Genomic DNA, 72,089 nt, shown 5'->3' on the forward strand with positions numbered 1-72,089 from the left:
AAAAGAGATATACTATATTTTGGACTACATATTCAATTTGTATTCTCTCTCTCTCTCTCTCTCTCTCTCTTTGTCTCTTCCTCTTTCTGTATCTATCTTTGCTTCTCTGTTCTCAAATTTCAAAACAAAAAGTTTGCCTCTCTTTAGGTTCTATCTTCATTAGAGATAACGGTGAGTTAGGGTTGTCAACGCTTCAACTTCAGACTTTATATTAACAGAGTAATATAACATAGAAGATTCTTCAGTTTCTTGAACACACATAAGGCACTCATATGTAAAAGAGTCGTGCTCTTATGGTGTGTCATCAAAGACAACTTTACTTCACTTTGAACTGATTCTACTTAGTGTTTCAAGAGGGGAGAAGAGACTGGTCTCATTTACTTGCAATCAAATATTTAGTTATCACATGCAGAATGTCTCTTGTGCTTCGTTTGTGTTTTATTATTATTATTATTATTTAGTGACATTAATACATCTAAAACCAGAAAAAAAGAGTAACGGTTCAGATGCTAATTACCATCTATATAAACAGAATAAAGACTTGAAATTGCAGACGAAATCTTTCTAAACAATTGCAAAATAAACGGAATGCATCTTAAAATCAGAGTAAACCCATCAAACTGTATGCTCTCAAGAAATCTCTGCCCAGAAGCTTCTCTTTATCATTATCAGTAACTGTAAACGTAGTGACCCTTAAATTCATCTCGGTAAACTATACGGAGTAACGACGTCTCAATAGTTATTAAGGTACTGGAAACGTTGAAAATATTTATTCAGTAAACAACGTACGTTACAAATGAACGATCCTTACACATTCTTAAACAATTACAAATTCAAGTGGAAAGGAATATTATTTGTACCATCAATACTGAGAGACGGTTACAAAAACAAACATGTGAATTTAGCAATGGTAAAACGTCATAGTCATATGTGCTTTTCTAGATCAGTAATTCATTGATAAACGTGTTAAGATAAGTATACGCCTAAATGTTGTCCTTACAACTTAGTCTAAAAGTTTTAATTGTAAGAATAAATATATATTTAAGTAAAATATGTTGCTACACTGATACTGTTTTGTTGTTCATCTCACTAAAGATATTATCATTAGGTATTCTGCCTGTCGGCAGGTCTTGGGCCTAGTAGGAGAAATTTTTCTTTGTTTCTTAGGTTCGGGTCTGTAAATGTTTCTTCCATTTCTCGATCCTCACCTTCCTTCTTTAACTCCCAATATTTTCTTCTATTTTTCAACTCATCGGTCACTTTTGTTCTTTTCCTCTCCTTGTTTTTCTCCCATCTTTCTCTGTATGGCAGTATGAAGAAGACAATTTCTTCGCAAAATATATAGCCCAACCCAATTGGCCTTCCTAGAAAGGTTTCTGGATAAAAATGTCGCCTTCCCTCCTGTCCGTTCTAAAATATCTCCTTTCGTTACTCTTTCTGTCCGTTTTATCTTCTTCATCTTCCTACAACACAACATTTCAAAGTTCACTAAACTTTTCTTCTGTCACTTCAGTACTGTCCAAGTTTCTAAACCATACAGTCTAATACTCCATATACATCACTTGGCCAGCTTCTTTCTTAGTCCAATATTAGCACCAGTTACCCGCTTCACTGGGTTAATTAAAAAAATATATGTTTAGTTTGTCAGTCACTTTTTAATACTACTAAAGCGGCGCTCCTTTACATTGGTCATTTTCGACGAATTTATATATCCCTCTCCCCTCCCCATATTGCGGGGAACGGCATCGGAAGTGTTATTGTTCAACTCAGCGACCATATGAATTCGACCCTGATATTAGTCATTTCGATTATTTTATATATATATCTCCCCCTCCCCCAAGTTGCTGGGCTGAATTTGTATTTAAATGGCATCAGAAATGTCACTGTTCATCTTAGCTACCCCAAAAACTATAGATTCGACACTAATATCGGTCATTTTTGATCATTTTCAAATGTCTCTCACCCTCCCTTAAGTTACACCGTCAAAGTGATATGACCAAAACCATCTCAGGTTTAAACTTCATCTAGGTTGAAAATGTGATCGATATCGGTCCGATGGTTTAATAGTTATTAAGTTTCCCATTTCCAAGAGTATATATATCCCCTTCCATCCCCCTCCCCTAAGCTATACTTTCAAAGTGAAATGATAAAAAATATCTCAGGCAAGAACCTCATATATGTTAAAAATTTGATCAAGATTGATTGTTTGGTTCAAGAGTTATCAAATTTTACTTTTTAACTCCTCCTCCCGCTCCCGTAAGTTATATCGCCAAAGTGAATAGATAAATAAAATGCCAGGCCCGAACCTCATCTATGTTAAAAATTTGATCGAGATCGGTCGGGTGGGTCAAGAGTTATTAAATTTTATTTATTTTTATATATCTCTCCCCTCCCCTCTCCCTCCCCTAAACTCTACCCTTAAAGTGACATGATAAAAACCACCCCAGGTCCGAACCTCATCTATGTTGATAATTTGATTAAGATCGGTCAGGTGGTTTAACCCTTTGGGGATCTCATGGTACAATTTGTACCATACGGGGTGTTTCATGGTACATTGCGTTATAACTCTACTATTTGAGCTTTTTCGTCCGTTTTTTTTTTTTTTTTTTGTTTGTTTGTTTTTCAAGTCCAGAGGCATTGCAGAAGACATTACGGATGGTTTCACACCTTCCTGTGTCGAGACATAGGAGGTGATGACGTCATAAGTCTAAAATTTATATTTTCGTGTAATACTTTTTTGCGGGGGTTATGTAAAGTATTTTTGGCGGGCTTATTTTTGCACGTAGAAGATTGAAATTTTGCACAAACATGCAGTCCACCGAGAAGTATTTACCAGATTTTTTCTTCAGATTTCTGCATTAAAACAGGGGGGGGATCCAGAGGGTAAAAAAGTTGAAAAAAGGGATATTTTTACCCAAAAATCCCGTTTTTCCTCATTTTCCCGCCTCAGATACATGATGGAGACAAGTGAATGGTACCGCCTGAAAGGCAGTTCTATTCTGAAGAGAATGATGTGCGACACATGGCCGTAGGGTAATTGAACCACTGATTGGAAAAAGGGAATAAGTACAATTTTTTGCGATTTTAACCTGAGATAGCAGATGTGTTCCTTTAAGATAGTTGCATCGTTGAGTAGAAAATTGGAATGTTTGGGCAACTCTATGTGACCAATGTAGAAGGCAAAATCTCTTGCTGATTAGAAAAAGGGAATAACTACGTTTCTTATTTCCTTCTTACAGTCACTACAGGACACGACCACAACTGTGAGACTGTGTGTAAGTAGACAACCACCAGAGCCCTCTGCTTTCGTTACGATACTTCGCCTTCTTTTTGGATTGCACAATCTATGGAGAACTTTTTGCTCCAATCAGTTACAGATTTACATGTTTTCAGTGATACAAGTGGTGGTCAAAATTGCAATCATTCAATGACATGAATGCTTTTCAGCCTGACCGTATCATAACGGTTCCCACTATACACCAATATTTTCCTGTCAGAGGACACAGTTTTTAACATGTGACCGAAATTTTGCTGTAATCAAACCAGAACTCAAACGACACAATCGCATTTATTTACCAGTACAGTATAACCACATGATTACGAATGCAACAAATACTGATCCTTTATTTCAGGTTTACGAAGTTGTCAATGAAGAAATCTTAGATTTTAAACATTTGTGGTAACCGCTTTAGAAATCTTCAGGTAGCATTGTGGACAAAACAGTGAAATTTCAAGTAAGTAAATAGAGACACTGTTTACAAAGCAGAATCTCCAGGTTATGTCCAATCTCATAAGTTTATCAATGGACTAAGAACTGATATTTTTCGATTACTCAAAAGTAATGTCACAAACGTTGCACTGCCAACGTCAAAGGCATACGATTGGCAAGTCTCGATCAATCAGAAAAAGATCAACGATTCTTCACAAATCATCAAATACATACCTGACCAATACAAACAGTTTTATAGGATGATTTGTTCATGGAAAACCACTTATCAAGAAACTGTAGAAGAAGAAGATGCAGACGGATAGGACCCTATGTAAACCCATTCTACTGTGACAACGTATTTTGCTACGTATTTTGTTCAGTTGTCTATTGTATTACTTTTCTTGCTGTACGAATAACATGTGCTGTACAGAAAAACGAACGGTGTCAATAAAAGTGTTAGAAGCCTAATATGCGTGATATTTCGAATACATATATCCAAGATTAACATACAACACTGCATTCAACATGTACATTTTCATAGCTTTCTATCAAACTGCACATTACATACCCTCCACACAATTACAATTGCACCCAACTTTAATTGATTGGAAAAAGGGAATATCTTTTCCATTTTTAAGCTTTTCTAACCAATTCCAGGGCTGCAATACAAGATTCTTCTTGTTGTCTTAGTGTTTGTTAGTTGTTTTGCTACAAGTAATCAATTATACACTTTTTGCAACAAATACAAACAACGCCTCTAGAAGGTTTTTTAGCGTTATTGAAAACTTAGGTCTGATGCACTTATTCCCTTTTTCCAATCAGTGATTCAATTAGGGAAGTGTCAGGGAATTTTTATCAAAATATACTTCTGTATAGGGAAATTTTAGACATTTTTGGTACTATTTTTGTGCTGGCTTATTTTTGCACCTAGAAGATTGAATTTGTGCACAAACATTCAGTCCACCGAGTAGTATTTACCAGATTTTTTCAGATTTCTGCGTTAAAACAGGGGGTACAGAGGGGCTAACGGTTGAAAAAGGGAAATTTTTACCAAAAATCCCTTTCACGGGATTTTCCCGCCTTAGGTACATGATGCGGACAAGTGAATGGTACCGCCTGAAAGGCAGTTCTATTCTAAAGAGAATGATGGGCGAAACATGACCCTAGGGTAATTAGGGATGTCTCAGGGAATGTTTAAAAATTCCCCTCTGTATACGGGAATATGGGACATTGTCGGTATTTTTTTTTTTGGCGGGCTTACTTTTGCACCTGGAAAATTGGAATTGTGCATAAACATTTAGCCCACCGAGTAGTATTTATCAGATTTTTTTTCAGATCTCTGCGTTAAAACAGGGGGGTCCAGGGGGGCTAAAAGTTGAAAAAAGGATATTTAGACCCAGAAAGTCCCGTTTTTCCTCATTTTCCCGCCCTAGATACATGATGGAGACACGTGAGTCATACCGCCTGAAAGGCAGTTCTATTCTAAAGAGAATGATGGGTGAAACGTGACCCTAGGGTAATTAGGGATGTCTCAGGAAATTGTTTATGGTCTCAGGAAATTTGATGGTGTTTTACGGTAATTTGGGGCATGGGGGAATTCCTGATAAAATTTCTCCTGCCATTGGTATTCAAGATAGAAACTTGAAATTTGGCACACACATTCAGTATACCAAATACTATTTATCAGATTTTTTTTAGATGGCTACGTTTACACAGGGTCGCTCCAGGGGGGCCCAAAGTGCGAGAAAAAAAATTCCCTCCGAAATTTTCCCTTTGACATCATTTTTCCCGCTCCTGGTATACGGTATGAGCATGCAAGTGGTATCATTGGAAAGCCAGCTCCATTCTGAAGAGAATGAGGTATGAACCATGATCCTAGGATAAATAGTGACGATGCAGTAGCTGCTTGACTGAAATTCTAAAAAATAGCCCAAAAACCCCGGATCTCTTAAGGGTTAAGCGTGATGAAGTCACTAAGACAGTCACTTTTATTTTTTTTTATTTTTTTTATATATATGTCTCCCCTTCCCCTCCCCTACATTGTGCCGTCATAGTAAAATGACGAAAACATCCCTGGTCCGAACCTTATCTATGTTGAAAGTTTGATCAAGATCGGTTGGGTGGTTCAAGACTTATTCCGCCTTATGCAGAGTCATTTTGACGTATGATTAATGTTATACTAAAAGCCTGACTGCTGCAAGAAGTTTATGTTAGTCAAACTCTTTAGTATGGCACTAATCATGTTTCACAACGACTCTGCATAGGGCCCATTAAGTTTTCGTATATTTCCCCTCCGTCCCTTCCCGTCCCCTAAATGTACTGTCAAAATGAAATAATAGAAACCTTTCCAAATTCGAATTTCTTCTATGTTGAAAATTTGATTGAGATCGATCGAGTGGTTCAAGAGTCATTAACTCACGAACATGGTTACTTTTATTTTTATATTTATTGATTTTCATATATCTCCCCCTCTTCTCCCTCCCCTAGGTTGTTCCGTCAAAGTGAAACAGTAAAATCCATCCCAGGCACGAATCTCATCTATGTTGAAAATTGTATTGAGATTGGTCGTTTGGTTCAAGAGTTATTAAGTTTTATTTATTTTTTTATAATTACCCTCCTTACCCTTCCCTAAGTGCTACCGTCCAGGTGAATAGCTAAAAATCACTCCCAGGTCATAACTGCATCTACATCAAAAATGTGATCGAGATCGGTCTTGGGGTTCAAGAGATTAAGAGTCGCAAACATAGTCACTTTCAATTTTATAATATAGAAGATTAAGTCTGCTAGTTAAAAGTAACAATTTCCTGCTGAATGCCTCTTTGTCTATGGCAATACTTGACCTGATCTCTTTGGGTGTCGCTGAGTAGTGTGATGGTAGTTGGGAGCAGGGGCGGATCCAGGACCGACTTCTGGGGGGGGCGGTGGTAGTCATATTGCTACTTTTAAGGGCTCCAAACTTTGGGATGGGTTTTATTTATATATATAAAATTAAAAAGCTTCCTCTTCTGGGGGGGCGATCGCCCCGATCGCCCCCCCCCCCTGGATCCGCCCCTGGTTGGGAGTATCACGTCCATATGAGCTGCACTGTGACAGCATTTTGTCCAACACGGGAAACAATGTCGAGGAAGTTTAAACCACACTCGCGATATGCCGCTATTCGGCCAGAATCAAAAACCGAAACCTGTTTGAAAAAATTACCATATTTGGAGGCGAGGCATATTCTAACCGTTTCCACACATTCACGTCAAATCAAACTTTATCAACCACTAAACTGTGTGTCTCTGGGCGGCCTCATTTTGCTGTTACTTGTCCGCATACACGACATCTCTGCTGCTTCACGGCGACACTGTCCTGCTAATCAATTGTTCATCCTTCCATGCTTCTTCATATATTCTATATATTTGGCATCCCCTCGCACGATGCCTTTGTGTTACACTTCCGCACGGTGATTAATACACTGTATACTCTAGTTATTACTGGAATATTTATTTAGAAAATACGATCAATATTATAATACCTGTTTTCGGGAAACTTTTTCCGAAGAGAACTTACCCTATCAGTAGAACAGGCTTTCAGATTTCTTCGGAAAGAAGTAGGTTATGACATACTCTATGGTTAATAATGGAATATTTATTCACAAAATATCAAGCAAACCAGAGCCATTTTCGAAAATCTCGTCGTAATCAAGTACACTAACACCAGTAAACTACCCTCTCTGAAATTTTAGAAAAATGAATTGTTAAATATTCTAAGATCGATTCTGAAATATATTTTTCATGAGATACAAACATGATACAAACATGATAGAACAGTTACTGAGAAATCATGATTTTTTTAGTTTCATTCTCCTGTAAATTACTTTGGTCTTGAACAAAAATTTTAACCCTCTCTTCCTTCCGGACAATCTTATTAAATCAGTGTTTCAAATACTTGTCTCGACACATTGAACGATGTAGTTCAAGGCTTCTTCATCTGGGTATGTAGAAACTAAGAGACTAAGGGAACCCAATAAAACGTTTTAATGCATATGCAGATCATAAAACGTGAAAAATCGTCGATATTCTTATGAGTATATATTTTCACGATTACAATAATCTTTACTACTGATATCGCACAAAAGCTAGGAAACTCACCCATCTGTAAATACACTTGAATTTTTAAAATATAAATGACTTATTTCATTCTGTAATATAGAGTTATTAATGGAATATGATCAAAATAGCTTGCAAGTTACTTCTAAGAAAATTGTCCTAAAAATTTATACCTAAGAGTAAATTTCCAAGTATAAACTTTTTCAAGAAAAGTTTCTTTTTTTAATTGTAGGATTAGTAATGTAACATTTATTTACTAAATATTAGCAAAGATGTTCATTTTTTTTTCTTGGAATCTGCAACAAAGTAGAGTACTTTGAGTTGCCTAACTTAAGGCTTAAGCTTTTAGAACTTGTGACTAACCTCAACCTCCTCCGTGTTAAAAATACAAGAAATGGCTTGGTACGCGATTAGATATGGTGAAAATCTATCTGTATACAGAATTTCATGGTTGTAGGTGACTCCATCCAATACGAAAATATTATGACAGACACATACACTGCAACGACATCTTGTATTTTCAGTGTAATTTTAAATATCGGACAATGTATGATTTTAAAATGTGCAATAAACAGTTTGAAGAAGAAGAAGAAAATACGAAAATATGAAAAGGAAAGAGAATCAAATTTAGATGATTTTTGATGAGTTGTGTTTTTACGTTGTTATAACAACGTTTTGTAAATAATCGTTATAATTCAGGAATCATCAAACAAGGAGATGTACGCATAATCATGAGACGTATATTTAATTTAATAAGTGTGTGCCACAATAACAGCCAGGAAATCTAAACGCAACACAAACTGTTTTAAAGTGATTTTAGTGACATAATCTAGATTTAATTAGACTGAGGACCTGTGTATAACGAATTCCGTTATAACACATTCTCTTATAGGGGAACGTGGGGCATAATGGGGAAGCTAAGATATTTACCTTTCTAAATTGGTAACCAATATCTCAATTGCAGTAATTTTTCTGCGGTAGACACGTTGGACATTTATTGTGATATTTCAACAAGCAAATCCTTTCAAAAATATTGTTTTGGACCTTTTTGCTTAGCTTATTCCAAAAATGGCTCTTTTCCCCATTATGCCCCCTACGTGGGGCATAATGGAACATTGGATTTCAGTCAACCCCATTATGCCCCTACCCCATACTGCCCCGTACACTATTACATCTATAATATCCAGCTCTAATATAGTCTTATCATAAAACAACAATATATGATTACTATTATACAACACAACTTGAATTTTATGAAATATTTATTAGACTCAATAATCAAATATACAAAGTTTATGCAGATTACATCGAATTATTGCCAGTTAAAACTTAATATTTCCTGACATCAAATCAACATAACCAAATTTTGAAAATTCAGCATGAAGAACTTAAACAAAACTGCGCAAATGCAATCCCAGCATTAACAAGAAATGTTTCGAGCTGGATAGTAAACTACACAATCGATACTCTTACGGGGCATAATGGGGTAATGGGGCAATATGGGGTGATTGCAATACCGTTTTGCCCCACCCCGTTTTGCCCCAGATGAGTTGTAGTGTTAAATCAACGAGTATCTCTGTTATAACTTACAATCCGTAAACCTCAAAAACACACAACAAACACAGAAGAAATATTCTTTCAACGTATCAATAGTTTAAAAGTGTGTAATAAATAACTTGCCTTACCTTGACCGAAGTAAAATCCCAATCGTTATATGCCATAGCGCGAAAACAAAGAACTGACACACAGCACTGTTCCTTTTCAACTGATAAGAACGCTGCTCAAGCGCAACAGCCCTTCGTCCTTGAGAATCTTGTTTAGGTACTTATCGCTAGATTGCAGTTAATTACAGTTCAAAAAATACCGATACCCCGTTATGCCCCCCTACCCCGTTATGCCCCACGTTCCCCTATATCGATAAGGATAAAGACGAACAAAGTCGTCTGAGTCGTTTTAGATAATATCGTACGAATGGACGCTTCCAGCAATAGTATGTTGTTATTTCGGAATTTATTTGCTGACAAGTTACTTATCTTATACAGAGTCAAATTAGTGAAATAATAAACATAATCGTTAAAATCGTTTTCGAGGAAGTTCTTTCTTATTATTATTATTATTCAAATCCTACTAAACTACCTTTATTTATAATGATCGGAAAAATTTGAAAAGTTCTACCTGGAGAACCCTACGTGAGATTTAGGGATGGGCAGACCCAGTTTTTATAAAAACCGAAATCCGAAAAAACGGCATTTCGGTTTTCTCCAAACCCGGTTCGGGTTTCCACCGAAACCGGTTTCGGTTTTCTTCGAAACCGGTTTTGGTGAAAACCTTTGGAAAACACATAAAACTATTTCTGTGGAAATGGAATCGGTTTCCGGAGAAGGGCAAAACACTATTCTGGTCAGAAATAGAACCAATTTGGGGAAAAACCGGAACCGGTTTTGAAGAAAACTGAAACCGATTTTTAAAAAAAAACGTTTCTTAATTTTCAAAAACCGGTTTCTGTTTCCTAAAAGGCGAAAAAAACTGTTTGTGCCCACCATTAGTAAGTTTTAATTTTAAAATTTCGTTGAGATACAAGGAACGGGATGACTGAAAATATAGTGAACCGTGTTTACATCAGTGTTAGGTAAATTTCAATTGAATAACCAATTTGCAATTAACAGTTGAACTAAGTAATGGTCAATTGTTAATTGCAATTGATCATTAATAAATGGCAACCATTTGGAATTAATAAGTAATTGCTGTAGAAAGTAATTGCAATTAAATTCAGTCATTCAATTGCAATTGAAATTAATTCAATTGTAATTAATTTCCAGAGCAATTACTTTCAATTGATTGATCAACTACAATTGACTTTAATTGATTTTTTCCAACACAGGTGCACATACATTTGAAGAACAAATGAACAAGTGTTCGGACATTCTAAAAATAAGTTTTTCGTGGATAAGGACTATGAAGTGTCCAAATGCATCGAAATCTCTGTCACACTCTCTCTTTGTCAGAGACTTTCTTATACCCACCGTCGCTCAAAAATAAAAATATCAATGAGCAAGCCGATGTGAATCGAACTCAGGAGCTCCCGGCGTGCAAAACTGGAGAACACAGCCTTTGTTGCCAAACCGAGCCGGTCATGGCTCAGTTTAAGTGCCAAATATAGTGTGATCTTTATCTCACAAACGATGAACGTCTTGGTTACTAAATTGAGTTAAAAAAATGAAATGAAATCTTTAAGTTTTACGTCCCACGGTTATGCCGATAAGGCTAAAGAAGACTGTGATGATGAGAAATGACTGAAATGAAGAAAGTGGGAAGAAACGGGAGAACCCCAAGAAAACCCACGAGCACGCTGTTTGTCCACCACAAAGTCCCCACGACGCGAGCTGGGATCGGACCAGGGACCCCAAGCACCGGAGGTGAACGTTCTACCACTGAGCCACCGCGCCCCACCAAAAAATACTTGGTTCAAATTCGACCAGTGGCTACCGAGAAAAAGTACCAAATACAAGGCGAGGTAAGAATGTCCGTAGCCGAGCTCGAAAACAAAATGTAGCAAGTGATGTTTATTCTTTTGACTATGGGCTACTTGCCTACCAAATTTCGTTGAGATTCGGTCAGTAGTTACCGAGAAATGAAGTACCATGTACACGGACACACACATCCTAAAGTGTGCCAATCATGAATAGTAAAATAATATAAGAGTTCTCCGAAAGCTCAGATCAAGAGTTTTAGAATATTGGAAGGTGAGTTAAAGTTATATAAATCGAGAAACTTGTATTGGAGAAGCTGAATCATAAAGCAACCCAAAGAGCATGTGATGTTGCATCTATCACTCTGTAAAGAAAACTAAAAGAAATTAACATGAAATTAAATTAAACTGTTTAAAAAATCAATATGAAATTATAGGGTCATGTACAGTCAGCAACAAAAGTTCTTTCTCTTTCATGAAATTAGTTTCGTAAATAACTTCAAAACTAAAGAACAATTTGAGTACAGTTTCCAGTAAAGTAAAAAGAATGTAAATTTCTGTATGTTCCAGCCATACCACCGTTATTCCCAAAATGAATTTTACAAAACGGAAAGAAATTTTGGCGCTGACTGTACATGTTTATGTTGTCTAAAGAACATTCGTTAAAGCAAGTAAATGAATAAGTAATTGATAAAATGAAGACATTGATGCTTATTCTTTTGCTACATGCAGACGGCTTAACCTTTACTTTGACAATGATTTAGGCATTCTACTGTTTTGATTAGTTTATCGCAGCTATTTCGAATTGAGTGCTCTGTGACGTCAAAGGTTGATGATTGACTTTTTATTGAGAGAGGAAGGAGCTGATAGTTAACTTGACGTTGATAAAACACAGTGTTGACAGGCAAAAAAGAACATCGATATCATAGCCGATAGTTTTGCAAGCATACTACTCGTGGATCCATAACTACTTGTACACTGCCAATACTTACTCTCCTACCTCATCACCTTCTTTGTTATCCTATGTTTTATTTAGGTTGCAAAACCGCGCTACTACATTATACATTCGATAATTGTAAAAGATTGAGTCTAAGAATGTCATATTAACTTTGTTGAGTAAAGATTGATTGGTGATTTGGAAATCTTTCATTCCAATATCCGATCATTATGCCCGTTAGGCTAAGGGAGACTGATGACTAAGGCAAGTGAATGTTAGTGGAAGAATTGGTGGAATTAGACAGTGGGAGGAAACTGGAGTACCCCGAGGAAAGTCACAGACACGATCTTTTTTTTACCACAAACTTACTTGGCCACGGAACAAACTAGGGACCCACATACTTACAGATAAGCGCTCTGTACTTATCCACCGTGCCTCCCGTGGTTGATTTGGAGTTGAACGTGTCCTCAGCACTGGAACTATGAGAGGCGTGGACCTAGAAATTATCTTGAGATCCAAGCCACATGAGCCCCCACTGGGAATCGAACCCTAGTATTCTGCTGCTGAGGACAGAGAGTTTATTAGCAGATATTGAAAAGAAAGGAGAAAATTTCTACAAGTCCACGGACGAGATTGCAATAGCAATGTTGTTTAAAAGCTTACTCACATAGCACAGAAATATCCATGGACTTCCAAGACCGGCTCTACCATATGCGCAACACGTGCATTTGTAAAGGGCGGCAAAATCCGTCATAACTATAATATGTTGTTTAAAATAAATATTCCTTGTTGGAAACATATTTCATGATTATGGTAGTTAAATTATTACGCTGGCCTATTTGAATACTACATCATGCTTAGTGTTGCCACGAGACGAGACGAGACGAGACTTCAGGCCTCTTTTCTTCCAGCGTTATTGTTAGTATCATAAATTTGCTGAAAGCAAACAATTTGAAGGGTTCGTCGATAATATCTTTGCTTTCTTTGTCCTTCGCCCACCTTCCAAACGAAGAGGTGAATTTTACAACATGACTGCTGTATAATAAGCGAGGAATTGGTAAAATGGTAAAAGTGTGTTTTTATGTGTATGTGTGTGTGTGAGAGAGAGAGAGAGAGAGAGAGAGAGAGAGAGAGAGAGAAAGAAGACAAAATTTTAGTTGCAAGATGACATACTTCAATTTCCGTTTTCGGTTCATTTCGGTTCATATAGCAAAAAGAATACCGCCACCAGAGAATAAAGACAAGTGTAGTCTGTTCAGTTCTTTTCCATCTCAGTTAAAACTTTCAACTACAGCCTGTAATGAGTGTAGACCTTACCCAGTTTTCAAATTTAATAGATGGTGGTGGTAGTTCTGTTTCTTGACCTTGTAAAAATCTTCCCTGTCTTTGTTTTGTTTGTCATCATTCCGGCCAGAAATGAAAAAATGAGAATTCCTCAGTTTACAGCAAGGGGAATTGGGGACAAGACATTAAGGATGATATTCCTGGAAGCTCATGTATCACGATTGTTTCATTCAATAGACAGAGGACACTTTTCTATTAAGGCTTTTCAACATGTTTTCTCACAAAGGGGATTTTCCTTTTGCAATCTATATGACCACTGGCAATTTCAATCTTGGCCATTCCCGCCAGCGTTTTGATTTTCGAGAGACGAGACAAGACGAGACATTTCACGAGACGTCCCGTCTCGTTTCTCGTCTCGTTTACGAGAAGAGACGAGACGAGACACGAGAAATGTCTCGTCTCGTGGCAACACTAATCATGCTTAGGTCGCAATAGTTTAACATCACATAAATAGTGCTAAAGCCAATGGTCAAACAAATTCCAGCATGAATTGCTTGCTTGTTGGAAAATACAAGAACTCAGTTCTCTGGCAGTAACGAACACCTGTTCCATTTAGTTAGTTATCACAGTTTTGATATGAAAACTAATCTTGTCTTTGTCACAAACGACTTCCTTATCATTGAAGGTGGAAACAATTTTTAAAATAATCTTTTAACAGGTGTGGAAGAAAAATAAAAGAAATAAAGATAAAAGAGCCGGTTGCATTGGAATTGCAAACTAATATATTGAGATCGAAGCTCGATATTGCATTCTATAAAAAGCATTACCATCTTTCCTATGCAGGTGTATTTGCTTTGTCTCTCACTAACATAATAGATTGTTATTTAAAGAAAACAGACACAAGAAGATTGTATTTGTAGTGTTTATGCCTCTCTGAGTGAGAGTGCACTTTCCTCCATTTCGTTGTTCATGATGGGGTAACATACTTGGCTCTTAAGATTTATTCTTTCTGGAGAAAAGGGTGTGGCAGACGAAGTAATTGCACGGGGCTGCAAATTGTCTAGGGCCGGACCTGTAGATGTTCCTTGGAATATTGAAAAGTCCATGACGACTTTTGGCTCGCTTTTGATACGCAAGGCATGGGATTCGCACAAGTTGAAGAAGATAAAATGCACTACAGTGATTTGAATTCCACTTTAAGTTGTAGGTCTACCCTTATATAGCCTCGCTGCTGACAAAGGACGTAATATAAACCAATCTATCAATTAAGGAACTTCTTTCTACCAGGCTTCAGTCTTCTAACAAGGACACACCAGGCAATCATAGAAAATAAGCATCTGTTTACAAGACTTTGACATTACAAAGAGTATATTCTAATAGACGAGTTTCTCTCTTTATCAAAATAAAGAGCCTGTCAACAACTTTTTGATTTTCTCTTACCCAACACATGAACGCTTGATACTATTGAAATTATTAAAAAAATCAGTTTTAAAGGAAGTTTCGTGTTAAATTGATATTCCACGAATTTAATAGTCTATCATATTTGTTCGTTTTGTATCTGCTCTGAATCTTGAACCCATTCATCTCTGTTAGTTCTCTTGGCATTGCCGTTTCAAGTACTGAAAGCACTTACATGAAATACGAAGATCAAATGCTATATAACTTTAACTTAATTTCAAAGAGAAAACTAATAAAATTGCTCCATTACAGGAACTCCTTCCTCTAAGCATAATAAAGCTGCCTCATCTTACTCTCCAATTTTCGAAGCTTTTGTCTTTCCATCCATCCGAACCACGTACAAGATAGAGACGTTCCTTCCGGCTCCTTTTGACTACAAATCCCGTAACTCTGACAGCCTCCTTACGCTAACAGTAGCTAAGTTCTTGGAAGTCGAGAAGTCCTCAAAATATACTTCAATCCTCTTAATATTAGTGTCAGTATAAATTGATGTTTTCACATACATAATTGGTCTGTTAACTGTTTGATTGATTCCGTTTGTACTGTCTTGTTTTCAGTCCTCGTTCTACCATCTTGCTTTCAATATTTTATTTTTTTGTTAATTTTTCTTTCACTCCTTTGAGCTTTCTCTCATTTTCTCTATGTACGCCTTTGAGTTCTTTTATATTTGTGTATGAATAAATAAGTACTCAATATAGTTATCCAATCCTAGAAACGTACGCCATTTTTTCATATACTTACTAGTGAATACCCTCGTATGTTGCCGTCAACAAAATGTCTGATTTCCTTTATTTTAGTAGTATACTAAGGGTAAATGGTCACCAGGGTTGGAAATCCCTTTCTACAAAAAAAAAATGTTGAAAAATACATTACCCCAACAAAGTTTAACCCTTTTGGGATAATCGATTTTTTAAGATAAAGTTTAGACATTCAGCCAAGCAGCTACAGTATAATCACTATTTCCCCTAGAATTTTAGTTTGTACCTCATTCTCTAGAAAATAAAGCAATCTTCCAAACGTTACCATTTGCATGTCTCTATCATATACTTGCAAAGGAAAATTAGAAGAAAATGGAGATTTTTTTTTAAAAAAAAATCCCTTTTTCAAAAGTTTAGGCTCTTCTGGACCGACCCTGTGTTAACGTACAAGTCTCAAAATCACTTGAAAAATCCTAAGTGGTATGTGCAATGCGTGTGCAAAATATCAATCTGATATCTTGAAAACTAAGAAGGAAATGTGCGATGAATATCCCCAAAATAACTCAGAGGCCTTTAAGATTTCTTACAAGGTAGGATCTTGTGGTGGTGACTAAAATATAACACAATAGCTTATTCTTCATCGTTTACATTTTGTCACCAACAGAAAATATGTTGTTATAAATACAATCAGTTGCACCTATTTCCTTTTTATAAATTTGTGTTTATATAGAGAGTGAATTTTAAAACTGAATACCAGTGTCTCTCAACTCAAAGTAAACAATGATAAGAAAACTGTAGAAGGGAGGGGAGAGAAGAATAAGAAAGTAAGCCATAACAAGTGTACAATATATTATGTTCATGTTGGTGACATATATATATGTATTCTTGAATCCCATAAAAGCTTTTAGACAGCATTTCCGAGAGAATAAGTTAAGTTTTTGCGTTGTACTCTTGAAGGCCGAGTAGATGACGGCATGACCCCCATCAACGTGATGATCTCCTCCTCAAAACCCATGTGATTTGTTTCACAATGCACGTACGACTGAACAATAAAAATGTCCAGCAGTAATAGATCTTAAATGAACGTATTAAAAATACACGTGGGGTATATATATGCCATAAATTCCGAAAGGGTTAAAGTGTATGTTGTCCAACCAATAATACTCAGGCTTCTATCTAATCGTTTTGACTCCGTAATCTAAATCGCAATTTAACTTATTTCGTTGGAAAATTATTTTGTTGGCAGATGATGATCAAAGCTGCCAATTACAATGTAGAGTCAACGTGGGCTACTCTGCAGTTTCCCAACTCTCGTAGACGTAAGTAGGACATTTTGCAAGACGGGACTTTGTCCCATTACTTCTTAAAAGTGAATAAACCTTTTAGAGGAATTTGTTATAACAATGTTTGTATTACCTTCTTAACCCCCGTTCCCCTGCCTCTTTCTCATCTCTTCAAACTCTTTAGTTCCTTCTGTCTCTCTCTTCTTTACTACTGAGGTCTTTGACACGGGTACCCTTCGAGATCGGCTTTGTTCATTCTTTTATTTTAATTTCCCCTAACCCCTTTATTTTGAAAGAAAAAACGCAAGCTTTATCTGTTTTAGCCCGACACTTTCATGTAATATAAATCAGTGAAAGTGTATTACATCAGAAATATGTTTTAAATTACATATTTCCTATGTTTTGTTGCTACTAAATAACTTCCTACAGAAGTATTCTAATTGTGTAAACTTGTAATTTTCTATTACAGTTTTACACAATTTACTTGTGTAACTCGGAGCAAAAGTGAGCATATTTGTAAACATGGCCAGCTACTTCTCAGTTTATTCTTACATCTCATAGGAGCACAAACTAGGTATGAGATAATTGCAAATTTAGAGCAAAATGAACGACCTTTACTGACTATTTATAGAATTTTTTAGTGCATCAATTGTTTCCGTGAACGAACACGACATGCAGATAGTTGCATTTGGCATATCAGTAAAACAAACATTATGGCTTTAAAAATTGTGTTAGCAGAACAAAATGAAAAGGGCTTCGCTCTATTTCTAATGTTAAAAATTCTATTTTATATTGTTTACAATGAGAATTTGTGAGCACAAATGCTTTTCAAAGATTGACTATGGGTATTCCAGTTTTCGGCAATTCTTCCTCAATGGTATTTCCGATTGGAACATGCAACCCCTTACGACACTCAGCACGCGGTGTCAAATTACCATGTCAAATTTTCTTAAGAACGGTTCAGGCATGTCGGAAGAGTATCTGGACAAATGAATGCCTAAGTCCAGTAAATAGGAACTTTACTCCAATAAATTTGCATCCTCTTCTAATTGCGGACAATCAAAATACTTTGCGTGATACTATAATTTTATCCAAGTAAATGATTTCGCCCAGGAAACCACCAATCAGAATACATAAATGTTAGAGCATGGTAGCGTGAATTACCTGCACACAATATGTATGTATGTGTGATAGGCCCTGGGCTTAAAACTAGCGTGAATTAAATTCAACTCATATACAATAATGTGTTAAGTTACATGACTTCTCTTCCCTCGTTCAGAACCAATTTCGAAAATAAACCAAAAGCATGCTTAATTACTTTTAATGATAAGTTAGCATGCTGAATTTTATGTTTACAGCTTTAATGGTTCATAAGAAATGGGCATAAAAAATTACCGACTTCTTTCCCTAAAGCCCATTATAACCTGCAATCTTTCCCAATGTTACTTCGTGTTGTACAGTGCATCTGATTTTGCAAGCTATTTGTAATGAGTAGTGTTGATGTATATTTATAATGCATGTAATCTATATACGCAGAGGAATGTCATCATAATCGGACCGGTCCCCTAAATCGAACACCCCGCTTATTTTGTAAGAGAAGTGGCTCTGCCTGTTGGAATGGATAGGAACAAAAAGACAAAGGCGTAATCGTTATGTTATGAAGGATGGAGCACCAAACATCAATTAACACCCGCAGAGTTGAGGCATTCTTTGTTTTGGTGTGGAGGGAAGTTTTGACGTCCTTGCAAAAAAACGTCATTTGGGAAAGTTTTAGGAGATTAGTGGACAGAGTTTCAACAGTTTAATCTTTAAGAAGTACTATTCTTTGCAACTGTGCTGTCTGTTTGGTAGTACATACAGTTGAAACTGGTTAAATGTCGAGTGAAATGCAAAGAACAAGGTTGCCTAAGTCGGACCCCTTGTCATATCCGAAGGGGGACCCCTCATTTCTTTATACAAGATATCCCTTATTGTCAACGAAGGATTGCAGCCTGTTACTAAATCCATCGTACATATTGATTCAGAATGCAAAATCTTCTTTGCCAGAACATCTCCTTCATAGAAACATGATCTACTTCAATCTGTGGCAAGCTCAAAGGCAAAGGTAAAGAAATCTTCGCCCAGAAGAACAACACTTCTCAAGACAAAGCACTACAAAAACGAGAATGTAGCAAGTGAACTACAGATCTTACTTGCACAAGTCGTAATCGGGAAGACAAAAGTTCTGAGAGTGGTCACGTTTCGTTCATTTCTAGGAGGACAATGACTTGGATATTCCACAAGCAGGAGTGCCAAACGACAATTATGCTGATTGCTTGTTTTTAGGGGAGAAGTTCTGTATGGATTGTAAGAATGAATTTGGATACAGTGTGCAATGTGTAATATGTGGATACACGATGCGTGCACGGGAAATGACTATGAGATGTACATTTGTGTTTCTGTCTTAAAAGGGACGATTAATGAAGTTTGATTTTTTTTTTATTATTTGACTTAGTGTTACGTGTGTTTTTTTCTATTGTTCAGAGATGTGTATCACATTTGTAAAATAAAGTTTTGTACTATTTTGTTACTTTGTTTGTGACTTTCATGTCAGTTATTAGGGGGGCCGACTTGGAAGACCTTTTTCCTAAACGGTATTTTCGTCACTTTTAATTAAATAATTCCTTAGCAAAATTTTATAAGCTGAATGCTGAATTCACTAACGTGTAATGTTTGACAACATACCGAAGATATTATTCCAATGAAATACAAATAAAAAAAACATCATAATAATTAGAGATACAGTCCAAAAAACAAAAGGAGGTCCCACTTTGTTGACTTTCCTCTACATAAAAATTAAAATTACTATGTTTGTGACTTTATAACTCTCGAACTACCTGATCAATATTGATCAAATTTTCAGACGCGGGCCTGCGATAGTTTTTATCATATGACTTTAATGATGCAACTTCCGGGAGGAGGAGGGGAGATGTATACAATGATCGAAAGTAACCGATATTAGTGTCGAATCCATAGTTTTTGGGGTCGCTGAGATGAACAGTGACACTTCCAATGCCGTTTAAATCCCGATTCATCCCCCATTAGTACCCCTAATAGGGATGGCAACATGTCAAAATAATTAAAAGTGACCGATATTAGTGACGAATTCATATTTTTTTTTTGAGTCCCAAAGTCGATTTGTGACAGTTTTGGTGCTCTTTATGTCTAAAATGAAACACATTCTCCCCGTGCGAAGAACGGGCAATCTGCTAGTTGAACATAAAACGTAAATGGTGTATAAAGGCCTTAAAAATCCTCAAAATCTTGTCTTAACAGTGAACTACACCATTTAGCCTACATATGATCTTGAAATTGAATTATTGTCGAGGTTATTACAGTTTTTTCTACTCAGTTGATGAAGGAGTCAATAAGTAACCTCAGTTTTGTATGTACGAAATATTTCAAAATGATTTGAATAGCAACGACTCGTTTCATGATGAATAGAACATTACCAGGAATCTAATTGCCCACGAAATGGGCAATTCAATATACACTGAAAAAAAATGTAGGTAACCTACTTAAAAAGATAGGTTACATGCGTAATTCTTCTGGTTTTTGGACTTAACGTACAGCAGACGTATAACTGAAAACTCATGTTTTATAATACTTTCTGTATAAGTGTTCCATCTATACGTACTTTCCGTAGGAAACAATGTAGGCGGTCAAGATCTCACATACAAATGGATGTATATAACATATAGCTGACGAAGGTAACATAAGTATATGTACGTGATATACGGAAAACCGTTGGATGTCAGACATCCTGCAATGACATGATGTAACATCTAAGGGCAGTGCCTATGTAGCATGCGGATAACGTATGCTCCGTACTGAATTCTATAGTAAGCAAGAGGATACCGTATATTTGTACAATATACCGCTGTCCGGAGAACGGATTTTTCTCTCTGTATATAAAATTGAAAATCACTATGTTTTTGACTCTAACTCTCCTGAACCGCCCGACCTATCTCGATCAAATTTGTAACATTGATGAGATTTGAGGCTGGGCTGGTTTTAGGCTATTCACTTTGATGTTAGAACTCAGGAAAAATGAATAAAACTTGATAACTCCTGAACCACTTCACCGATCTTAATCAAATTTTCAACAAAAATGAGGTTTCAGGCCTGAGATCGTTTTCATGATTTGAATTTGACGAAGCAACGTAGGGGAGGAGAAAGAGGGGGAGATACATAAAAATCAATTTATATAAGACTGAAAGTGACTAGTTTTGTAAATTAATAACTCTTAAACTATCCGATGGATCCCAATCAAATTTTCAAAATACATGAGGTTCGGATCTAGAAACGTTTTTGTAATTTTACTTTAAGGATAGATCCTAGGGAAGGGGAAGAGGAGGGTGACGTATTAATGAAAAGTAATAAAACCTAAGAACTTTTGAACCACCTAGCCAATCTCGATAAAATTTTCAACATATATGACGGTCGGTCCTCGGGCGTTTTTTATCGTTTCACTTTGACGAGCCAACCTAAGGAAGGGGAGGGGAGATATATGTTAAAAAATAAATTAAAAATGACTGCCCTTGTGACTTCATCACTCTTGAACCACCCGACCGATCTCAGTCAAATTTTCAACACACATAAGCTTAGGGGCAGAAATTACTGTAGGCTATTCACTTTGATGATGCAACTTAGGGGAGAGGAGAGAAATTTCAAAATGATCAAAAATGACCGATATTAGTGTTGAATACATGGTTTTCGGGGTCGATGAGAGAAACAGTGACACTTCTGATGACGTTTCAATCCAAATTCAGCCCTGATAGTTGGGTTAGGGGAGGAGGATAAACATTTAAAAATGGTCGAAAATGAGTAATATTAGTGTCGAATCCATAGTTTTAGGAGTAGTTGAGACTAACAGTGACAATTCTGATACCGTGTGCCGCCGCACGGAGGAGAGGGAGGGGTATATATATATATATATATATATATACAGAGAGAGAGAGAGAGAGAGAGAGAAAGAGAGATGATGATGATGATCGAAAATGACCACTATCAGTGTGCATTTAATTAATTTATTTCAACCCAGCGAAGCGAGTAATATATGCTAGTATATCTCTATATTTTTAAAGAACTAGTCCAATCATTCATAATGGTATAGGAGCAGAAACAGCTGTTCAGTTTCTGTAAAATGCCTGCTACTTTTGAGAAGAAACAATTTTTCGTCTTAGAATTATAGTGTTCCCAACAACCGTGAAACGTTACAAATGAACGTAGATTTATAGGCGCATATAACAGTCAAGGATTGAAGCTGAAAATACGGCATTAGAAGTAATTACCTACGTATATCTAGTACAGAAATATATTTAAGGATGGGAACGTTTAAGAAGAAGTAAATAGAGTAGGCTGGAGTACATTCGGAAGGAACATCATATTGAAAAGTGAAATGCCGACCTAGTTAAAGCGTAAAATTTTCAATGAGCTTCTGCCTTTTTTAACATACGTATCGGGGACGTGAACACTAACCAAATTAAATGTTCATCATTTGCATTCTGCTCGCTACAAAACGGATCACAGAAAGCAGTACGTTAAGAGTAACCCGCAAAGATAGTAAAAGAATCAAATGGATCTGAAACATAACAGGAGTGACGGGCATTATTATGAAAATAAAAGTATTCAAATGACAGTGGGCTAACATGTTTTATTTATTTATTCACTTTCCATTGGCCCAAACATGGTAACGCTCACATTAAGGGGCAGTGCAAAACCATTAGTTACATATTTGAACAATAATAAAATATTGTCAGACACTAAAGAGACCCTGATAATAGAAAACGTAAAGAAACAATAATGGAAATAAAGTACAATTCTATATTTTTGTAGGAAATATACTGTATATATAGGAAAAGGAAATAAATGGTCATCATTAAATATCCATCAATGCACAGTATTTAACACTGTTTGTTCCATAACTAGCTGAACTCATTCTTCTAATATGTAATGCATGTCTACGTCTTGTATTCATTAACATCATTATTGTTTTTAAGCTTCAGATTAATACAGGGTTTTCATAGAGTCTGGACGGATTTAATTTGCTTATAATTTTCATAAAAATGCTCATAAGGAAATCAAATAAAGTGCAAACGGTAGTGGAAGGATTAAATTTTTAGTTGGCAACACTGTTAGATAAGCGGCAACTCTGAACACGTTGAGAGAGGGAGAGGGAGAGCAAGGGTCGGTTTCTTACCAAATTCCATCCATTGTTGTTTTCATTGTTGTTTCAATGTTGACTGTTAAAAGTAAGTTGTAAGCTGTATTGGTGTGTGTGTGTTTTAAAGAAATAAATAAATGAAAAACTCCTCTGAGAAGATATTTTTTTTTTACCGTATCAAAGATGGCGTCGGTGAAAGAGAAAGCGCAATGTGTTCTGTGGTACGCAGAGCTAAAATCACCAATTCTGGTGTGTCGAAAGTTCACCAAAGAGTTCAAAAAGCCGGCACCGACTGAGAGTGCAATCCGAAAGTAGCATGCTAAGTTCTTGGAGACAGGAAGCGTCCTGAACCGTCCTCGAAGTGGGAGGCCGCATTTCGGATCAAACACGGCGGAACGCTGTGAGTGGATTCCAGCGCCGCCTACGCGAATGTGTGGACGTAAATGGCGCCCAGTTGGAGGTGTGGCGGTGAATGAACTGAGCTGGTGCAGATTACAGGTAAAAATTTAATCCTTCCGCTACCGTTTGCACTTTATTTGATTTCATTATGAGCAGTTTTATGAAAATTATAAGCAAATTAAATCCGTCCAGACTTTATGAAAACCCTGTATGTGTCTGGCAATTTATAATTTTGTAGATTAAAATACTAGTGTCAACTTTTGTAATCAAATTTAATGGTAATATTTCTGAAGCCATGTGCAAGTTTTTGCTGGTATATCTAGGAGCTAATTCATACAGGAGGTTGGCTTTATTGCTTTCTTTTTCTAGAATTGCTCATTTCTTTTGCAAGAAGAAATAATGATCGATAAACAAGATCATTTCGTGACTGGATACCAAGAACAATGAAAATATGTATGAAACGTTCCCTTACACGATGTTTTGACGAAATCAAGAAAGAGCAGTGAAGTAACTTGGAAGAAGGTTGCCCAACATAAACAGCTGTAGAGAAGAGTTGGAGATACCTTTATCCAGCAGTGAATGAACAATGATTGGCTATGGTAATTATGTTCGAACGATTATAAAATTTAAAAAATGCTCACATAATTATGTATCTCCATGTTCCATTCTTACCAGTTCTGCCCATATTCAACTTAGCAGATCAAAGGTGACTGTGGCGATAGTGGCTTTGATAGTATCTCTTGGTTACTGTGTGTTCTATGATAAAAGGGGTATGTAACAGTGGCGGTCTTCGTTTGCTACGATTGAAACGGTTAGTCTCAATATTTTTTTTAAATAAAAAAGAATAGGATATACAAACTCTGAAATAAAATATCAATTTTCAAAGATGAAATTCATAACATTATGTAGGATTTGAATTCTAAAGCGTGAAATGAGTTTACAAATGTATTATACCTTTTATAGTGCACTTTAAGCATTTTTAAATGTCATTAACTACTCGTTATATAAAATCAATCCATACAATGTTAAAATCATAACAATTGGCAACCCTGATTACGTATTAACCTACTTCGCTAGCTACCGACTCGCTTGTTCCTTATCCCGCGGCAGCACTCCCTCAACGTAGGGTTTTAGACGTTGTGCAAAGCTGGAGAGTAGAAGACGATAATGACGTTACTATAGAATAAAATACAACAACTAGTAGCTGAAGTTCGCACTTTTTGAAATTCTCCCTTCCAAAGACCACTCCTCTTCTAGCTTACAAAATCACTCTTGCAAACAAAAATAATTTGTCCATTGCTTTCCTGACGGGAACAAACAGTTTACGCAGGTCCCAGTCAAGCTTTAAGTAATCACTTATCCATTATCCGTAAATTTAGCCACTGCAGATATGTTTTGTTTTCTTTCTCTTTATTGATTAGAAGCATGCATTAATACATAAACTTCGGAGTGTCTCGGACTGTAGGAGATGGCTGGGGGAAAAATCATCCCGGAACTGCTACTCCCTCCGGGTCATATACAGTTTATAACATTCTTATTCGTACACCTGAATTTTCGAGAAAAAAATGTAACATATATGTACTTTATGTTTATAATTTTTATATCTACTATATGTATATGAGTAAAGGAGGTTTTGCTCACACATTTCAATTAAAAAAAAAAACAATCCAAAATAGTTTTAAAAACTATCCAATAGTAATAATTAAAGAAAAACACCACATTTTCATGCAACATTTCTATTCGTACATTAATATGACGTGTCTTGTTAATCGTAAATAATATTATCATTTACTAGTATTCTTCGTTTTGTATTGAAGCAGTGTGGGTGGTGTAGGTGACTTGTGTTAGTGGTAGGTGCAGCGCGTGCTTTCCTTCGAACACCACAGATCAAAATGGGTAAGCAGAAGGAGCTGAGTTCCGACCTAAAAGAGGGAATTATAAACGTAGCACTGAGAGGAAATTTTTTACGTCAAATAGCACGTACCGTTAATAGATCGCACTCCACTGTGCAGTACATAGTACAAAAATTCAGAGAGCTCGGTTCAACGAGGAATTTACCGAGGAAACCAAAGGAACGTAAATTAAAAGCACGCGAAGAACGTTTCATTCTTCAAAGTATTCGAGAAAATCCCAAATTAAGTGTCCCCGAACTACGTCCATTAGTGGAAAATGTGTCCGGGAAGCAGATGTGTGACCAAACTGTCCGGCCTGTGTTGTGGAAACATGGGTATCATGGTCGAATAGCACGAAAGAGGCCGTATGTAAGTAAGGAGAATCGCAAGAAGCGCCTTGCATTTGCAGAAGAACATCGTGATAATGATCAAGAACTTTGGGATAGTGTTATATGGTCCAATGATACGAAAATAAACCTTTTTGGGTCAGATGGGGTACGTAGGGTATGGAGAAAACCAAATACAGAAAATAATAATATGAACACACTCCCCACAGTTAAACATGGTGGTGGGTCACTAATGGTTTGGGCCTGTATGTCATCGAAGGGAGTTGGCACCATCCAGTTTATTGATGGCATTATAGATGCTAATGTATATTGTGACATATTAAAGAACAATGCCAAGCAGAGTGCGCAAAGAATGGGTATGCCCCCTGTCTACAGATTTCAACAGGACAATGACAGTAAACATAAGGCTAGACTTACAGCATGTCTTGGTTGATTTGGAACGTACCGAAATTGCTGCAAACTCCGCCTCAAAGCCCCGATTTAAATCCTATTGAACGTTTGTGAGCAAATTTGAAAAGACGGGTTCGTAAAAATAGTGTGAAATCAAAAGAGGAACTTAAACGTGTTGTGGAAGCTGAGTGGAATAAAATAAGCCCCGAAAAGTTCAAAAATCTTGTAAACTCCATGAAGAGACGGTGTCTAGCAGTAACTGAGACAAAGGATATGCCACAAAATATTAGACTTACCAAGTTTTTTTTTATTTCTTTATGGTATAATAGCCCGTGTACGAATAGAAAAGTTGTACGAAAACAGGGCTTCTCTCATTGTTTGTTTTTATTAATTAATATTTAATTTGTAACGAATTATTTTTTCTATGTTTTTCAGTTTGTGAAGCCCTAATGTATCCAAATGTGACAATTAGCTAGCAGTATATTGTAGTTTAATGGAGAAATTAAATATTTTGTTTGAAAAAACAATGTGTACGAATAAGAATGTTATATACTGTATATTCAAACGTAGTCAATGTAAATTACTCACAGTATTATATTTACACCCGTCTACTGAAATTCCCTCCCAGGAGAAATCTTGTGAAATCACCACTAAACAATGTACGAGGGCTATCCAGAAAGTAGATTACGTTTTGGAATAAAAAATCAACAAAGTATAGGAAACAAATTTTATTATATACAGATGAAAGCCACACACAAATACTACTTTTCGACATAGTCACCATTCAAATTAAGGCATTTATCGTAGCGATGTACGAGCTTGGAAATTCCTTCGTCGAAAAATTCGGCCGCCTGCGACTTCAACCACTTCGTTACCTCTTCTTGCAGCTGTTCGTCGTCATCAAAACGCTGCATAGCCAGCCACTTCTTCATTGCTGGGAATAGGTGGAAGTCGCTCGGTGCCAGGTCGGGACTGTACGGCGGATGAGGAAACAACTCCCACTGAAAAGATTCAAGAACTTCACGCGTGACATTTGCCGTTTGGGGCCGGGCGTTGTCGTGAATCAACAAGATCTTAGAGCTCAACATTCCTCTGCGCTTGTTTTGAATTGCTCTTCTGAGGTTTTGCAGAGTTTGGCAATACCTTTGAGCGTTTATTGTAGTGCCTCTTTCCAGGAAGTCCACCAAAATCACACCTTTTCTGTCCCAAAAAACAGTCGCCATCATGTTCCTTGCCGACATTGTTTGCATGCATTTCTTGGGTTTTTGGGGAGAACCTGTGTGCCCCCACTGCATTGATTGCAATTTCGTTTCACAGTTCACGTGTTTCACCCATGTTTCGTCACCAGTACCGATGCGATCGAGTAAAGAGTCACCATCCTTATTGTAGGCGTCCAAAAAGTGCAACGCTGCAGCCATTCGCTGATTTTTGTGGTCCTCTGTCAAGATTTTTGGAATCCATCTTGCACAAAACTTGTGGTAACCAAGCTTTTCGCTGATGATTTCGTGCAACAAACTTCGCGAAATTTGTGGAAAACTCAAAGAAAGTTCCGTTATTGTGAACTTTCGATTTTCACGGACTTTAACATCGACTTTTTCGACAAGTTCGGCAGTCACTTTGCTGGGTCTCCCACTTCGATCTTCGTCGTGAACATTGGTTCGGCCATTTTTAAATCTTATGACCCACTGTCGCACTCCACCTTCAGTGATAATGTTGTCCCCATACACTTCACACAGCTGCCGATAGATTTCTATCGGTTTACAGTTTTTTGCTGTCAGAAACCTTATTACTGCACGCACCTCGCAGCTCGCGGGATTTTCAATTAACGCAGACATTTCAAACCGTCACAGTATCTTAACGGAGCATAGCACGAACCTCTCACTAGCACGGCTAGATGCCGACTGAGCTGCGCAACGCTCTGACACCAAGATGGCCGCGCTAGCCCCGCCCCTAGCGGACACAGACGAAAACGTAATCTACTTTCTGGATAGCCCTCGTATTACCGCGGAGCAACGGACGTGAAGAAGGCGCGCAAGGGTGGTTACATGGCGGAAAAGATGTGACACCACAATGCCAATATATTAGATACTTTGTACCAAATCCATTTTTCCTTTAATAAATAAATATCCTCTTCAATTTCTAAAGATTATGGTGTATACATATATGGTGTATACGGTGTATGATGTATATACAGAGTGGACAATTTATCTGGAACATCCGTGATAACGGAGAAACCGGAAGAGCAAGAAAAGTGAAACTTTGCATGAAGTAACTATAAGGAGGGGTACATAGTTTTTTGTATTAAACACCACCACCCAGTGAACAGCGTTGCCATCCCAGTATAAAGATATATTTTTTTCAAATAGCACTACGTTAGACTATTACATATTTCAAATTAACATATTAAACGAAAACTCAAAATACCACATTTATTATAGAGTGTTGCAAACTAAGGATGTTATAATATCACAAACATCCAAAATTTGGAAGCCTCTATCACACATACGGCACAACGGAGATGGACAAGACGATGCACATCGGAAGTACCTTAACGTTGGATATTTATGTCATGGTATGACTTGTTTCGAATGAATAGCAACGAAGTTACAAGGTTTTCAATATTTGAAATTTTTTTCGAAAGGCTTTATTTCGAAAACATGCTTAGGTAAGTATCATATCTAATTACTTGTGTGGTTTGCAATTGGCAAACAAATCATTTTGCCGTTTACAGCACTTCAATATCTTAAACCGTTCCGGAGATATGATAAAGATTGTTAAAGTTCGCAACACTGCTGAAAATGGTGTATTTCTGGGCAATATTTAAACTGATTGTTGTTTTCTTTCTCATTTGTAGCATTCCACGAATAATTTTTAGTAGGTGTAATTACAACAAGTCCCTGGAATTTATATGATTTAAGCAGCGTTGCAAAGTTAAGCAATATTTGTCATATCTTCGGAAATGTTTGAGATATCGGAGTGCTGTAAACGGCAAAATAATTTTCACATTCATTACAAAACACAGAAGTAACTAGATATGATACTTATCTGAGCAGTTTTTCGAAATAAAGCTTTTGAAAAGAAATCAAACTTTCAAGCCCTTGTAACTTCGTTGTTATTCTTTCAAAACAAATCATACCATGGCCTTAGTATTCAACACTAACGTACTTCCGATATGCATTGTCTTGTTCATCTCCCTTGTGCTGTATGTGTGAGAGGGGCTTCCAAACTTTGTATTTTTGTGATATTATAACATCCTTACTTTGCAACACTGAATAATAAATGTAGTATTTTAAGTTTTCGTTTAATACGTTGACTTGAAATTAATAATAATGTGACGTAGTGCCGTTTGAAAAAAATATAACTTTATACTGGGATGGCAACACTGGGACTGGGTGGTGGTGTTTAATACGTAAAACGATGTACCCCTCCTTATAGTTGCTTAATGCAAAGTTTCACTTTTCTTACTCTTCTGGTTTCTCCGTTATCACGGATGTTCCAGATAAATTGTCCATCCTATATATATATGTTGATATTTAAACTGTTCAGTATCTGTTTCATACGCAATTATTTTATTCTAATTTGTTCCCTTTGTATGTCTAGAAGGAGAGAAAATCGAAGACGTTAAGACGTTCCTTCATTTATGAAGTCTAATATCCTCGGACGGAAGAAGTGAAAAAGGCGTAAGTTCAAGAAGTAAGTAGCCCAGGTTAAACAAGCATTCAATAGGAAAAGAGAACTGCTAACATCAAGAAATGTGTCGTTGGAGTTCGGAAACGATTTATTAATACTCCGATATGGAGCGGGACCGCGGTTGGTCAGTGGTAGAGCGGGGATCCTGGGTTTGATCCCAGCCCGAGTCAAGTGAACTTTGTGGTAGACAAACACCGTGTGCCTGGGTTTTCTCGGGGTTCTTCAGTTTCCTTCCACTTTCTTTATTCCACCATTTCATTCATTTCTCATCATCACCGTCCCCTTTAGCCTAGCCGGCACATTCGTGGAACGTAAAACTTGAAGATTTTTTTTTTTTTTTTTTTTGTCTGATATGGAGCGTGCCGCTTTATGAATCAGAGAGTGGACACTGAGAAAAGCTGAAATATCCAAGCTGGAAGCATTTGAAATGTGGTGTTGGCGCAGAATGCTGAGCATATCATGGACGGAAAGGAAAAAAAATGAAGACGTACTAAAGGCAGCTAATGAAAAATGAAATGAATTTTTTAACTTTAACGTCCCACGGTTATGCCGGTTAGGCTAAAGGAGACGTTGATAATAAGAAATGAATGAAATGTTGGAATGAAGAAAGTGGGAGGAAACTGGAGAACCCCGAGAAAACCCACGAGCACGGTGTTTGTCCACCACAAAGTCCACATGGCGCGAGCTGGGATCGAACCAGGGACCCCACGCACCAGAGGTGAACGCTCTACCACTGAGCCACCGCGCCCCCAGAAGCTAATGAAGGACGACCAGATCATGAAGATGATAGAAAAAAAAAAGCATGCTTGGCCATCATATTCGGCACCCCAATTGAATCACAGTGTTGATAGAGGGAAAGGCAGAAGGAAAACCAGGAAGAGAAAGACCAAAGATAGAATATCTAGAAGCAGTTACGAAGAAGAGATTTTATCAAAGTATAAAACAGCTCTTCCAAAGAAAAAAAAAAAGTTTTAAAATTTCCATATTGCCTAGCAACATATGGTTGAGGAAAGAACGAAGAAGAATCCTTTTGTAATGTTGTGAGTTTAAGAAAATGGTTTAGTAGATAACATATTGAAGTAGAAGTAGTTTCTCAAGAGTCAAACCCACGAACTCTCGAGTACGAAGCAGCTTGTTAACTGCCCTCGTGACGATGTTACCTCTTCTGTAGCAAATAGCCAAAATATTGAGCTAAATTTGAGCAAGGATGCGAGGCGAAATGAAAATCAATTTGAATACTGTTGAGAAAGACTGCTGACAATTTTTCCAAACTTGTTCCTGAGATGAATTCAATCGCAACCCAATTTCCGCTTCCTTTCAACCGAAAGCAGCAACCTGTAAATCTGTTTGGAGCAGTTATCTCGTAATTGCTGCATCCGACGTATGAAGAACGAAAATCTGTTTCCAACAGCAAACTCACAGAAACCCTGGCAAGAAACAAGTCGAGAATTCAATTATTCAGCTTCGTGATGCGCGCCACCATGCGTGTTGTTGCAAAAAGAATATGGAAACTAAATCTAAGCTTGTTTACTCTCTAAAGCACCGTGACAATCTGTTTTTTCTTATGAAAGTTTTAATAATTTTACGCGCTCTACACAGTTTTCACACATTTTGCCAGAATTATAAATTTGATATCCACAGAGAATCTTAAAATACCTGATTTCGCTTTTAAATTAATATTTTGTCTAATTATAGTAAAACATTAAACTTAAATTCTGTAGCAAAAACCAGATGGTTTATGTTGAAGAGTGGTGTTTCTTGAGGGAAGTCGCATTGTTAAAAATGGACTAATTGTTGTGAAACTTTTTGAAACTTTCTTTTCTTAGTTTGAAGCCATAAAACACCTCTCGACGGTCTACTGGCAACCTCGTATACCTTTGGTGCATGTGATCTCGGGTTCGATTCCCGGTGGAAGATCATATATGGAATTTAACAGTTCTCGATATTTATGCGCTCGTTTCCTTGTCGTATTTAGTAAAAAAAATGTAAAAACAGGTGAAAGGGCCTATACGGTTTGCCATAAAGACCAGACTGTGCCAGGTGATCAGGTCAAAAGTCACGTTGTGTGCTAAATCGAGTCTGAAGATTCCAAATCCAGATGTGATTTTCAAACACGGAACCTCCGAGCGGGGTGCCATGGGTAATTCGCAGAAGATGCATATACTTTATTATTGATTTTACTCAAAAACCTTGACTTTTGACAATGTTCTATCCATATTTACCTTACGTGCTATACATTGTTTTTAAGCTCTTCGCTATATCTTTGCAATAGGCTTTCAATTAACCATCTCCTTATTATACAGGGTGTACCAAAAGTAGATATACATCCTTGCATTGATCAAGTATAATATTCTAGCTTATAGGTTTATTTGCTTCGGCTGTTTCGGCATCCATTTTAGGACAATTTGCTTTTGAAATATAGAATATACATAGTCTCTGCTACGTTTGAGCTGAATTTCAGTCATCTTCCCGATAATATGTTCACATCATTGCAACCGGATAGGCCTTTACGGACAAATATTGGTAATTAGAGGAATAAAGTTAAATAATAATAAAAAAGTGGCTAGCGCATGTGAATTTGATGTATGTAGTCCCGGGTTCGATTCCTGGAGGGGAAAGCACATAAATTTAACTTTACAATCATTCATTGTCAATAACATTCTGTCTTCTTTAGCCTAAAGACCATAATCGTTGGACATTAAACTAAACAGACTTGAAACCATAAAATTTAATTTTTACCGATGTGATTTCTGTCAAGAGCCGTCACTGACGTTAAACTGTGTGATACGTGATCGTACAATCAAGTCCAGGTGTGGTTATTTCTGGTTTCTGAACCGGTCATCTATCTCGTTTTCATGATATTAGAAGAAATATAAAAATTCTAACCCGCCATCTGCAGTTGAGCCCTAGAACTTCCCCGTTCCTAAATTGTTATCTTGTGTTCCTTCGGACCAAGAGACCTAAATTCAAATCTCAATGGGATATCACGTCGTTTGGATCCCATGTTAAGCTGTAGATCTACGTAGTATCTTTCAGAATAAGAAATGTGTGTTTTTCGCGGGATGGCATTTATTGCCTCTTATTATGAGAATGAAATCGATACGCAAGTCTTTGTACCACCTCGTGATTTAATTAAATGATTTAAAAGTTTCAAAGGTCCAATTCTTAAAAAAAAAAGACAAACCAAACACAACAACACACTGAGCAAAGGTTGTGCGATAAAAATACATAAAAAACACAAACACGTAACAGATTCAACACACTAACTATGTCTTCATCAGACTTTCACTCCTGGCTTCTTGGGAGTTGATTACCTCTTATTTACTTTCCGGAGATAAACTTTTTACTAGGCTCCACCCTTTCAGTAAAAAGTAGCATTTGTGTTTTCCCATTTTCACTAATTCAGCTGCACACATGTCCAATTAAAAACATACATTTTGGCTGATCCCATATTCATTCGTTCTCTTTATTTTTACTTCCTTTTTCTTTCTTATTCTTTAAATGAAATCCTCTTCCATTCTTTATTTATAGCGAATACTCCATTAAAATTCAGCACCTCGTCTTCTACCTTCATGATTTTCCAGGATTCTTTCCATTTTCTCACCAAAGTTCTGTTTTCTGCTTCTATGACGTCTGCTCCTTCCCGCCCTGTTCTGTGGTTTGTCTCTTTCTGATGCTTATATATTGCGTGTTTGTCCCTTTTCAATCTTAAGTCATCCTTGTGTTGCCTTCTTGTTTCTTCAATCTTCTTTCTTGTTTCTCCTATGTAAATTATGTTACACTCCGCGCATCACATTATATACAGGGTGTCTCAAAAGTCCCCTGACTTAGAGTAACTCTGTTATTATCAGAGTTACAACAAAATGTAAGAGAGGAAACCGTCTCCAAATATGACGTTCTCAATCTAAAGTGAAAGATTTTTCTTTTCTAATCGGACGAGCAGTTTGTGTTGTACACTCTTTATGTGCCCAATGTTAAATGAAAATGAAACGTTGCCGTTTACATGAATCCACAACATAATGAATGAAGTTACTTGTCTGTTATGCTAGTGTGTCGATGACCAGCCCCCCACTTCAAACACGCCCCCATTCACCATGCTCTTACAAAGTTTGTACACCTCCTGTCCTGTCCTTCTTTCCCGCAACCCCAGGTAAATGGCAACGTTGCATTTTCATTTAACATTGAGCGCATAAAGACTGTAGAGCCCAAACGGCTCGTCCGGTTAAAAAAAAAGTCATTCACTTTAGATTGAAAACGTTATAATTAGAGACAATTTCCCCCTTACATTTTATTGTAACTCTGGTCACCCTATGTCAGAGGACTTTTGAGACACTCTGTACATCTTCGGTAAAGGCGTATCTGAATGCTTTTAATTTTAAAGGAAAGCAATTTGAAATTATTCGTATAACGTTATACTTTACTACTCATTTCTTTTTCAACACAGTTTTGCGAAAGTTTGTTCCAAGAAAGCTTTGACTTTAGTGCTTCTGAAGATAGTATTAAAAGTTGACCACTTTGTACTTTTGGCGGGAAAAATTTGTCTCAATCAGTTACGCCCTTCCGCCGCATTTTTCTAAAGAAGAAGTTTAAGTTTTTCGCGGCTCCTGAAAAATTAAAAATAATATACAGCAATAATGTTAAGTGTTCAACAATACACTGCTGACCAGGAATGAAGTCGAGCCGGGGCGCGCATAGACAATGCCCTCGTAATTTTTTTACTGCCAGGGCAGAGCCCCGGTACGTTTTCAGATACTGGTGTATCGTTCTTAACATTCTTTGCGAGAAAATTTGTGTTTTGATGTTCCGCGGTTTGAACTCAGCAAGTATGAAAATGCTACAGTGTGTGTGGCTTGGAAGTAGTAATGTCCCTGATATACGTAAATATTAGGGATGGGCAAAACCGGTTTTTTAAAAAAACGGTTTCTAGAAAACCGACTTTTTGGATTTCCCCAAACAGTTCTGTTTTTCTCTGAAACAGGTTTCGGTTTTCTTCAAAAACTGGTTCGTTTTTTTTACCGAAACTGGTTTCGTTTTTTTTTTCAAAACCGGTTCATTTTTCACCGAAACCGGTTTCGGTTTTCTCCAAAAACCAGTTCGGTTTTCCGCAAAGCCTGTTTCGGTTTTCTTCAAAATCGGTTCGGTTTTCACCGAAACTGGTTTCGGTGAAAACTTGGGAAACATATAACTATTTCTGTGGAAACGGGATCGGTTTCCGGAGAAGAATGAAACACTATTCTTGTCTGAAATAGAACTAATTATGGAAAAAAAAGGAAGTGGTTTTGAAGAAAACCGAAACCGGATCCGGTGAAAAACCGAACCGGTTTTGGAGAAATCCGATATCCGGTTTCGGCGAAAACCGAACCGGGTTTTGAAAAAAACAAACCGGTTTCGGAGAAAAACCGAAATTGTTTTTTTAAAAGAAAACCGAAACCGGTTTCGGTGAAAAACCAGTTGTTTGAGAATTTTCAAAAAACAGTTTCGTTTTTCCGAAAAACCAAAACTGAAAAACCGGTTTTTGTGCTGGTAAACACTTGTAAATATGCTGTTTATTTATTTATTTTTTTAAAAGAAATCATTTAAATGATCAGTTGGAATGTTTGCTTCTTGCACGTTATGTTTTAAATAAAGAATTTTGTAGTATTATACTCATATCTTGAATTCAGTGAGAATAAATCTATTAGTTAGGAATTGGCGTTACAAAATAAGAACATTGTATAACATAATAAGAATCCCACAGAAAAAAATATTGTTTTTAATGCAATCTAATCATGCAGATTAGAATTGCTAACAGTACCAAGTATAATACGGTATACATTATTTTTTTGGAACATTTAAATCATTTTTATTATATACCTAGCAAAACAAGGATCTGTTTTATATTCAGCATACTAAATGTTATTAAAAAATAATGATCATAGCATGAACTAACTTCACGTCATAGCATGTCACAGATTCTTAGAAATAGAAAAGTAGAATCCCTAGTACTCTCATATCCCACCTTTAAAATTCACACGTTGTGCAAATGAGCATATGAATGTAAGAGATAATGCCATCTTCTTCTCAAATTGAACTTTGGTTATGATCTACCGTTATTATTCTCAGAGCCTCGTTTATTTATTGGACTTGAGCAACACATTGCAAAGCATGACTGAAGAAAGACCACGGGCAAATTCTCCCATCGTTTTAATAATATAATACGTAAAGTGTTCGGCATTCTTTTTCTTTTATTTTCATTTTTCTTTGCTTTGCTTTTCTTTTCTTTTCTAGAAAGAAGTCGATATTATGACAGATTGAATTCGATATTTGTAATTTGAATGGCCTGACAAAATTTTGTTTTAATCCATTCGCTTTTAGGGAAGTTACTGTATTCACTATATACAAGAAATTTGATTATGCTATTACAGAAATGGATACAGCGAGATGTCCGCAATAAGTATATTAAAAATCCCACACAAGCTTATTACAAACTGAAATTATAAGGAGGTCACTGGCAAGAGGATGTGATAAAATGAGGGTCGTGATACCAATTAGATTGAGAATCACTGCTCTAGATAATCGATCAGAAATAATTGAAAAAAAGACGCGCTGACCATACACCAACCTGTCGCATGAACAAAGCCTATCATCGGCTACAAATACTTCATGTATTATATACTAGCTAAAATACCCATTCTTCGCATGGGTCTGATAAAATATCTATGTAAACAAACTGAACAACGAAAGGAAAAAAATATATACCGTTCATTTTCTACTAATTTTACATATTGCGGTAAAATTCCCCCGAGACAAAATGTTTCGATTTTAAAAAAAAAACGTCTCTGGCTCCTAGCCAATGGGGGCTGTGTTTGGAAGCCAATGTCTGTGGGAGTATAAGCATTCATCTCAGCGACAGTGAAAACTATAAGTTTGACACTAATATCGATCATTTTGGATTATTTTTACATGTCTCTGTAACCCTCCCCATAGGTAACCCCCCGGTCCGCATACAATGGTAGCTGAATTTGAAAGCCTTCGCGAACGGAAGTGTCACCATTTGATGTCAGCAACCGCGAAATCTATGAATTCGACACTAATATCGGTCATTTTCTACTACTTTTACATGTCACGGTAAACGCCCCCCTGAGACCTCCATGGTTCGAATTTAAAAAAGAAAGAACTTCGTCTTAGTCTGGAGCCTGGACCAAGGTACCCCTGACCAAATTTTGGTATCTCTCGATCCACTCCTCTGGTCCGCAGGCCGCACACAGACACACACACAAATTCTTTATCTTATTTATATTAGATTTATTTACTTATGTCTTTTTAAGAAATCAAGGAAATTGGTTATTTTCCAAATAATAGGACGAAATTCTATATGCAAGAAATCAAACTGTTTTTTTCTTATTTTATCTTTCTAGTCTAGTGCGCATTATGATGTATATCTTTGACTTTTTTTAACTTTAAACCGGGATTGCTTTCTGGATAAGAAAGATTTACTGGTCATCATTCCGTTTTTCCTGCTTGTAATATAATCTCGATACGACTTCAGCGCTGGGATACGAAGAAAGGAATCCTATTACATCTGCAACACTTGTTTCGCTCAGCAATCGGTGATTTATGTGAAACATTTATTGTGAGAGACAGATTTGCAGCTGAATGTACGTAAGATACACACTTGATTGGCTTTAAAAAAATCGAATTCAGGGGGGTTTCAAACAATATAACAAGCAATAGAACATAACTAGCTTTTAAAATTTGTATCACTAAAATAGCTTTATTATTATTATTATTATTATTATTATTATTATTATTATTATTATTATTATTATTATTATTATTATTATTATTATTATTATGAAAAGCTAGATGAGAGTGCTAATTTAATAAAACAACAATCTGAAACAATTCAAAAATGCATGGAGAAAATAGATACATTAAAGGAAGAAAATTTACAATTAAAAAAACAGTTGAAAGACACACAGGTGAAACTTGAAGAATTAGATCAATACGGAAGAAGAAATACAGTGGAAATATACGGGGTACCTGAAAAGACTAATGAAGATATGTGTGAAACAGTAAAAAACATTGGTAGGGCCTTAGACATGGAAATAACGAACGAAATGATCGACGTGTGTCATAGGTTAAAAAAACTTCCAAACCAGAGCACAGGGGGAATTATTGTAAGGTTTTTGAGGCGAACGGATAAAGATAGGCTCATACAAAGGAGAAAGGTAAAAAGAAATCTAAACGCAAGACATTTGGGTTTTTCATCTAGTGAAGTTGTGTATATAAATCATAGCCTTACTCCTTACCGCAAGAGTTTGTTTGGTCAAGCTAGGAAATTAAAATGTGATAGGAATTTTGCATATTTGTGGGTGGATCATGCTGGATCAATTAAATTAAAGAAAAATCAAAACGATAATAATGTAATTGTAATAAAAGCGATTAAAGATATTGAGAAGTTGTACTAAATGTATGAGACAAATGAAGTCAGAATTTATTATCAGAATGTAAGGGGATTAAGGACGAAAACAAATTATTTTTTAGCTAATACGTCCTTGAATGAGTATGATATTATATTGGTAACAGAAACATGGTTAAATGATAGTATTTATGATGGCGAGCTATTTAGTAATAACTATACAGTATATAGACGGGATAGAGGTGTTAAAGATAGAGGAGGAGGTGTTGTAATTGCAATAAAAAAAACAAATATAATACCTGTAGATATACGCTAAATGACAAATTAGAAAATCTTTGTGTACGGGTGAATTTTCAACGAATATACTATTATATTGTCAATGTGTATTTTACTCCAGGCTCTAAGGTAGAGGAATATATTAGTTTTTCAATTCATTCGAAAATAGTGTAGCATTTCATAATAGTAGTTTTATTATAACAGGTGATTTTAATCTTCCTTTAATTACGGGTGTCGAATGCGATCTACATCTTCAAGGACCAAGTTATAGAGCACTTGATAATTTTATGAATTTTTATAATTTAAGATCGATTAATAATGTTAGGAACAAAAATGGAAGAACTTTGGATTTAGTTTTAGCAAATTTAAGACAAAATATTTTAGTAACTACCCAGACAACACGTACGTGTACGACACATGTGCACTATCCATGCGTAAGCCGTACATTTGCACATGTGCATTTATGTGGATGATGAACACATACATAACCCGTGCATAAGCCGTACACGTGAATTTGCGTGGATGAAGCACACATACATAACCCGTGTATGTGCACATGTGCATTTACGTGGGTTATGCACACGTACATAACCAGTGACTAAGTCGTGCATGTGAACATGTGCATTTGCATGGATAAAGTACACATTTACAAAACCCGTGCCTAAGCCGTTACATACACATGTGCATTTGCGTGGATAAAGCACAAGTACCGAACCCGTGCTTAAAGCCGCTATGTGCACATGTGCATTTGCATGGATGAAGTACACATTTATATAACCCGTGCTGTAGCCGTTATATACACATGTGTATTTGTGTGGATGCAGCGCACGTACGTAACCCGTGCTTAAGTCGTTATGTACACATATGCATTTGCGTGGATGCAGCGCACGTACAGAACCCGTACTTAAGCCGTTATGTTCACATGTGCATTTGCATGGATGAAGCACACATTTATATAACCCGTGCTTAAGCCGTTATGTACACATGTGCATTTGCATGGATGCAGCGTACGTATGTAATCCGTGCTTAAACCGTTATGTGCACATATGCATTTGCATGGATGAAGCACATATTTATATAACCCGTGCTTAAGCCGTTATATACGCCTGTGCAATTGCATGGATGCAGCGCACGTACGTAACCCGTGTTTAAGCCGTTATGTGCACATGTGCATTTGCATGGATGAAGCACACATTTATATAACCCGTGCTGTAGCCGTTATATACACATGTGCTTTTGCGTGGATGCAGCGCATGTGCATAACCCATGCTTGAGCCGTGCATGTGCACATGTGCATTTGCGTAGATGAAGCACATTTAAATTACCGGTGCTTAAGCCGTTGTGTGCACATGGGTATTTGCACGGCTACTGCACGTGTGTATGAGACGTCCATAATACCGTGCAAGTGTATACTTTTACTTTCATTCTTTTACTCTCATTCTCATCAACAGAAAGTAACCTCCATTTTTAGTAGGTGTCGGTTTTCCTCCAGGCGGTGTGGTAGAGTCTTTTCGACGAATAACAGCTGAATGATTGTAAAAACTCCATAACACCCACTGAGCTAGGATACAAGATAAACAGGTGGCAGCATTGTACTGATGTAACTACAGTCAGGCAGTTCATAGGTTTACAAAATTATTTTCGTGACCTATTACAGCATAATATGTTGCGTTATTTGTTACTTGGCAAACATGTCAAAGATACTACCTAAAGCTTTGCTCGTTGCAAATAATAAACTCCAAAACTAAAATTCTCGTTGACAATTATTAGCTACTTGTTATATACTTTGAAGGTGATGTTCTTGCAGTTATAGATGGTGTTACTGCGTAAGACACCAAATATATAAACTCGAATTTGCTTTTACATCACCTCTGTACTACGAGGAAATCACCTGTGCACTACATGTAGGTCATCTCGGTACTGCTTCAGATCACCTCTATCGTACATGTAAATCATCTGGGTACTGCGTGTAAATCACCTATGTGCTATGTGTAAATCACCTCTGTCCTACATGTAAATCACCTGGGTACTGCGTGTAAATCACCTGTATGTTACGTGTAAATCATATCTGTCCTTCATGTAAATCACCTGGGTACTGCGTGTAAATCACCTGTGTGATAACGTGTAAATCATCTCTGTCCTACATGTAAATCACCTGGTTACTGTGTGTAAATCACCTGTGTGCTACATGTAAATCACCTGTGTCTACGTGTAAATCACCGCTGTCCTACATGTAAAACACCTGTGAACTACATGTAAATCGAATACGTGCTACTTGTAAATCACCTGCGCGGTAGGGGTAAATCACTTGTGCAGAACGTGTACGTGTGCATTGCACATGTTCTGTGCACGTGAAGATGTTGAATAGAACCTGGCATGTATATGTGCATCACATGTACAGGCGTGCATTTATACAGATGATGCACATGTTGTATCCGTGCAATTGTACATGTACTATACGGATACTGTACGTGCATTGTGCTGTCTGGGTAAAGACAACTCACCAATAGTTCGACCAGATGAACATGATACTCCATTAATAATCGAAGTAAACTTTCATAAAAGTAACGATTACCGGTACACGAAAAATAGTTCAGCGTACAGGTATAACTTTCAAAAAGCGGATTTTTTAAAAATGTATGAAATATTTCGGGAAACTGATTGGTCATTTCTGGAGAGAATTGATAATGTAGATATATCTGTAGAGCAGTTTAATGAAGCAATAAAAGAAAATTTTAGCATAACCCAAAAGGAAAACGAACTCAAGTAAAACATTTCCCTGTTGGTTCAATAAGGATATACTTCATACTATTAGGCTGAAGGAATATTATAGAAAACAAAAAAAAAAAAAACAATCTGAATATAACACAATGTTGTATAAAGAATACCGGAAACGATTAAAAATAATGCTGAATCAAGCATATAAAGAGTACGTAAGGGAATTGGAAGATAATATTATAGGGGATACAATGGCATTCTGGAAGTTTATTAAAAATAAAAAAAAGGTCATCTTCTATAAATCAACCAATGACATTAAATAATAAGAATTTATGTGATGATAAAAATACAGCTAATGGTTTGCAACATATTTCTAGGTCAATGTATTCTGAGAACAAAGCATATTACAGCATATGTGAATCTAGCAAAATGAACGTAAATAATTCGTTAGTGTTACACGCCATAAAGATAGACGAATATAAAGCAGCAATAAAAAAATTAAAACCCAAAAGGGCAAGTGGACCTGACAATATACCACCATATGTACTTAAGGCTTGCTCTGAAATATTGATGTATCCTTTATGTACAATCTACAATCTAATCCTGAAGACACAATCATTTCCCAGTCCCTGGAAAATTACGAGAGTCTGTCCAATTTATAAGTCGGGAGAAGAAAATAAGGTAGAAAATTATAGGCCTGTAAGCATAATATGTGCACATGCAAAAATATTAGAGCAAATAATATATATGCGTATTTTTAACCATATCAAATGTTTTGTTTCTGAAAACCAACATGGTTTCTGCCCGGGTAGATCAACATTAACTAACTTAGTAAATTTTACCCAGGATGTTTATGATGCATTTCATAGAAAAAACAGGTGGATACTATATATATAGATTTTGCTAAAGCTTTTGATAAAATCAACCATGATATGTTATTACGAAAACTTTCTAACTTTGGTATGTCTAGTGAAATGTTAAATATTGTGGCTTCGTATCTTAGTAATAGGAAACAGTATGTAATATATAAGTATGTAGAATCTTTTAAATATGATGTGAACTCAGGAGTTCCACAAGGATCCAATTTGGGACCATTATTTTTCTTGTTGTTTATAGACGACCTTCCGACCAAAATTAAAAGTTCAAAATGTCTCCTATATGCTGATGATATCAAAGTATATAAAGAAATTAATAGTTACGAAGATACGTTGCTACTACAAGATGATGTAACTACTATATACAATTGGAGTGTAGATAATGACCTCCCATTGAATTTCAGAAAGTGTTACTACTTAAGGTATGTAAGTAAAACAGACAATGAAAGACGTACATATACAATTAATGGTAATGCTATATCAAGAGTATATTCAATAAAAGACCTGGAAGTTACAATGAATTTTAATTTGTCATTTCATGACCATATACGAAACATTATAAAAGATGCGTATAAACCATTAGGGTTTGTAATTAGAAATTCAAAATATTTTCATAACTTGTATACCATTATTGTAATTTACAATGCTATGGTTAGATCAAAGTTAGAATATTGCTCTCTTATATGGAATCCATATCAGAAATTTCTCCAGGGACAGCTCGAACAAAATCAAAAGAAATTTTTAAGATGGTTATATTTTAAAAAAATACAATATGTCTGCCTATGAAAATAAAATACCGTGTGTTGCACTATTGAAAGAGTTTGAATTTATATCGTTAACTAACAGGAGAGAACATTTTGAACAACTATTTCTTTATAAAATCATAAATGGAGTAATACAAAACAGTTCCTTTTTACATAAAATTAGTTTTAATGTAAAACAAAATCATTTAAGAAGTAGAGATCTATTTTGTTGTGAGGTAGCCAGAACAGAAATGTATAGAAATTCACCACTTATAAGAATATGTTCGAAGTATAATTTAATAATTTCGACAAAGAAAGAGATAGATTTGGATTTTAGTGAAAATATCAGGAATTTTAAGAAGAAATTAGACAAGTTTTATAAAATGTAAAATATTTTGTAACTGATTTGATAAAATGTTTTATTTGCAAATGGGTACATAATGATTTTATTAACATCAAGTGAATTTTTAAATATATTTTTACTTAGTTTTTGTAGAATTGAAAAGTGAAGCTTTTTAGATTTACATTCTTACAAATAATATGGATATTTTAGTTTGTTTATATTTATATGTATTTTTCATTTCATTTTTGTATTTTTTTTGTATTTTTCTGTTTCTGCATAATATGTATACAAATGCACCTTGCGTAAGCCTCCTGTAACTGGAGCTTGTACTCTGTTGGGGGTAAATAAATAAATTATTATTATTATTATTATTATTATTAAATTCTAACAATTTACTGTGGGAAGTACTAAGAACGTTACTCGTGTTTAGGTATAGTAAAATAAATCAACGGTATTAATTACTTAAACATGGTGAGCTTTACGCAGAGTCGTTTTAAGTGTAGTGGAGCCGCAGTGGCTCAGTGGTAGAGCGTTCACCTCTCGTGCATGGAATCCCTCGTTCGATCCGAGCTCGTGCCAAGTGAACTTTGTTATGGACAAACACCGTGTTCGTGAGTTTCCTCGGGGTTCTCCCGCTTCCTCCCACTTTCTTCACTCCACCATTCCATTCATTTGTCATCATCAACGTCTCCATTAGCCTATACCTGGCATAACCATGGGACGTAAAACTCATTTTTAGCGCTGTATTAAGGGCTTGACTAAAGTGTGATGTTAGCTTAGTATTTAGAAATACTTTCATGAAGTGAACAACAATTTATATCGAGGAACACCAACCAAGACTTCACCGTAGGGTTGACCAAACACAGTTAGAAAATTCAATATAATAGAGATACGTCTGTCTTACCTAGATTTCTTCCAATGTGTTTGGACAACCCTGCGGAAAAGTCGTGGTTGATCTTCTAAATACTGAATGTGTTTCTGCGTTAGTCAAGCTCTTAGTACTGCATAGGGCCCGGTTTTTCTTTATTTAATTGTTTGCACAGTAGATATTGAAGCTTTCAAAAAAAATCATTGAAACATAGATCTAGGTAAATTTCTAACAAATAGGATATGCACTACTGTTAGAGGCATGTGAGTGTAAACCAGTCGAGTTGAACCAAACTCAGAAGCACTCAATGCGCAAAGCTGTAATTGGGCTATTTGGCCACCAAATATCGTTCAGATCCGGCCAGTAGTTACCAAAAGTTTAAGTACCACATAAAAGCAGTTACCAAAAGTTTAAGTACCAAATAAGAGCTGAATCAAGCCCAGCCGGGCCGAGTCAGTCCCCGGCCAAGCTTCACATCGAGATAAAAACAAAGAGTATAAGCCAACCTGGGTGCAGAAATCCGCCATTTTGGAGTTTTCAATGCTGCCGAAAACATGAACAAATGAAACTTAAAAGTCCAAAGCTCCAATACTATAGAATATACCGTCGGATCAAGACTTCACTTAGAAACCAGTATGTCCCGTATCCAATTATCCCTGTTTCAGAATCCTGCGGCACTTCTGCAACAATTTTTATAGAGGTAGTTGGTGAGTACTTCAGATTATATGGCCGTAGCCAAACTCTCTCTTTATAACAATTGTTGCGTGAGTGCCTTAAGATTCTGAAACAATTATTTTTGGATAGCACACATATTAGTTCCTAAGTGAAATCTTGACCCGACTATGATACGTCCCATAGTATTGGAGCTATGGACCTTTAAAGTCTTTTTCTTCATGTTTTCGACAGCATTGAACTGCAAAATGGCGGATTTCTACACTCAGGTTGGTCTATACTTTTTTTCTTTTATCTTGGTGTCAGGAATCACATCCCAAACGTTCTCGGTGTTGTTTTGAAACACCCAATGTATATACACCTGGAGTGAAACTATAAGCTCCCGTATGCTTACACCAGGAACTAGCAAGGTCTGGTAGACACTAAAAAGAATCACGCACTAAAGGTTACATATCGTCCGGTAGATGTCAATTGCTGTGGGAGACCAGGCGTCGTAGAGAGTGGAGGTGATGATCAATCGATGGAGATTGATGCCTTTTGTGGTTTTCCGGCTACTTTTCTCCAGAAATGTTGCTGACCACTGAACTTCGTCACTTCACGATTGTTGACGATGATTCTTCGTGGTTGTCTTCTGAAGGTATTCACAACCAGCAGCACGTGGTGTTGGTAAACCGTGTAGAAATTTGCAATATATATATATATATATACAGATGGTGATCAGAAAAATGGAAACACCTGTAGTTGGCAACACGTCAGATGTATGGGTTGGCAGTGATGTCGTGGTACCGCAGCGCCGGACCGCTGGTGGTGGTGTGTTAGGTCGGTTTCCATACTACGTCAGGCGCAGTGGAACAGCAGTGTCCAGTGGCTGCAGCAGACGGAGGTAGTGTAAAATGGAAGACCTCTCAGATTTTCAAAGAGGGCAAATTGTTGGTGCGAGGTTACATGGAGTGAGTGTGACGGCAGTGGTTACTGTGTTAGGTGTGTCGCGTGGGACAGTGTCGAAGGTGACGACGGCCTACACAACACACGGGAAAACCACATCGGGGAGCGGAACAGTGGGCGGAAGAAAATCATGAGTGACAGGTCACGCCGGGTATTAAAGCGCATTGTCACGCAGAACCGTCGTGCCACTGCGGAGCAAGTGACGGAGGAACTCAATCAGCACCTCCCCCACCTTTCGACAATCACAGTCAGCCGCGAATTACATGACATGAACTTACGAGGTCGTGTTGCACGGGCCAAACCGCTCATAAGAGACCATAACGCTTTCGCACGCCGCAAATGGTGCCGCGACCATGCAACTTGGACCGTTGAGGACTGGAAACGTGTGATATGGTCGGATGAGTCATCCTTCACCCTATTCCCAACCACGGGCCGTGTTTATGTGTGGAGAACGCCAAAAGAAGCTTATGACCTGCAGTGTCTCCGCCCAACTGTGAAACATGGCGGCGGCTCGGTGATGCTGTGGGCCGCCATATCATGGTTTTCATTGGGTCCTGTGGTCACACTTAGCGGACGAATCACTGCCAACGATTATGTCGCAATTTTAGACCACTTGCATCCTATGGTCCGGAAGTTGTTCCCGGACAATGACGCCATCTTCCAGGATGATAATGCACCCATTTACACAGCTGGCGTTGTTGCAGCGTGGTTTGAGGAACATCGGGATGAAGTTCAACACCTCCCCTGGCCCGCCCAATCCCCAGATCTCAACATAATTGAACATCTGTGGTCCCTCTTGGAAACACGACTCCGGCGACGATTTCCACCTCCATCCTCTCTCACAGTACTGGCCGATGCCCTGCACGAGGGATGGTGTAAAATTCCACTTGCTACCATTCACGACCTCTATGCCTCCATCCCACGTCGCATCAAGGCTGTTCTGAAAAAGGTGACCCGACATCATATTAATCTGGTAAGTTGCAATTTCGTTCAGGTGTTTCCATTTTTCTGATCACCATCTGTATATATATATATATATATATATATATATATATATATATATATATATATATATATAGATAGATAGATAGATAGATAGATAGATAGATAGATAGATAGATAGATAGATATAGATATAGATATAGATAGATAGATAGATAGATATACAATATATATGTATATAGATAGATAGATATAGATATAACTGTTATATGTCTATTCACTTGGAACTCGTCAATTTCTCACGCTTCTAGTGCCTAAAATTAGCATTTCTGGTCCCATCTTACTTATAAGCCTTTGGTCTTGTCCTCTTTTTTATTTTATTTTTATTAGGTAATTAGTAACATTTACTAATTCGAAGGAGCAAGGTCAGGGCTATATGCCGAGTGTAGCATCAGTTCGATGCAGTCACTTTCCTAAATATTTTTGCTGGATTTTTCGAGCTTTCGGTTCACCCATGCAGGTTATTTTGTGGGACAGTTCAGCATACATCCGCTCCAACTGTTTGGAATAAAGGACGGCATTAATGGTACGACCGTAAGGTCAAACTTAAAGTGAATACTCCTTGTAGTTCCACCACACACAGAGCGTGACTTTATGCTCGAAACGGACCTGTTTGATGAATGGTTTCGCAAGTTGGTGGTTCCTCAACTACTATTTGCACATTCTGTTTTCGAAAAAAAACACCCACTTTTCGTCACGTTTGATAATCTGTTTCAGAAACGCATATCACACGGATTTTGCAGCAGTTGGTGGCACAGATCCACTCTCCTGTGGGCCTGAACTGGGTTCAAGTTATGTGACACAAACGGAGTTTGACCTTCTAATTAAGGTCGATGATGGCGTATACACGAGTCTGCTGTTCGGCTTCTGGAAATACTGGGAGACTTATGACTAGCCCAAACTAGTTTTTGAATAAAATTCAACAGGTTTTTGGTAGGAAACGAAACCAGTTTTCAAAAGTTTTCGAAACGAAACCAGTTTCTAGTTTAGGAAACCTGTTTTCAAAAGTTTTGAAAAACCGGTTTCGTGCTTGTCTAAATATTCAAAAATCGGTTATCGTGTTAGGAAAAATGTTATTGTATTAATTTGTGACGTGACAAAATGTTGAAATTGGGTTAGTTTTATTTATGTTAGATCGCGTTACACTACGTTATGTCACATTAGGTCAGTATCTAATGAGAGGTATGAGATCGTTATAATTCCTGAGGAAACGTTAGTAGATATTAGTTTAGCATCTAGAATTTATTCATTAATTTGAAATATACAGTATAGTAGAACGAGAGAATCATTAAAAGTGTGTTGTCCTTGTTGCTAGTTTAGTGCCTAGCGTGTACGTCTTTAGTATACGTGGTTCCTGGTTTGATTCCCGATGAAAGAACACAAAAATTTATTTCATAAGTATTCACTTCCATTAATAATCCGTCCTCATTAACCTAAAAGTCATAAATGTGGGACTTTAAACAAAAAATAAACAATTGCAATGAAAAGTGTGCTGGCTTGTTATGATGTGGTTGAGGATCAAGTCACTTTGAAACACTTTCAATGTTTCAGGTAAATATTAGATTTATTACTGTAATTATTCAATTATTTATTCTGACTGCTAAAATAAAACTTTCATTTGCCACCGGAAATCCAATGCGATTTCAAAATCATACAAAACTGACACATGTAATGGAATCATTTCATTAAGACTGTTTTGAAAATATTATCACAAGTATAAGAAAATTTCTTGCATTTCGTGGAATTATTAATTAACACAGTGGCATGTCCCTAATAGAGATTCAATTATGATCTGCTCTCGATGGAAATCAATTGCTAGGCATTCACTCTATCTACGTGGTTACTACCTAAATCATAGATAATTTGCTGCAACGGCATTTGTAATTAGCTACGCTCTACATAATTACCTTTTACAAATTAAACTAATTTAGGATACGTTATTCATACTAATATTAATCACATTAAGTTTAGCAAAGCAATTTGTGTACCAAAAAGAGTTTGTATTTATGCTATTCTTGCGGCAAACAGTAGAAGCAAGTATCAAAAATACAAGGTATGATCAAAAAGATGCGGTAAATGTAGTTGCACAGTGCCATCTATCGACGTTGTACTCATTTCAATTAATAAGCCCGGTAGTCTAAACCATTGGTACAGTCAGTGTCGCGTTTGAACGAGTTGTGACATGTTAGTTGTCTTCGAGAGGCAGAAGAGTGGGGAGGTGTTAAAAGTGTCTGTTGCACGCCAACATTAAGTCTTGTTCTAAGCTGCAAGAAAGTCTCAAAGAAGCTCACGAAATGTCAAATTCGAAAGCGGCAAGGGGTAGGTTGGAAACGAGCAAAGATCGATACGTCCTTCAACATCAGAAACATCATGTGGTTCGGATTCCACGTTAATCAGTAGGTCCACGTCTCATATAGCCTCGCTGCTGAACGGGACGTAAATCTCAAAATCAATCAATCAATCAACATCAGAAACAGATGGAAACTTGCAAAAAGTGGAAAAATGATTTGTTTAAACAGGCAAATGACTATTAGAGAGCTTTTCGAAGAACTAAACATTTTGTATGGGTTCGTGGAAAGCATTTTAACTGCCAGTAAAAATGGATTCTTTCTTACCCACGAAAACGCGCCGTGCCACGCTTTGCTTTTGATCCGCGAGTTTTTGGCCGAGAAAGTAAAAATGAAATGAAATGAAATCTGTGAGTTTTAAGTCCCATGGTTATGCCGGTTAGGGTAAAGGAGACGGTGATGATAAGTGATGAATGAAATGGTGGAATGAAGGAAGTGGGAGGAAACGGGAAAACCCCCAGAAAAAACACACACATTGTGTTTGTCCACCACAAAGTTCACTTGGCGGAGGCTGGGATCGAACCCGGGACCCCGAGCACCAGAGGTGAACGCTCTTCCACTGAACGCTCTACCAGAAAGTAGTCCTGTATGTCCACATTCGCTGTGCTCTCCAGATATAGCACGTAAGACTTCCGGCTCTTTCCATAAATTAAAACCATGCTTAAAGGAAAACTTTTTGACACCATTTCCGACATTAAAAGGGGCCAAGACAGAGCAACCCCCATCAGGAAGTGGCGGTCGGAAAGAGGGATTGCCGCCGTTGACGGTGGATGGCCGCCGGAGGCAGCTGGCACCCGTCCGCGGCGGCAAGACGATCTACTTGTTCAAAGTTGCCGATCTTCTGCCGAGGTGGCAAGCGGTCCAAAATCGGACAATGAAATGCCCTTTGCCGACTCTTTGCCGACTGTTGTCGACCGTCAGAGTATGCAAAACAGTCTGAAATCCCTCTTTCCGACCCTCTGCCGACCCCTTATGCCGGCCTCTTTCCGACGGCGGCGCCGACGCATTTAATGCTCATTATCGGCTGTTTGCCGACTGCTTGGCAAGGAAACTATTCGCAGCGGTCGAAAATCGCACGGAAAGACACCGGTGTCCGCGGCCGGCAATCCTACCACGGCATGTGGTCGGCATGGACAAATTGTCCGACTGTAGGCGGCAGGATCCTGATGGGGACTGAACGCTCTTCCAGAAATGCTTCCAGACATGGATCCAACGTTGAGATAAGTGCATTATTAGCCAAAGAGAATACTTTGAAAGAGATTAAATCAAATTCCATGTAAGCTTATTGCTTTGCTTCTAATAAAATTATCCACCTAATTTTTGATCACCCTCGTATATACAAGGTAATTCAATAAAAGTTGTGTTTATTAAGCAAAAAAACATTGGACATAAAAAGAATGAAGCAAAAAAATGTGAGATATGAAAAAAATGCCAGAGGGTGAATGGTGCGTTCTGCTTGCCCACAAAGAACTCTATGATGGAACCTTGGAAGATCACCCCAAAATTTTAAATAGCAAGGCATGCCGCCTTATGCATCACTGAAAAGATAATTGAAAAAAAGAAAGCAACCATTGTAGGAAACAGATTCTCATGTGTGGCACTATTTAAGGATATGAGGGAGACACTTTTTGCTTTGGTGTTTTGGTACAGTTAAATGGTATTCAGTTTGTAAATATTTTGTGGAACGATTTTTTCGATAAAGGTTGTAGTAATTTTGTTCATATTCACAAATGAATAACCTAACAATACGGTATAATTCAATTTTCTCGAAAGTATAAGTTTTGTTTGCATAATATTCTTGAAAATGATTCTTAAAATTTTCCTTCTTAATTCATAAACAAAAACATATTTTTAACTCTATAAATTGGCATTTCTGTAATTAATAATAATAATAATAATAATAATAATAATAATAATAATAATAATAATAATAATAATAATAATAATAATTCAGAATGACTGATACACGTGAATTTATCTATTTTGGAATGTCTTTGCAAAATATCTAGATTTTCACATTTTTTAAATTACGTGTATATACATAGGGTAACTGAGGGAAAGTCTGCCACCAAAATGTCATTCATTTTTATCTTCTAAACGAATTACGGGAGAAGGACCAAATTTATGCACAAAATATGAAAAGAATTTCACAATCCTCTGTTGGTAAACCCATGAACTGTAAATAGGAAGTTTCAATTGCAACTGAAAGATAGAACATCTAACTGTATTTTGGCTATAATGTTTGCGGTTAATATCAGTTCTAATTAATCGGAGTTTTTCTTCTTGTGGAGGTGTGAAAAGCAGTCACTATGAAGGCCGACAAAATTTGAAAGATATCACGTACAAGAATTTCCGTCAAAGTTAAGTTAGTTTCGTAGAATAGTATTGTCTATAACGGGACTTTGATGCAATAATTGAAATGTGAAACGTTTTAAAGACGTGAAAAAAGGTAAAACTGGGAGAAGGCAGTTTCATCCTCTAATTGGGGTTACTTTGCACCGGTGCAAAATACCCCTTAGATAGAAAATTGTTACTACTGGAACTTCCTATTTCCTATTTAGGTAGATGCTGGAATGGATTTCTTGTTGGAAAATAAATTATGAATAATGGCGAATCCACAAAAATAGTCTGAGAGGGGCTTCACTCACAAAGGCTTCGTTTTTTTTTTTAGAAATCACTAGACTTTTGGGCGGTCTTGAAGCTTATATGCATAGGAGTGACTAACATTAGATTTTTTTAAAAAAAGAAATGTTGCAATTTAGGTAGGCTTCAGCCCGAAAGTCCCAAAGCCCGTAAATATCCCACTGATTACGGTTGAGATGATATTCTTCGATATAAGGAATAACCAAGGCAAATCAGTTCACGAGGATTTTTTTTTTTCTGTTCCTGAGTTGGCATTTTTGTGGGACATGTGCTAAATTATCAGAATGGGATTCCTGTGCCGGTAAGAGAAAATACATAATTTTATTTACAATTATTGGTAATTCATGCTAAGTATCGATACTGGTACCCTCAATCTGATACCAATATTTGTAGACTGCATGCAGTTTTGTGTAGAAAGTGAAATGTATAAATACTGAAGGGAAAATATTGCACAGAAATTTTATATTCGTATGTTGAACATACTTTTATGTATGTTGTGCAAAGTAACCTCACCTATGAGGTTACTTTGCACCAAAGTTTATATTTCAATAACTATGGTCATACTGAATGTTTACTAACGAATTTGCACTGATGTTTTTCTTATATATCTAGGTACTGTGTGTTTAAAACACAGTGTTGTAAATCATTACGTTTGTAAGTTACATGCGATTTTCTTTAAATTCCTTTAGTCTGGTGCAAAGTAGTCTTACAATATACATAAATTAGTCATTGTAGATTATGAGCAAAATAAACACTGTGTTACTCAAACTTATGACGTACCATTAAAAATATGAAAATGAGGATAGGTGGCGAACTTCCTATCATGTGCTGGGAAAATTGTCATATAACTTATATAGGCTATCATGTTATCGCCATTTTGAGTGTATGTAAGTCTGTGTACAAAAGCAATTGCCAATGACAACAAGGCGTAAAAGAGCCAGAGTTACTAGGTACTATAGAAGATAAAACATTACTGAAAAATACAGTATAAGCATGTATAATTACCATATTGCAAAGAATAAAATTGAAAAATATTGTAAAGGTAAGTGTAGATATACAAATGTAAACGACCTTAACAAACTCTTTTTAATCAGATTCTGAATCGGAAGTAAGTGTATCACCATTATCGCACATTGTGTACAAACCATACTATTTTATTGAGCCTTTGTCGCAGTCCGCATGAAACCAACTTAGCCAAATTATGCATTGGCACCAATTCACTTTTTTTTTCGATTGAAGTAATCATCTCCACAGTCACCACAAAATGTTGCCTTGATCCGTTTAGCGTTCTCAACATTTCTCTTTATTCCACTACATCCTGGTTGCTAAGAAGCCATTGCACTTTGGTTTCTGTATTGTTATTGTTCACTCCTTGAAGTTGTAGGCCAACTGTTCTTTCCTCAACCCTTGCTTATTATTAGCTTTTGTCGCCGTACACATGTCCTTCCGAGTTAAAAGAACAGCAGATGAATTTCTGAACTTCCACATTCGCCATAAATTAAAGTTCATCACATTGTGCGTTACTCTTGCGAAACTACCCGTAAATAGATAGTCGAAAGGAAACAACGTTTGTTTACTTGTACATACACGCTTTCCAAAGCAATTTTTTTTTCACAACATTATTACAGATTACAGTTACGATATCAATAATTACCAGGGCTGAATATAATTTTTATCTTACAAAAAATAAGAATTTCCAATGTACTACTGTAATTCTGCTTCTGTCTTTGTCGTCCGTTTTGACGTAACTGCGCATTAGAAACTGTACAGCTTGCTTGCTAGTTTGCTCACCACACTGAAGATGTCAGTGCAAACAAAGCACAGGTTACTTGATTATTAGCGGCATAAGTGAGTGTTTCCAACCCACAGCTTTTGTTTACGATTACAAAAAAAAAAAAAAAACAACTACAGCGAATTTCCCAGCATGGCTAACATCCCTCCATTTACCCTATATATATGAAAGTAACTATGTTTGTGACTCTTAATCTCTTGAACCACCCGACCGATCTCGATCAAATTTTTAACATAGATTAGGGTTGGGCCTGGGATGGCTTTTATCGCTTCACTTTTACGGTGCAACTTAGATGAGTGAAGGGGAAAAGATATTTAAAAATGATCGAAAATGACCAATATTAGTATTGAATCTATACTTTTTAGGGTCGCTGAAATGAACAGTGACAATTCTGATGTCGTTTAAATCCAAATTCAACTTCGCAACTTGAGGAAGGGTAGAGGGAGAAATACAGGGTGTAACAAAATGGTACGGCAAAATTTAAGGGGTGGATTCCTTAGGGGCAGACAAGCAAAACAGTTCACTTGACCTTATGTCGGGAAATGCATCGTTACAGAGTTACGGCCATTGAACCACCTGACACTGCGAAATAGTCACATTCTGATCGCCCTTCAATGGGACTCAATTTAAACCTTAAAAACGCAGACTCTAATTAAGCTAGGAAAATTATTTTTTGTATCAATGTGTTCCTGAAGGACGAAGCTTTTGCCGGTATGCATTTTATGTATGTGACGGGGTATCACGGTAGATGGGGGAGGGTAAAGTACATACATACGCGAAATGCAAATCGGCGGAAAGCTTCGCCCTTCAGCAAACCCATTGCTACCAAAATTATATCCCTAGCTTAATTAGGGGCTGAGTTACTGAGGTTTAAATTGAACCACATTGATGGGCAACTAATATGTGACTATTTCACACCGTCAGGCGGCTCAACGGCCGTACTTATGTAACGATGCATTTCCCGGCATGTGGTCATACGAACTTTTTTGTTTGCCTACCTATACGGAATCTACCCTTGAAATTTTGTCATGCCTTTTTGTTACACCCTCTATATATAAAAATGAGTGAGAATGACCGATATAAGTGTCGAATGCATAGTTTTCGGGGTCGCTGAGATAAAGAGTGACACTTCCGATTGTATTTAAATCTAAATTCGGCCCTTTATCTCCAAAATGAAGTGTATTCTCCCCGTGCGAAAAACAGGTATTCTGCTAGTATATAATATAGTATAATATAATTAAATAAGCACTATAACTAAGTATAATCCATTCTCACTTTCAAGAGACGAGAAGAAGAGAAACATGAGTTTTGTAATGTGAAAAAAATGAATTCGAGATACGAGGGTAAGTCAACTGAAAACCATAAAAGTAGAAATAAAAATCCGCATGTGGCGCCAGTGAGCTGTAAGTTGGCATGCCTGTTTACGATAGTATGCCGGATGTCTCCTTGGTGGCAGCAGCCGGCAGATGCACAAACACCGGCGCAACAACAGTTACAAAATGGCAGCCCCACTAGCCACATGCACCAGCGAGGAGCAGCGTTCTGTGATTCGGTTTTTGCGAAGTGAAGGTGTAAAACCGGTTGACATTTTTAGGCGAATGAAGGTTCAGTATGGAGATGCGTGTTTGTCACAGCCACAAATCTATGAATGGTGCCGGAAATTTGCAAATGGTGTTACGTCTGTGGCCGATGCTCCACGCCCCGGCCAGGCTCGGCGCGTAGTGACTCCAGAGACCATTACAGCCGTTGAAGCCATCGTTTTGGAAAACCGCTGTGTGACAATAGACGAAATGGCAGCATGTGTACACATGAGTCATGGATCGGCACATCATATTGTGAATGATGTTCTCCAGTTTTATAAGATGTCTGCAAGATGGGTGCCCCGACAACTGACGCCTGAACTGAAACAGCGACGTGTTGATGCGTGCGAAGACCTTTTGTGGCGTGCTGAACGTGACGGTAATGCCTTCCTGTCACGAATCGTCACTGGTGACGAAATATGGGTGCATTACCATCAACCTGAAACAAAGCGAGCGAGCAAGGAGTGGCGCCACTCCTCATCACCGAAACCGATGAAGAGGTACGCAACTCGGTGCACCAGTGGTTGCACCGTTGCCCAAAAGACTTTTTTTCTGCAGGTATTCACGCTCTTGCGAAGCGCTGGCGGACTTGCATTGAACGAGGAAGGGACTATTTGAAAAGTGATTTACTTCTGTACCCTGTGTTACCAATAAATAATATTTAAAAAAAATAATTATGGTTTTCATTTGACTCCCCTCGTACAACTTAAATTACACGTTTCATAATTGCGTGTATTCCAGAAAATGTGGTTTTTGGGTGTATTTCGTTCAATGTGCAGAGGCCTACACGCCACATCACTCAATGTATTAAGGCCAAATATTAAGCTTACGATGTTCCAATAAGATCGACCGAAACCGTTTTCGTTTTCTCGAAATTAATTTTAGCTTTTACTGTAGCCGATTTGATTTTCGCCGGTACCTATTATTGTTCTTATAGTACACATTTCCAAAGACGTTAACAAAGAACAAAACTTTCTTGGTAGAAAATTGAATCAACTTTAATAGCAAAACCAGTTTGATAGAAACCCGAAACTGGTTTTTGGTAGGAAACGAAACGTGTTGTAAAAATATATGTTTTCAAAATTTTCAAAAACCGGTTTCGTGTTTTAATAAAACAACAACAAAAATAAATAAAGAAAGAAGAGAAATAGTTTTTGTGTCCACCACGAATAATTTCTCTACAACTTTCCACTCGTTAGTAGAATTGAGTACCTTCATAACCTTTGTTTTTAGTCGATTTATGTGTAATGTAGAAGCATTATTCTTTGAAGTGAATGTTGAAATACATGTGTATTACATATAATTAGACACTTAATGTTACTTAAAGTAAATTTGGTTTATACATAATAACAAGACACAACACATACTTTGGTTTTCACAAATCAAAGAACATTTAGATAGAATTTGGAGAAGAATTCACTGAACCAAACTTTACAGAAAATAAAAGAGAAGAATACGATTAAATATCAATGATGGCGGAGATTCTCAACACCCTTAACCCTACAATGCATGATTTTATTTTCTGTGAAACAAAATAGTTTTGCAAGAGAAAAGAAAACTGAGTAACGGAAGTACCGGTACCCTTAAATTGCCATCTATGCGAAAACTGTGGAATTACAACTAGCTTCGAACGTTCCCAATCTGGTTCAACATGCACTAGCAACTACATACCGTTATGTAGGAAAGCACAGGTTGCATTTACCAGTATGACCAATATATGTCTTACTATGCATTGTAGGGCTAAAAGACCTCAGATGATATGGAAAAAAGAAAAGAAGCGCCCATGGATATTTTAAAATCAAGATACGATACGGAAATACATTTAGATTATTGTCGAATGTCCCATTTGGTCTAATGAATATGAATGAACTTAGGAATATAGTTCTGTAATTTTAGTTATCATGGTGGACTCTGTCGAAACAAAAACAGACTCTTGCGAGACTCGAATATAAATATGATGAATTAATAACTGTATAAATGTTAGTCCTCTGGATTGACTGAATGATAAGTGTACTGCGAGTGTATGATCACGAGTGTTCTATTCAAAAGGGTATACGAAGAACTGAAAATTAAACAAGGATAAATTTGAAAGTTAGGATTAGAAATACCATTTATACGAAAACTCAATAGCCTAATTGTGGCTCCATTACACAGATAGTTGCTTCTACATTGCTGTTAACACTCCTCCAATATAAGACAATGTGACTTCAGATAGTTATCATGTCAAACTGGATGGCATGTGACATTGCTGTTTTCTGGTCTCATTCCCAGAAAACATAGAGAGAAAAAGGAACAGATTGTAAAGGTGGTTACTGTAGCAAGCAAACAAGAACTGTCAATGGGTTTTCAGATACGCTACTCTTCGATTCATGTCTACCTGTACACTGCCAACATTTGCTTTATGCATTTCCTTACCTTGTAATTTTATTTCATTTATTCCATATTTTCTCTTTCTCCCTTCTTCGATTGTAAGAGTGTGATCCTACTTCATATATCGGGTAGTTGGAAAAAGCTGTCCTATAGTAACAAGAAATCAAATCTTGGAAGAGAGGTAAACAAGGTCAGAGTAATGAATCATAAAAGCATTTTGTATTTTATATCGCAGATTAGTACTTTGATTCAAAGTAATTAATCTCCTGGATTGATCAGCTTAGTGATTATTCAATCAATGCATATCGCAATGTGTTTATAGGTAGAGTCAAATGATGGATCGGATGACTTTTCCCCTTTACTAAGTTTTATTACAAAATATAATGAATACAAATGTTTCTAATTCAATGTCTCTTCCTCAATGACCAAGTGAAGGAATATTAAATGTTTTGCCTGGTGTCCTTTCCACTCATGGCAGTTTTCAGAACACTTTGGCAGGATGTAGGTTAGATTTGGATTATAAGTTCAAGATGGAATCCCTAGTCCAGTGCGACATAGGGTAAGGAAGAGGTGCTCCTAGTCCACAGCGACATAGGGTAAGGAAGAGGTGCTCCTAGTCCACAGTGACATAGGGTAAGGAAGAGGTGCTTCTAGTCCACAACGACATAAGGTAAGGAAGAGGTGCTCCTAGTCCACAGCGACATAGGAAGGTAAAGGTTAAGCGATAAGTTGGTCGACTGATGCTGGGTCCCTCGGTGGTCCGCCTTTTATCAGTCCACTTCGGGTCCTTCCGTGGGGTCCGTCTTTTTTCGGCGTTCCCCGGAGTTTTTCGTGTCGGCTTCTCGTCTGCTACGCTGTTTTCAAACAATAGCACGTGTTGTGTTGATATGTGCTTTTGTCATGATGTGGGGATCCTTGCAATATCCAAAAAGACTCAAGTCTCTATTATGACCATGAAAACAGTTTTGTTCTAAATAAATAACGAAGCTGCAATGAAGAAAAGAAAGTAGTTATGTCCTAAGTAAAGACTGAAGCTGCAATGCGGGAAAGAAATTAGTTATGTTCTAAGTAAAGACAGAAGCTTCAATGCAGAAAAGAAAGTGGTTATGTCGTAAGTAAAGACTGAAGCTGCAATGAAGAAAAGAAAGCAATTATGTTCTAAGTAAAGACTGAAACTGCAATGAAGAAAAGAAAGTAGTTATGTCGTAAGTAAAGACTGAAGCTGCAATGAAGAAAAGAAAGTAGTTATGTCGTAAGTAAAGACTGAAGCTGCAATGAAGAAAAGAAAGCAATTATGTTCTAAGTAAAGACTGAAGCTGCAATTAAGAAAAGGAAGTAGTTATGTCGTAAGTAAAGACTGAAGCTGCAATAAAGAAAAGAAAGCAATTATGTTCTAAGTAAAGACTGAAGCTGCAATTAAGAAAAGAAAGTAGTTATGTAGTAAGTAAAGACTGAAGTTGCAATGAAGAAGAGAAAATAGTTATGCTCTATGTAAAATAGAAGCTGCAATGAAGAAAATCAGGTAGTTATGTCCTAAGTAAAAATAGAAGCTCCAATGCAGAAAAGAAAGTAGTTATGTTCTAACGAGGGAAAGATAGCGATGTTACTCAGAGATAATTGTATCAAATTTAGTGTAGGAGTAGATACTGAGAATAGAAAAGAAAATGTGGAAACATTCGTTTCGTAGGTGTTCGGAATCACAAATAATGGGCCCTACAATTCAGGAGAAGTATGGCCTGTCAATCAGCTATTGACGGTACGGGACCTTTGCTCGCTGTTGCACCGAATGCTGAAGAAGCTAAATAAAGTAGGATGAAAACAGAAAAGATGAGCTGAACAGAAAATGCGCCAATGACCGCCCTCATTCCCACCAGACGAATACCGGAATACTAAATCATCAACTTCCCTTGTCATTACTCATCTTATCTCTATAAAGAGGAATTTAAATATTCCTTTTTCTTTAAAAAAAAGACAGTCTCATCTGTTTCTGATTGAACTTGTGCTTTTTTAGCATATACTACTTTTATAAATACAATTTCTGATACTATGTGTGCCTGTTATATTTTTAATGTTTCTCACTGTGTAAGTCACTGTACATACTGAGTTCTCATTATGTCAAAAAACAGTATGTAACTCACTGTGCGGTATATTAAGGTTAACTACGGTATTTTCTAATCTTGATGAATCCAATTTGGAAGCTAAATTTGCGAACATGACATGTGTGTAGATAGTGAAGACGTCCTATCTCATGTGTGCTAGGCAGCAGAAATGAAACGCCCATGTTCATTTTGTGTTCACACTATAAAAGTGTAGTGTTTGTGAAATACGCGTGAGTTATATTTGGAGTCTTGAACGCAGTTGTTACGAGACTATTTCTGTCCAATACAATTTGTTGTTTTCTAGTGATGAGTAGACAAAGTTCAAATATTTCCTTTATCCTTTGCGTTAACGTAGTTGTGTTAATGAACAGTCTTATATGTGCTCAAATGGTTATTTCTGTTATGGCGATCCACAGTTGTTCCCATTTTAAACATCACTAATTCCGAAATATATATTTAAATTCGCCTCACAAGAACACAATACTTTACTTTTGGTGGGTGCCACGTAGTAGATATCAAAAACCCGCACAAATGAAATCAGTTAATATTGGTGGGTTCATACATTTAATACTTAAGTACTGACAGCATCATATAGTGTGAAGAAATACAGCAACTTCAATTCAACCCCTTCTCTGGAAAACTTCTGTCGACGCCCAAGATTAATTTCCGAATACATTTTCTTTATTTTTTATATAATTTCATTAAGCATAGTAATGCATATCGGCAAGAGCAGGGCAGTTGATAGATTTAGTATCCCGGCATTCGCCTAGTGGGTTTGAGGGCGGACATTGGCACATTTTCTGTTCAGCTTATCTTTTCTGTTTTAATTCTACTTTATTTAACTTCTTCTGCTTTGGCCGAAACAGCGAGCAAAGGCTCCGTCCCATCAATATCTGATTGACAGGCCATACTTCTTCAGAACTGTAGAGCCCATTATTTATGATTCCAAACGCCTGCGAAACGAGTGCTTCCACACGTTCTTTTCTATCCCATTACCTACTACTACACCAAATTTGGTGCAATTATCGCTGAGTGACATCGCGCCCTTCCCTCGTAAGTAAATATAAAAGCTGCAACGAAGAAACATAAAGTAGTTATGTCCTAAGATAAAAGCTGCAATGGAAAAAAAGAAAAAAAATATACTATAAAATTCTCGAAACAAAGATTTAAAAATAATAAAAAACAGAGTATTGTTCTTTTGTAAATCATTGTGCTTTTTTTACTTTCTATTTGCGATGTATTTACTCCCGGAAAACTTGGCAAAGTTTACCACTTTCGTGAAACAAGTTACTAGTTGAATCCATTCTGGATTCTCTCACAATACTACTAATATCAACTGGAGATTTTCTTTTGCGGTTCCTGCCAAGCGACGGAGAAGAAAGCTGCACTTTAGGTTAAACTGATGAACTTTTTTACAAGGTTCCACTCCACTTGAAAATAATGCTTTCTTCACAGCGTCTAACGTAAGTAAAATGCCTACTTGGAACTAAACAAATGAATAGTTTTCTCACTAAAGAAAACAAAGGAAACAGATTTGCATAGAAAAAACGAAAAAAAAAGTTTTAAACTTTCTATTCGGTCAGTACTCTAACAGTAAGCCGAATGCAAATTCATAAAAACGTCTACTTTTGTTCCTTGTTATTTCTAAATATTGATAAATAAAACTATTTGTATCATTTTGCTTTTCAAAAACTTTATTGGTTAGTGATTGGCAGATGTTACACAGCAATATTTTTCAACGAGTCTGGGTCATGTAGAAGAGAACAGGCAGCGGAAGCTAAAAATGTAAATCACACTGTGAAAAAAATACCTTGTCTTTTTCAAATTTCCTGAGTAATCAAAAGTTATAGTAATTTATATGTTTATGTGCTTTCCACTAACACACGAAAATCTCCCTTGTTTTATTTAACCATAGAATTTTCGGAAATTTTCCGAACTTGAAAGCACACACACTCAAGCAGTCGAACTGGGGAACTAACTAACTATATGGCCTATGGAACCCAAAGGTTCAATGACGCATTCACAAAAGCTCTCCACTGACTTCTATACTTAGCCAACTGGATCCAGTTTCTACTTCGTATTCCTATTTCTGCGAGATAAATCTTAACCCTAGGAACACCAGGGGGGGGGGGCTCGGAGACCCACAAATTATTTTTGTTACATTTCTGATTGCATAAAAGATCTGAAAAAAAAAATGATATTGTCAAGCTTGACCTCATTCATCATTAAAGCCCGGAATTAATGGCGAAATAAAAGCCCGAAAATGGCTGGTAAAATTGCAAAATAAAGACCCAAAAATGGCAGGTAAAATAGAAAAATAAAATAAACAAGCAATCACGAACTTGGGGAAAAAATAGATACTAAAATATGCAAAACCTATAATAAGCTATAATTCGTTTACTAATCGAATAATCTTTTTCTTTTTGCACTTTGTACTTACCATTTAAAATTCTGGGAACTTGCGCAACCCGTGAAGGGACGACATCCAACAATTCATTCGCCATTCTTCAGTAGTAACAATGAAACAATAACTTAAAAACACTATCACATTTTATTTACACATGGTTACATTAACACAAACATTCAAAGCACAAGAAATACCAAAGTGAAATCATTTTACACTACACTAGCTTTTTATTTTCATTTACGAACGGTTTTTCATATTTTTGTTCTCTGAAATTATTAACATCTTTTTAAGATTTTCAAAGGAAAAACTTTGTCTCCTGTCAGAAAGAATTCGCTTTAGATGTGAAAATGATCTTTCCACATCTACAGATGTCACTGGAGCATACTTGAAACGTAATTTGGGAAGGATCCATGTCACTGTCAACAGTTGTATCAGCACCACCTTCCATAATACTAGCGATGTCCTTTAATTTTCCCAAATCTGGATTAGCACTTACAACACGATCAAACTTACGCCGAATGTACTCGCTCTTGTCACCAGGTACAACACTCAGATCGTTGAGAGTATCATTGAAGTTTTTCAGAGAACTAGCGAGAGTCTGTTCTTGTTTTTTCAAGCTTGGCAATAGCATCTGGAAACTTTGCAAAATGTGTTGCAATGAAGACTAAGTCCTTTTTTCAAGGAATTCGTCTTAAGCAAACTTTGAGCAACCTTAATTAAAGACGCATCATCCTCATCAAAAGCATCAATGATTCTTTTGATGGGTTCAAAGTTGTTAGCATAATAGAGAACAGCTGTAATCCATGTACCCCATCTCGTTATGACAGGCTATGGTGGAAGCAGAAGTACAGGGGCTAATTCAAGAAACGCACTTGCTCGCGAGGGAGGTTTCAGAAATACCTTTTTCTCATTTGATACACGAAAATGAGAACGAACTTCCTCTGCAATTCTATGTAGCGCGTGTGCCAGACAGGTGACATGCAGCATACATGGGAATAGAACCTTAAGGGATTTTGCTGCACTTTTCATGTATGCAGCTCCGTCTGTGACAAAAAGAAGGACCTTATCGTATTTACACATTCTGGCCACAGAATACTCAGCTATTTTGTGAAAATCTGTGCAATTGTCGTGCCATTTACTTTTTCCAAAACTTCTGATGCAATCAAAAATGTTTGTGAGTTCCCAAAGTTCCAATTACAACGTTGGCAATGGAACGTCCTAGAATATCGCAAGTTTCATCAATTGAAATCCATATGTCTTTGTCAGCAACACTTTTACGGATATCGTCAATAGTTCTGCTGTACGCGCTATCAATGTAAGTCTTTCTCAATGATTCACTTGGAACTTTCTGTTTTGAGTATTTCTCGAGAAAGTTCCTAAAGGAAACATTTTCTAACTTCCATAAAGGAATGTCCGCGTTAATTAGAGATTCACACAGATCATTCGCAAAACTGCTTGTACGCAAAGCGGGATTCGTGACTGTTCCAAGAGGATTTTGAACCTTTCCACCAGCTGATTTGCGTAATTTTGTTTTGCAGTGCTTATATGATGTGTTACAAAATAATGCTTTTCAGCGGAAACCACAGTTTCACATAACTTACAAAACAGTACAGAACCGTCTGTTGAAAACACAGTACGCTCGAACTCACTCATAAATTTTTCCAACTTCTCTTGACTAGAAAGACCATACTGATCTTGAAATACTGAAACGCACATAAATACCAGTTCTGTAACACGCACGCCTAAGATTCATAATAACTGACCACCTGGCTACTTCTTGAAAGTAAGCATATTCGTTTGTAATTCCAAGAACCGAACACTACTTCAAAATCCCAAGAACTGAATACGCACTAGCATCCCCATCCCTCCACTTGTCCAACGGGAATAGACCAGTTATTATCAGATACCGAGTTCGCTTGGCCAAATAAGAGCGACTCAGATCTGCGGTATGCTGTCATTCATGAGTAAATAAAGAGTAGTGGAAGAGAAAACCTGCTTCTAAATTGCTTCTAAATTGTGAAATTGCACTTTTCCTGAAAATACGAAAATTGCAATAATGGCACTTATGGCATTTTGCCATTAATTCTGGGCTTTATTCATCATAAAACGTACTTGGTTAATTTTTAGTGTCTTGTTTTTCTATTTATGAATAAGGAAAGTGCTGTGGTCCTCATAGCCCCCCCCCTGGTAGTACTAAGAGGCTATTCACCGCATATTCTGTTATATTTCATTGTTTTTGCTATTTATTTTATTTTCCTTTGAAACAATTTTCGTATTACAACATGCAGTAGCACACTGAGCTATTATTCTGGTGCAGTATTGCTAACTGCACTTTGTAGAAATTTAGTACATACATTTTTTTCTGATTATTTTTTTGGAAAATACATATTTTATTTTCTATTAGTTTATTCTTTCAAACCTGCTAACACTTAAATATGTCACTTTATATTATAATCACACACACACACTCATATATATATATATATATATATATATATATATATATATATATATATATATCTTTCAGGTCGATAGCGATATCGACCACATCTGCTGTGACGTACCAACCGTCAACACGGCCGGCTGTTTTTAGTAATCCTGTCCACGATCCTGGGACCTGTTCGTCGGATATTCGCTGAGCAACAGCTATCAGACTTCTCTCAGCCAAGGGTAGCTCGTTGAGACACGTTTAGAATGGGGCATTTCCTCACCTAGACCACTATCCGAATGGGTGGTCTTCAACCTACTACCTGATACCTGTATTTGTTGCATCATCTTTGTGTTAGGCTTTCACTAGCTATGTCTTCTACTGGACACACTACCACTGATTCGGGCTCTTCCGTTAAACGGAAGGAATGCCGTGGAAAATCTCAACCTAGTTCTGAACACTCACGATCGCCTCAATCTAAAGAGGATCCTCAGTCAAAATCACCACGTGCTAAACGTCCTCATACTCTTAGTGAATCATCATCATGAACTACTTCAGGTCATTCGACATGGACGCAGACTTTCCATCTTTACCTCCTTCGCAGAATCCACCTATAGTCAGCAATCTTCAGTCTCCAGTAGTTTCTTCGTTTTTACTTATTAATTACGACCCAAAATATCATGATCTCAAGAAACTCTACCTTCGATTCACCAATTATGTTCCTCGTTCAATCATCACACAGATAGTCTCAACCCGTAAAGGCATCATCAGAAGTCCTGACTCCAACCTGGCTGTTTCACTGTTCAATACATACTCCTATGAAATCTTTGGCATCTGTCTAAATTACCTACGTCTTCTACCAAACAACCTCCATCACCTCGTCGATAGCCAGCACTCTCAGTTGGAATTCGAGGAGTATCATCTGATTGCACCGATGAAGAAATTGCCGAGGAACTTAAACTTGATGGGCATTCTATCCTTAAGTGCATCTCCATCAAAAATGCCTCTGGAAACACCTACATGGTCCGTGCGCTTACCAATTCTTCATCAACAATCAACAATCTTATTTCGCATGGCGTATACATTTATCGTAAAAAGCATAGAGTAGAACCTTCTAAATCTCCAGCACCCCTCCCCGTCCGTTGTCAAACCTGTCAAGTCTACAACTCTCATCATACATCAAAATGCCCGAATACACCCAAGTGTGGTTTCTGCTCCGGACCTCAAGCCACCAAAGCATGCACAAGTATTCAACAACCTCCGCTCTGCAGTACCTGTGGCTCTAATCATCCAACCTATAGCTATAAATGCAAAGCCAGACCAACCGCCATACCTTTTAAGAACGAACTCGTTGTTCCTCTCCGTCCTCACGGGACTCAAGATACTACTGTTCCCCCGCCATCATTCGTATATCAACCAATCACCATTAATTCTTGTCTTTCATCCCTGTTACTCTTTAGAATATTCATCCTTTCCTTCGTCATCACATCTTACAACAGGTTCAACAAACAGCGAAAGCCATCGTTCACGTCGACTTTCAATCCACATATTCTGGTCCTACTGTTTATTTTCACTCCGATGAGCTCCAAACAGCAGCGTGATCACTCATATTCTTCCCAAACCAACTCGTCCCGAAAGTAACTCCACCCCGGACGTGGTAATAACATCCGCCAACCTCTTTCCACGCTGTGCGATCACGGTCTTGGACCCACTCGGGAGCGACCATGTCTCGGTAAATCTTTCCATTATTCTCTGGCAATCACGTTCTAATACCCAGTCTTTTCCAGTTCGTCCCACTCATCGTTTCGATAAAGCCGACTGGGTTCGTTATCGCTCCCACATTTCTGAAAGCCTCTCTGATCTCTCGCCTGCAACTACAGAAATAGAACTCTACACGACTCTTGACACTGTCACCAACACCATTCACTTAGCGTCGCAGATATACATCAAACAATATGTAATCAGAACACACCCACCGCCACTCCCACCCCACTATCTCTCGCTCATCACACGCTCCCGCCAACTATATCGAGATTTTACCCGTACAGAAAATCCTGAATCTCTTCGCCAGCACCGCCAGTACCAACGTACAGTCCATAATTATCTCGTGGCTTACAAGCGCCGCAGCTGGATTAAAACGGGCAAAACTCTTGCTGACACCTCTCATCGCACCAAGTTCTGGAAGCGTTTCCATCAACTCACCGGCAAAAGTACCCGTACCCCCTACCAACTTCTCGATGGCAATCATCCTCTTTCCGACGATACTACGAAAGCCAACGCGTTTGCAACCCATCTCCAAGGTATTTTCACCTCAACTGCGCCTGATCCAACTATTCACCATCATCCTACTGATCATGTAAACCTATCCTCACCGAACTTACAACTCCATCCCGATCATCAACTTCCTCCAAACAATTCACTCACTGTCCCCATCACTGTTCCGGAAATCTGTCAAACCGTCTCTCGAAAAAAGAACACTGCCCCCGGCATATATAAAATCACATATCGTCATGTCAAGGAAGGTCCTTATGTCTTACATTACCTCCTTTCCGTAATTTTCACCTTCATCCTTCGCACTGGCTTTTATCCAATACCCTGGAAAACCTCCACCACATTAATGTTTCTTACACTCAAGAAACCAGCGCACTCTGTTTCCTCTTATCCGATCCAACCCAAAATAGTATTATGCAAAATTCTCGGATGTATCCTTGTCACCCGTCTCCACGCCCATCTCACTGCTTGTAATTTACTCCCTCTTCATCAAGCTGCTTTCCGCCCTTCCTTTAGCATCTCAGATCAACTTCTCCGTCTCACTACTTTCATCACCAACCAGTTCAACACTTCCAAACTATCCTGTTTTATGTTATTTGATCTTGAAAGAGCTTCGGCAAGGTATGGCGTTTGTGCCTTCTCTATAAACTCTTTGACTTCAATCTCCCCTATTGTTACATTCGTCTTACCTATCACTTTCTAACCTGTCGCCTTAGCTACGTATTCATTAGTAATCATCTATCTCATCCCATTTTCCTTTACTCAGGTGTTCCACAAGGCTCGGCACTCTCACCCCTTCTCTTTCTTCTTTATGTCGCAGATTTTCCTACTCTACCCGCAAATATCACCTTTTTTCAATATGCTGATGACACTGCCTTTCTTGCTACAGGAAATACGATCTCTCGCCTTAATCTCCTACTCCAACCCGCCACTAATTCATTTCTTTCTTGGTGCCACACATGGCGACTTACCATCAATGCCACAAAAACCCAGGCGATCATTTTCTTACCACCTGGCCAACTGTCCCGTGACTATCGTAACCCCGACAGCCTTCATCTTCACAGTTCGCACACTCCTATTGCTATAAGTAAAACAGTCACCTACTTAGGCATTATTTTTGATCAACACCTCAAATGGACTCTCTGCCTCAAATATATCTGTCAAAAGGAATATTCTCGCCTTAATCTTCTTCGTCGCCTGACCGGTACCACGTGGGTTTTTTCTGCTATCATACTTCTGAATGCCTATAAAGCTTTTCTCCGACCATTCCTCACCTATGGCTTTACAGATTGGGTCGCTGCTCCTCCCTCCTTCTACAAATGCCTTCAAATTCTGGAACGCCTTCAAATATGTATAGAAAGAGAAAGAATCAGGTTTCAATAGTGATTGGAAAGTACTATGCTGCTGCACCTCTGATGTTATCAAGTATTTTTTAATCATAGAATCTACAAGCAGTAGCCTGCAACACTGACTGAAAACGCATATTTTATAGGAAATTGTCAGTTCGTTATTGTGTGACTGTGATTGTATGTGAATATCTGCAGCAGCGTTGGAACAATTTCAAATCGTGCTGTTCGCCAAAGTTCAATTGAGAAATAACTTAAAGAACTTTTAAATCAACCTGATATAGAAGGTAGTGAACTGGAATATAGCAAGGTGGAAATAACCCTGTCATATTTTGATGCAAAAAACAGTGAATTGAACATTTTATTTGATAATGCAAATGGAACAAATGGAAGCAGTGGTACGTTTCTTGCAATGAATTCCTTGTAATATTCATGATAGTTTATAAAACCGAAAGACAAGTTGTAGCTTATTTGCTTACGTTTTACATGTTCATTTCATAGTTGCAAAACCTGACGTTGTGCTACTAGAAAAATTGTAACTTATGTTGTGTTGGCAACACTGCTTCTCTGGCGACATGTCCTAGTTATAGTATCCAATGTACGTCCCTCACACTGTCTATCTTTTCGTGGGAACAAAATTTGAAAAAATGCCATTCCAAGGATAACCGGGATGGAATTATAAAAGATTAATCCTGAATTTATTTAATACTGAAGTATACCCCACTCTTCCCCATTCTACCCCAGTTTACTGCACCACTACCAAGATGCTTTTAGAAACCGCCTTTGTACACATACTACACTGTACTAAGTTGCTATCGATCTGTTTGAAAGTTTTTCTACACAAAGAAATAAATAGGTGATAGTTACTGACATAAATAAAAATGGCAACTTAAACAATTACACACACATAGTTGGCAATACTGCACTTAGAAACTTAGTAATAATATAGAATAAAAATATATGATGTATTAGACATCCCAATTTCATATCAGACAAGATAAATTATTTTCCATGAGAAATAATGACCTTTATGTTGTGGGCCACAGAGGCCTCCCCGTTGCTGTTCCATGTAACCCAAAAATACCTTGGTGTTCCTAGGGTTAATATTGTTCTCCCATCTGCGCCTACGTCTACCTAATGGTCGTTTTTCGACTGGTCTTTCAGTAAAGACTTTGAAAGCGTTCCTACTTTCTTCCATCCTGGCTACATGACCTGTAAATTTACATCATCAGCGTACGCCATAACCTGGAGAATACCATTCAATTCTAGACCCTGGTTTTACCTTTGATTTTCCTTATCGGGTACTGCAGAACAAAGTTGAATAATAATGGCGAACTGGAGAAAGGAAAATAAATAATCGTGCATGCTTATGTAAAGAGTAGCTATGTTATTACATTGAAATGTACTTGATTGCAGTATTATTAGTGTATTAGCTTTATATAGTTGTTTTATATTAGAAACATACTTCTAGTAATAAACTGCTTTGCGTGAGAATGCATGAGTCAGTCACTTGACAGCAAATCAACGTGCTTCAGTTGGACGTGACTTTGTTCATGGCCATCTAGAATTAAGGTGAAACAGACAATACTATAAAATTACCTTGTTAGGTATAAGGTAGAGGAATTACACACGGGAATCGATTTTCTCCCACAATCAGTTTTATTATAAAAGTTTTTGTTATAAAACAATATAGCACAGGTTCACTAAGATAAATACAAGATCCACAAATTAATTAGGGTGAATGGGTGTTCCAAGACCCAGGCAGCCAAGAGTCAAAGATACAGGCAAGCTTACTGCAGGTGGGCTAGGATTCTCAGCGCTCCACGCAAGCAAAGAGAGGTTCGTATCCCACAAAGCTTCAGGCAAACTCGGCGGGAAGGAAACCCACGAAGCTCCACGTGGTTGCGGTTAAAAATATCTCGAAGTTCCACGCAAGCTAAGAGAGGGATTGAGTTCCCACGGAGCTTCAAGCAAACTAAGTGGGCAGGAGACCTCAGAGCTCGATGCAAGCTGAGAGGCTTGGGTTAAGTTAGAACTCTCAGAGCTCCAGGCAAACTAAGAGAGGGGTTGAGTTCCTACAGAGCTTCAAGCAAACTAAGCTGGCAGGAAATCTCAGAGCTCCATGCGAGCTAAGAGGCTTGGGTTAAGTTAGAACTCTCAGAGCTCATGCAAATTAAAAGAGGAGAGTTGATCAGCAGAGACTGGTGTCGGTTGAGTCGACGCTTCGAATTTTATACGTTCTTCTTTTTGCTTTTCGCAGATACACCCTTCTATGAAATCGTTATACCATTTAAAATTGACTTTATCCAAAGGTGGTTTAACATCAAATTGCGCCTGAATGCACGTTGCACAGACAGAACATTCTTTGTTGAGTTAAATTCCAAAACAAACCAACTGTGTTGCTTCTGGTGAGCACCATCTTGAATTGACAGCTCTTTAGCGGATCAAGGAGTGAATGTCAGAACGTGTATTGTATGATCAAAAATATTTTGAATTAAAGCATTTCCTGACACCTTATTTACAAAGATATTGCAAAAAGTTTTCATTTTGTAATCAATCAAATCATGGAGTGTGTTTGTAGTGGTCACGCTCTATATTTAACTAAATTCTAGGATTTATATAACATCTGGATGAGTTAGTAGTGTACACCTGTGTACTCTTTAGTATAACATGACTTAATTTGAGAAATTAAAGAAAAAAGCATACAGTCTGGTGACCTACATTTCCTATGTTGTTTCTTTATGTATGTATGTATGTATTTATTTATTGGAAAGTTATAACGAATACCATATGAAACATATTTCAAAATTTTAAAGCTTAAAGAAAAAGTTTCATCTCTAAAAAAATAAATAAATAAAATAAAAATAACATAGTACCTACGTGTTGCAAACAAGCAGAAAGAAGATTAAAGGCTCAGATTTACAAAAGTGCATTCTACTTCTAAATATACTGTAAGACACTAAAGCATATTTTGTATACACGTACCTGACAGCTGTACAGCATACTTCAAAGAATATCTTTTACATATTTGGTCTTTTTCCTGAGTGCAACAGAACGTGGGATGCTAAAATATAATGCACAGTGTATATATGTAGTTCAGGAGCGGAAGGAAATGTTGCTTTGTGAATATTCTATACACCTCTATGCGATATAGTAGCAATAAAAAAAAGCATATATATGTCTGGAAAAGAGTCTATGCATCTTAGTCCTAGAATAACTTATTTTGGTTCTTTAAGGGCAAAAGCGGCTTGAAAGTTTTATCCACGACGCGCCGCTTTTACAAACATCAAAACATTGATTCTTTTTATTCTCTTTTACTCTTTCAAGTTCTCTAGAGATACAAGGTTATCCCGATTAGTGTATTAAGTACGTTCAATCACATACAAGAAATGATGCATAGATAATAATAATAATAATAATAATAATAATAATAATAATAATAATAATAATAATAATAATAATAATAATAATAATAATAATAATAATAATAATAATGGAAAAAGTAAAACAGCGGTCATCAAACTTACAAAGCTTCTGAACTACTGTACCGTTTTTAAATCCTACTGTGAGCTAGCAACCAAAAGAATTACTAACTTTTCAAGAAAATCTTGTTGTTTATTGCCTATACACTTGTAAATATGAAATCAGACTATCCTAGTTAGCAAATGTCTAATATACACACGAAGAACAACATGCACAACCCCACGAGTACGAGCTGGGTTCTGCGAATTCGTATGTGTTCTCATGTAATATCTCACTCGCAAAACTTTCCATTGAAATTATATATGCATTGACGTTATGATTAATAAAATATATCTCAATTAAATCCTTCACGCAAATCCAAATTTATATAAAACAATAATAATAATACACATATCAAACAACTTAAATCTACATTATTGCTTCCACAACTAATCCTTTCTTTAATTACCTAAATCTATATTCAAAATATTTATATGCAAAATAAACATTATCCCTTATGCAAATTAATCTAAGTAATTATATGTACGAGTTAAATTTACAAGATATACTGAGATGCCCTATACAAGGAGTATTATGGTATGATGAAAACTTTTCACTTTATTCTCCAAAACAGGCAAACATGAGTTT

At 37.1% G+C, this 72,089-nt stretch overlaps 1 protein-coding gene and 1 non-coding gene across 2 annotated transcripts; one reads left to right on the forward strand and one right to left on the reverse strand.

The window, feature by feature from the left end:
• Window positions 1-30,528: 30,528 nt before the first annotated feature.
• Window positions 30,529-30,600, reverse strand: TRNAQ-CUG (transfer RNA glutamine (anticodon CUG)). The gene has a single exon. It is a non-coding gene; the product is annotated as a tRNA-Gln (tRNA).
• Window positions 30,601-37,747: 7,147 nt separating this feature from the next.
• LOC145687153 (uncharacterized) lies at window positions 37,748-38,302 on the forward strand. The gene has a single exon (XM_081760613.1). It carries the CDS (start codon window positions 37,748-37,750, stop codon window positions 38,300-38,302), a length of 555 nt encoding a protein of 184 aa, XP_081616739.1.
• Window positions 38,303-72,089: the final 33,787 nt, after the last annotated feature.

The sequence above is a fragment of the Thermobia domestica genome, chromosome 6 (assembly GCF_964235325.1).
Source record: "Thermobia domestica chromosome 6, izTheDome1.hap1.1, whole genome shotgun sequence".
In the NCBI taxonomy this organism is placed as follows: domain Eukaryota; kingdom Metazoa; phylum Arthropoda; class Insecta; order Zygentoma; family Lepismatidae; genus Thermobia; species Thermobia domestica.

Coding starts and splice junctions, on each gene's coding strand:
- LOC145687153 (XM_081760613.1), top strand. CDS start 37,748: ATGGAGAAAATAGATACATTAAAGGAAGAAAATTTACAATTAAAAAAA.